Source organism: Phocoena phocoena, chromosome 15 (assembly GCF_963924675.1).
Source record: "Phocoena phocoena chromosome 15, mPhoPho1.1, whole genome shotgun sequence".
NCBI lineage: Eukaryota > Metazoa > Chordata > Mammalia > Artiodactyla > Phocoenidae > Phocoena > Phocoena phocoena.
Window position 1 is genome coordinate 16,015,890 of NC_089233.1, and position 69,934 is coordinate 16,085,823.

The window sequence follows — 69,934 nt, forward strand, 5'->3', positions numbered from 1 at the left end:
CAGCACCCGGATCTCCTTCCCAGAGTGCTCGTGCAACTCCTGCAAGCTGGAGAGGGTACTGCCCTCTCTGTACTGTGGGGAGCCACAGTCCTCTGGGGGTGAGCTGGTCTCTTGTCCAGCTGCCTGGCACAGCTCCTGGTGCTGGGCCTCCAGAGAGCATAGCAGCACAGCCAGGCTCCCAGCTTCTCCTGATTTTCTGCTGCCGGCTTGTAGGCCTGCTCACCTTCTACCCGTGGGGTCAGGATGGTAAAGGCATAGGGTTCTGTGGCCCCAACGCGTGGCTTCACCGGCAGTTCTCTAACAGGATGAGGCTCAGGGGTGTGTGGGTCAGCCTGGTACCAGTTCCAGGTAGAAGAGGAGGTTTCCCCGGAGGATGAACCAGCGGTGCTGGTAGCTGGTATTTCTGGTCCCCTACTTTAGCAGGTTGCCCTCCCGGTCCAGAGCCTGTGTTCTGTAGCCACGGAAGAAACTGAGCACGGGCTTGTGGTGCAGTTTCATGGTAGTCCATTCTGGGAGGAAACCTTAGGGGCAGGAGAAAGGAGGGGTGGACCATCTGGTATCCTAGGGACCCCAGCTGCCCCCAGTGCCCTCCTCTGGCTCCAGTAGGCTCTTTCTGGGCCCAGCCTTGGCCTACTGGGATTCAGACTCTGAGTATCCTCAAGAGGTAGAGGTCTTATACCCTGAGCACTGGGACCTACTCCCACTTTCCAACCCCAGCTCTGCCCCTTGGGACAGAGTACAAAACCTGGGCAGGGGCTGCTGGGCTGGGGTCCTGTTTTGGCGGGGGTGGGGGGCACGGGTATCCACTACTGCCCTTTTCCAGGCGTACCTGAGATGAGGGCACAAGGGACCTCTGGCCTCGGTACTGGGCACAGGTGCCACTGCCACCTCTCCTATTATGGCTCTTCCCACCTCAGAAACCAGGAAATTGCCCAGGTGGTAGGCGTGGGGTAAATGACTTCCCCTGGGTCCTAAAAGGAGCTGGGCTGGGAAAGTGCCCCAGGAGAACCGAGCAACCCCTCTGGGACAAGAGCGAGGCCGCACCTCGAGCTAGGAGAGGGCGGACAACGGAACGCTGAGCGTAGGAAGGCAGGATTTCTAATGAGATGATGAAAGGCGCAGAGCCAGCCCTGGAGAAAACGAGACTCAACCGGGGAAAGGGAAACAAGGGCAGGGACCCAGCGGCCCTGCTGGGACTTTGCCCCTCCATCGTGACTCTAGGCGCCCCTTTAGGTAAAGCGCGCTCCGCTTTCTCCCCAGAGCCTCTACTGCTGTAGGAGGGAATCGAGACCACTTCCGGCCATCCCTCTCGTCCGATCAGGGTCTAGGCGTTCATACGCCCCCTCTGCTCGCCATCGTCGCCCCACACGTCTCACGTCACTTCTGGGAGGGGGTGTCTTTCCCCGCTCAGCGCGTACTTCCGCCCTCTCCTTCAGTTAGTCCTCTAGCACGAGTGAAGCCACTTCCGGCCTTCCCTGGCGCCTTCCGCAGTTCCCTTCCGGGTGGTGGCGGGCGGGTGACCCGGATGTAGCCCTGGCGAAAACCAGTCTCCCTGAATTCCCCCGCCTTTCCTGGGTCTTTAGGTGAGCGCGCGCCGGCGGGATTGCTGGAGTCCTCATGGCTCTGCCGCCTCTCTGATTTGTACACAGCTCAGGACAGTTGGGGGGTCACCCCACGGAGTCGGGAGTTCGGCGCAGGGAGGAGCGGGGCTGCCAGGGTGCCAGGTCCTGGGTTCGCCGAGGCCCCGCGGGCTGCGAGGAAGCTGGAGGTGGTTGAGCGGGTGTCTGCTCGCGGAGCAACGTCGCGCCCAGGACTGCGGGGGCCGGGAATGGTGGTGGTCACGCGGGGGAGCCCGTCTCAAGGGGGGGGTGCCCGTGGGGAGCCCCTCCGCGCGTCCACCTCTCCGTCCCCGCTCCAGCAGCTCTTTCGGATGCCAGACCAAGTCCTGGGGGCCTCTTGGCTGCCAGCTCCCCTTTCGGCCCCTGATTCTGTGCTCCCTCCCCTCCCAAACTGGATCCAGTACCGACTAAGGGAAAGATATGTTGTGCGGGAGACCCTCTCGCGGTGAGTATTCTCCTCACCCAGTTCCTTTAATCTGCACCCTTTTCCTCGGCTCAGCTTGAGAAAGGCTCCTCTGTCCAGTCATGCCAAAGAGGAAAGTGACCTTCCAAGGCGTGGGAGATGAGGATGATGAGGATGAAATCAGTCCCCCCAAGAAAAAGGTGAGGGGGCCGGGTTCTTGCATTCTGGGGAGGAGTGATGGGAAGAAAAAAAGCTAGAAGCCAGGAGAGAAATCTGGAGGGACAAAGAAAAGGTGGAAAGGGCTAGCTTTTCTATGTGCTCTGAGAAATGGGTTTGCAGGATTTTCAGTTTGAGTCTAGATCCTGGAGTATTTTGAGTAATAGCCAGTAACCGGCATCTCTCTCGATTTCTGACTGCTGCCCACAGTTGGTGGACCCTGTGGCTGGGGCAGGAGGTCCTGGGAGCCGCTTCAAAGGCAAACACTCTTTGGACAGCGATGAGGAGGATGATGATGAAGGGTCCAGCAAATATGACATCCTGGCCTCAGAAGATGTAGAAGGTGAGCTGTAGCCAAGAACAGACTTTCTGCTGGAGGACCAAGTAGGGGTTTCTGAGGTCACAGAGCACAGGAGGCTCCTGTCTCTTTTTTGCATTCCTAGCATGGGACGCCTGTGTCTTTGGTGCAGGTCAGGAAGCAGCCACACTCCCCAGTGAGGGAGGTGTGAGGATCACACCCTTCAACCTGCAGGAAGAGATGGAGGAAGGCCACTTTGATGCTGATGGCAACTATTTCCTGAACCGGGAAGCTCAGATCCGAGACAGCTGGCTGGACAACATTGATTGGGTGAGGCCCAGAGGCTGGCGTGGCTGAGCCTGGGCCTTGCTGGCAGTTTGTCAGAAACAAAACCCTCCCATTTTTACGTTGCAGGTAAAGATCAGGGAGCGGCCGCCCAATCAGCGGCCGCCGTCAGACTCAGAGGAGGAGGACAGCTTGGGCCAGACGCCAATGAGTGCCCAAGCCCTCCTGGAGGGCCTTCTGGAGCTGATGTTGCCCAGAGAGACAGTGGCTGGGGCACTGAGGCGCCTGGGAGCCCGAGGAGGAGGCAAAGGGGGCAGCAAGGGGCCTGGGCGGCCCAGTTCCCCCCAGCGCCTGGACCGGCTCTCCGGGTTGGCTGACCAGATGGTGGCTCGGGGCAACCTTGGAGTGTATCAGGAGACAAGGGAGCGATTGGCCATGCGGCTGAAGGGGTTGGGGTGCCAGACCCAGGGACCCCGTGACCCCACAGCCCCACCCTCCCTGGACATGTTTGCTGAGGAAGTGGCGGAGGGGGAGCTGGAGACCCCAACCCCTGCCCAGAGAGGAGGTAAGATTGAAGGGCAGAGGAGGGATGTTGTGGGCAGGGGCAGGCCCCTTGAGGTCCCGATGGCTCTGCTTGTTATTTTAGACACAGAGTCGCCCGGAGATGGTCTGGCCGATGTGATGTGGGAATATAAGTGGGAGAACACAGGGGATGCTGAGCTGTATGGACCATTCTCCAGCACCCAGATGCAGGTAAAATCCTTTCTTCTTCACTTTGCCTCTTCTCTCCCTCCCCTCACCCCATTAGTCCTCCCCCAGCTCTGCCCTCTCTTCTTGCAGACCTGGGTGAATGAAGGCTATTTCCCGGACGGTGTGTATTGCCGGAAGCTGGACACCCCCGGCGGACAGTTCTACAATTCCAAACGGATTGATTTTGACCTCTACACCTGAGCCTACTGAGGGCCGAGTTTGGTGGCCCCTTCTTTCCTGGATTCTGCGGAGGAGGCCCCAGTTGCCTTAGGCAGTGAGGATATCGGGGGCCACTTTTCAGTCAACTTCCTTTTCCCAATAAAAGCCTTTAGTTGTGTATTAGGGCATTGGCTGGGCTGATGGCCAGAAGTTGGGAACATTTTCCAGATCCCTTTGGACTTGCTTTGGCCCTTGAGTGTTTCCTTTCATGAAGTTCCTCCTTGGGAGTTTGTTTCTGGTCCCTTGAACCACTTCACCGTTGTTTACCAGTCCTCGGGGCAGAGCTGGGCCTGTCAGGTGTCCTGTGGCCTCCCAACCTGACTTTGTTCACCGTCTAAAAATCTCTCCACTCACATGCCGTTCTCCAGAGTTCTCTGGCGGTTCTTGTTTTGCTGTTTTTAGGTCTTTGGCTTTTAGGACCTAAGATGCTCTGTTTTTCAGCCAGTGCAGGACAGAGCCCCAAAAGTGGAGACTTTAGGCCTGGAAAGGCTGGGACATCTGTTGGGAGTGAGCAGGAAAGCTGATACTCACTGGCTCCCCACTGCCTCAGACTTCTTAGAAGTGGATAGAAACGGCCTCTTAGGTAAAGTCTAGACTCAATGTTGGCACTTGAAGGACCTTTCAAGGCCACCTGGGCCAGTCATGCTTTGTACAGGCACAGAGATGGGCAGTGTCTCACTGGAGGTTACACAGCACATAAGAGGGCGGGCCCAGACCCAGTGGGCTCCCTTCGAAGACCTTTCTTGGCACCAGGGCTTTTCTGTCTGGCCTGGAAGCCCTGTGGCTTACGTTTCCTGGGCTTCCACAATGTGTCTGACACTGGTTAGTGCCTTGAGGGAACTGAGAGAACTGGGCTGGTCACCTCCCAGGAATTGAGAGTCAGGGGGAGGGATTGGGAGGAAGACTGATATGCATAATTGTATAGTCTGAACCAAACACCTTCCACCTCCCACCGGTGCTGTCTTACGCCTCTCCTCACTCACACCAGTTAGTTCTCTACCTTGGCTCTCTGTTGGAGTTTTATGGGGAGCTGTAACATCACTCCGCAGAGATTCTGAATGAATTGATCTAAGTAATGGCCTGGTGTTTGGGGCTTTAAAAAGCTCCCAGGTGTTTCCCACGTGCAGCCAGGTGGAAAACCACTGGGCCTGACCCCAGGACTGAGGTTACACCTGGGGAAAGGGGCCGTTTCGTGGACCCTGCTGTGGTGGAGCTGAGCATGGGTGTGGCCGGGGCTCTGGTGGAGTCTGTTACCTATGGGAGAGTCAAGCACCAGAGCCATGGGTGCAGATGGGAGGGTGGAAGGAGTCAGGCTTGGAACCAGGAAAGGCTGGAGGGGCGGCGTGGGGATACTTGATGCTCTAGTGAGGCACCCAACTTATATAATAATTACTATAATAATTAGGCCCATTCTAGTGCCAGCCCAGACCTGGATTTCATTGACTTCAAGATGCCTTCAGTTGTAAGATGTCTTACTTTATGTGTCAGTTAGAAGGAAAAGCCTGTGCATTGCAGTTGTAAGATGTCATTGATTCAGAGCTGCCTCCTGATTTCAGAAATGTTCCAAAGTGAAAAACAGATGTCTTAGGACCAGTGAAATACAGTGTTCACGTTTATATCCCCAGTGACCAACTCATGGGAGGTACTTAGTGTTTGGTGAATAGATGGAAGCTATGGGGGGGCAGTTCCCCTGGATGTCCCAAAGGCACCCCGGGCTCCACAATCCAAAGCTGATCTCACCTTCCCGACCCGTACAGCCTCCTGTGTTCACCTCCCTGAAGACATCATGTGTAGGCAGGATAATGGCCCCCAGAGATGGCCACTTGTGAATATATGACTGTATGGCAAAAGGAACCTTGAAACGTGATTATGTTAATGACTGAGATGGGGGGATTATTCTGGATTATTGAGGTGGGCCTAGTGTAACCACAAGGGTCCTATTACATGAAAGGGACTGAGGCGGGTCAAAGTGAGAGGGAGATGAAGATGTTATACCCACGGCTGGGTTTGAAGATGGAAGAAGGGGCCATGTACCGAGGAATGCAGCAGCCTGTAGAAGCTGGAAGAGGCAAGAAAACGGGTTCTTCCCAGAGTCTCCACAAAGAAATGCAGCCCCAGTGTGGGTTTTAGCCCAGTGAAAACCATTTTGGACTTTTGACCTCTTCTAGAACTAATAAAATTGTGTTGTTTTAAGTTGTTAAGTTTGGGGTCACTTGTTATAGCCTCAATAGGAAACTCTAACACTCCATCCAGCTGAATGCCTCTCCTTCATGAGCGTCAGTAAATTCTCTCTCCCTCTGCCATGTCCCTATTTCAAGCCCCTATCAACACTTAACTCCCTTGCCTTTAAAAAAACAAACTGTGCATATATTTGTGTGTACATATATAATTTTTATATAAGCTTTGTATATCTTACAGTAGTTTTGTAGATTCACAGAAAATTTCCAAAAATAGTACAGAGTTCACCCAGCTTCCCCTATTGTTAACATCTTTCAGTAGTACGTTTGTTACAACCAATGTACCAATGACCTTGCTATTTTTAAACAGCTTTATTGAGATAGAATCCACCCGTTTAAAGTACAATTGTTTTTAGTACATTCACAGGGTTGTGCAACCATTGCTACAATCTCATTTTAGAACATTTTTCTCTAAAAGAAACCCCACCTGTCAGCAGTTCCTCCCTATTCTTCTCCATCCCCCCTCACCCTCCAGTCCCTGCCAACCTCTAATCTACTTCCTGTCCCGGTAGATTTGCCTATTCTGGACATTTCCTACAAATGGAATCATACCGTACGTGGTCTGTGTTTTCTGTGTCTGCTGCTTCTACTTAGCGCTGTTTTCAAGATTCATCCATATAATGTGTAACAGTACTTTATTCTTTTTTATTGTTGACTAACATTCCATTGTATGGACGGATTACTGCTCACTAAACCTCACACTTTATTTATATTTTACTAGCTTTTCCCTAATGCCCCTCTTCTGTTTCAGTGTCCCGATCTGGGACACTGCAGGACATTTAGCTGTCATGTTTCCTTAGCTTCCTCTGTTCTGTCTGGTCCTCAGACTTGTTTTCACTGACCTTGACCAGTTTGAGGAGTGCTGGTTAGGTATTTTGTCAAATTCCTAAAGTTTGGCCTTGTCTGGTATTACCCCCATGATTAGTTTGGGTTATGGGTTTGGGGGAGGAAGACCACAGAAGTGAAGTCCCTTGCCTTTCACTGAAATTTTTTTTTTTATAGGCATCACTTTTTTTTTTTTAATTTATCTTTGGCTGTGTTGGGTCTTCGTTGCTGCATGAGGGCTTTCTCTAGATGCGACAAGCGGGGGCTCCTCTTGGTTGTGCGCGGGCTTCTCATTGCGGTGGCTTCTCTTGTGGAGCATGGGCTCTAGGCACATGGGCTTCAGTAGTTGTGGCTCGCGGGCTCTAGAGCGCAGGTTCAGTAGTTGTGGCGCACGGGCTTAGTTGCTCCACAGCATGTGGGATCTTCCTGGACCAGGGCTCGAACCCGTGTTCCCTGCATTGGCAGGTGGGTCCTTAACCATGGTGCCACCAGCGAGGCCCCTCACTGAAACTTTTAAAGGCTCCACATTGCCCTCAAAGTTCGAAAGCTTGAAGCTGATAGGTTTTCCGTGGCCTGGCCTAAGCCAGCCCCTCCGCCTCCACAGCTGCCTTTGCTTTCCTTCCTCCCGGCCGCCCCTGACACCAGGCTCTAGGCTCCGGCCTGCTCCCAGAACAGGACAAATAACTCACTTCTCCAGGCCTGGCCAGTGATGCCCTTCTCTCTTCTCAGACTCTCCAGGGAGACCAGTGATTATGTCTGTCGTGCCTTAGCTCTAGGCCTCCTTTTCCTAAAGGCTTCCTGACTCCCACTCCCACTTCCCATGTTGGTCAGCATTTCTTCCACAGCGCCCAGTAGCACAGACGTCTGACGCAACACCCAGAGCGGTTTTTCCTGGCCTGTCTTCACCAGTTAGCCTGAGACAGGGAATCAGTGCTGATGAATGAATAGGGAATGAGCCATTTCTTTCCCCCTCCTGTGTGTCAGGGGGACAGCGCCTTCCTGAGCCAGACTGGGGAAGTGGGAACCTGTGGGGCTGTTTGTCTTTGTTGCCCCAGAGGGGGTGAGGTGTGACCTGGATGGGCAGTGTACAGGTGTCTAGACCCAAGCATCCCCCAGAGGGGCAGGATGGAGGGGTCTTTAGGGTCATTCTAACTCCTGGGGGTGTCACTGACCCATGGGCAAATTTATAGGAGGGGTTCAAGGTCAAACCCTTGACACCTGCAGGTGTCATCACTGCATCTGGGACACCAGACCCTCTGAAATGCAGCTTCTTGCCTTTGGCAGGCCATTTTCCAGAAGAGTAGCAAGAGTGGGGGAGGGTGAGTCTAGACACTCCTGGTGGAGGGCTGGGGTATCACTCTGCCCTGGGCATCTGGTGGGGCCCTGGGGGAGACAAGGACTGGGAAAGAGCCCAAAAGGGGTTAAGATTAATGAAGAATCAGCATCCACAAAGCCTGAGGAGTTTGGGCACCTTCACACCTTTGACACACCTGCCACCCCTTCCAGACCCGCCTGGCTGGCTCTCATTGCACAGTCACTGAACCCCAAGCTCCCAGGCAGTGGGGAGACCTGAACCTGGCAGCTTGCCTTCCACTCTGCTTCCAGCCAGAACCAAGCTTGAGCCCTGGAGATGCCAAGCTCTTTCTGGTGCTGAGACCCGAGAGGAATTCCTCTCAAGGGTGGATTGATTGATTGATTGAGTGAGTGAGTGATTGATACATACATACATCCCTCGCGACTTGCAGGATCTTAGTTCCCTGACGAGGAACTGAACCCATGTCCTAATCAGTGAAAACGTGGAGTCCTAACCACTGGACGGCCAGGGAATTCCCTCAAGGGTGGATTTAGTAGCAGATGTTTTGCGCAGGATTCCAGGGTGGATAATGTTCCTTCAAGTCAGTAGCCATTTCTGAACTCCCTGTGGAGGCTGGGCTGCCCCTGGCCCTTTTCGGCCATTCCTCAAGTTCAATGATACACTTTTATTGTGGTGGGTTCACCACTTCCCAGACCAGCTTCAACCTCCTCCCGGGGGAGCTTCCCAGCACACATCTCCAGCTGGCTGGCTGGGGGATGCTGCTGCCCTGTTCTCTAGGAGGATTGTCTGGCTCAGCCTGCCCTGTAGGTAAGACCCCACCTCCCTGTGTAAATACTGCATGTGACAAGTGTGTAAAACCTAGCTGCAGACGCTGATGCTGAGATTTGCTTGGGCAGCCTCTGGTTTTCCTGTTCTGATGCTATCATCCTTGTTCTTACTTTCCTGTTCTCCACCCACTACCCCACATATCTCTACCCAGAGTATCTCTGAAGCTCTCAGTGGCATCAGGCCCTGCGGCTCCCATGCCCTATTTTGGACACATTTCTCTGTCTCAGCCTCTTCACACTCACTTGGACACAATGTGGGCTTTTGCCCTCTGGCCTAAGGGCGCTGCTGCCTCTTACCTGACCCAGACTTCTGAGGCTAAACCCATCTCTACTTCATAAGAGAAGAGGAGGTGTTTGACATTTCTTTTTTTTTTTCGGTCGTGTGGGGTGAGATAGGGGTAGAGGATTAAGAGGTACAAACTACTATGTATAAAATAAGTAAGCTAGTGGTTAAGAATCTGCCTGCCAATGCAGGCGACACAGGTTCGAGCCCTGGTCCGGGAAGATCCCACATGCCGCGGAGCAACTAAGCCCGTGCGCCACAAGTACTGAAGCCCGCGTGCCACAAGTACTGAAGCCTGCGCGCCTAGAGCCCGTGCTCTGCAACAAGAGAAGCCACCACAATGAGAAGCCCACGCACCACAACGAAGAATAGCCCCCGCTGACTGCAACTAGAGAAAGCCGCGCGCAGCAACAAAGACCCAACGCAGTCAAAAATAAATAAATAAATTTTAAAAAATAAGTAAGCTGCAGGATGTATTGTACAGCACAGGGAATATAGCCAATATTTTATAATAACTTTAAATGGAGTAAATCTATAAAAGTTTTGAATCACTATAAGATATGCCTGAAACTAATATCATATTGTAAATCAACTGTACCCCAATTAAAAAAATAAAGTGACAGGCTGGTACTCAGATCCTCTTATTCTATTTTTTTTTCTTTTTTTTGGCCATGCTGCGAGGCTTGTAAGATCTTAGTTTCCCAACCAGGGATTGAATCCAGGTCCTCGGCAGTGAGAGTGTGGTGTCCTAACCACTGCACCGCCAGGGAATTCCTGACATTCCTTAAGTATCTCAATAAGTTAGGAATATTATGTTTAATCTTCCCGACTACCTGCTATTTAGTTACATATTTTCCCCATCTTGCTGATGCGAAAAATGAGGCTTAGAGAGATGAAGTAAACTGACCTGCCCAATATGGCAAAGTCTGAAAATGGTAGAGCTAGGATTTGAACCCAGGCCTGTGTGATCCTAAAGTCCAGACAGAATTTTTGGTGAGCTGTCTGTTCCAATTTATGGCCTATTTTTAAATTGGGTCTTCTTCTTGAGTTGTGAGACCTTAATATATCTCAGATACAAGGGCTGTGTCAGATACATATTTTGCAAATATTATCTCTCAGTCCATAGTTTTTCATTTCATTTTTAAAAATCAGTATCTTTTGAAGAACAACAAGTTTTTAATTTTGATGAGTTCAGTTTGGTAATTTTTTTTCTTTTATAGTTTGTGTTTTTTGTGTCCTATTTAAGAAATCTTCATCAAACCCGGGGTAACTAAGATTTTCTATGTTTTCTTCTAGAAGCTTTATAGTTTTAGCTTTAACATTTGGGTTTATGATACATTCGACTTAGCTTTTGTATATGATTCATTTCTTTTTTTTTTGCATATGGCTATCCAATTGTTTCAGCACCATTTATTGAGAATATTCTCCTTTCCCCCATCGTATTGCCCTGCCACCTTTGCTAAACATCAATTGACCACATATATGTTCATCTTTTTCTGAATTATTTATTTAATTTCATTAATTTATATGTTTATCTCTACACCAAAACCATGTCTTGATAACTGTAGCTGTATAGTGAGTCTTGATATCATGTAATGTACTTCCTCTTTTTTCTTTTTAAAAATTGTTTTGGCTGGTCTATGTCTTTGGCTTTCTATATAAATTTTAGAATCAGCTTGTCAGTTTCTCAAAAACCTTGTTGGGATTAGACTGGGATAATGTTAAGTCATGTAGAATTGATATCTATTTCTTCCTAATAATATTTATTGATATTATTGAGTTCTTCCTTAAATATTTGGTAGAATTTACCAGTGGAGCCATCTGTGCCTGGAGTTTTCTTTGTAGGAAAGTTTTTTTCCTTTCCTGAATATTTCCATTTATTACCTTCAGTTTATGGGGAATGTGAAGGAATTCAACTGACTTTACAATGTCACCAGGAGAGAAATGCTGGAAACCTGAGGGTGAATCCTTTATGCTTCCAAATATTTTGAAAGTTGGCTCATGTAGAGACAAAAACAAAAACAACAACAACAGCAAAACCACACCCCAAAACCCTCCAAACCAATAAATTTTGTATGATGAAAGAGTATTTCTGGGAATGAAAAAGAAAAAACTCTGCCTCTCAATGCCTAGAGGTCTGTGCTAGTTTTTGTTGTTGTTGTTGTTTTGCGGTACGCGGGCCTCTCACTGCTGTGGCCTCTCCCGCTGCGGAGCACAGGCTCCGGACGCGCAGGCTCAGCGGCCATGGCTCACGGGCCCAGCCGCTCCGCGGCATGTGGGATCTTCCCGGACGAACCCGTGCAGGGCACGAACCTGTGTCCCCTGCATTGGCAGGTGGACTCTCAACCACCGCGCCACCAGGGAAGCCCAGTCTGTGAAGTTTTGAAGATAAAGCTTTTATTTTAGGCACAGTGCTCAAATTGATTTCATAGGAAGGTTTAACTACAAATTGTTTCATTAATTATGTAAGGCTAATTCAAGTTTCCTTTTTTTTTTAATATGTATTTATTTATTTAGGCTGCGCCGGACCTTAGTAGCAGCATGCAAACTCTTAGTTGCAGCATGCATGTGGGATCTAGTTCCCTGACGAGGGATCGAACCCAGGCCCCCTGCAATGGGAGCACAGAGTCTTACCCACTGGATCACCAGGGCAGTCCCCAAGTTTTCTATTCTTGAGTGAGCTTTGGTAGTTTATTATTTTTAAGGAATGTTTCCATTTCATCTATGTGGTTGAATTTACTGGCACAAAGTCGTTTATGGAACTGCTTTCTTTCTTCCTTTTTCTTTTTTCTCTTTTTGCTGTACAGCTTGCGGGATCTTAGTTACCTGACCAGGGATTGAACCCAGGCCCTCGGCAGTGAGAGTGTAGAGTCCTAACCACTGGACCACCAGGGAATTCCCTGGAATTGCTTTCTTAATTTCATTTTTGAATTGTTTGTTGCACTTTGCATAAGTCATTCTACTACCTTCTGATCTCCATTGTTTCAGATGCAAAGTCGGCGTATATCAGTATTGATGCTTCCCTACACATGATGAGTCTTTTGTATTTGCTGCTTTTATGATTTTTCTTGTTGTCTTTCAACAGTTTGGCTATAATGTGTCTGACCATGGATTTTTTGTATGTATCCTACATGGTATTCATTGAGTTTCTCAGATGTGTAGATTATTTTTTCATCACATTTGGGAAGTTTTTGGCTATCGTGTCTTTTTTTTCCTTTTCCCTGGTAAAGTACTTTATGTTACTAGTTTCTATGAAGACATATTCCATGAGCAAAGTGATTAAGATTTTGGTTTCTTAGTCAGATAGTCCTGGGTTTGAATTCCAGCTTTGCTACTTATTAGTGGAAGACAAGTCACTTCATTGCTTTGTGTCTAGGTTTTTGTTTGCCGGTTTATTATACAGAATACTATAGAGGATATAGATGAACACCCAGATGAAGAAGTACATAGGGCAGGGTCTGGAAGGGTCCTGAGCACAGGAGATTCTGTCCCCATGAAACTGGATGTGCCACCCTCCCAGTATGTAGATATGTTCACCAACTGGGAATCTCTGCCATTGTTTCTTCAAATATTTTTTTCTGCCCTTTTCTCTTTATCCTTTCCTGTTGGGACTCCCACTATGCTTATGTTGGGACACCTGTTGTTCCATAGATAACTGAGCAAAGACTTATTTTTTAAAAAATATATTTATTGGGCTTCCCTGGTGGTGCAGTGGTTGGGAGTCCGCCTGCAGATACAGGGGGCACGGGTTCGTGCCCCGGTCCAGGGGGAATCCCACGTGCCGCAGAGCAGCTGGGCCTGTGGGCCGTGGCCGCAGGGCCTGCGCATCTGGAGCCTGTGCTCCGCGGTGGGAGAGGCCACAGCAGTGAGAGGCCCACGTGCCACACACACACACGCACACAAAATATATATATATATTTATATATTTAATTTATTTATTTTATCTGCTCCTGATCTTCATTGCGGTGCACAGGATCTTTAGTTGCGGCATGCGGACTTCTTAGTTGTGGCATGCAGGAGGGATCTAGTTCCCCGACCAGGGGAAAATCCAGGGCCCCCTGCATTGGGAACACAGAGTCCTACGCACTGGACCACCAGGGAAGTCCCATGACTCATTTTTATTTGCCTTTTCCCTCTATGTTCTTCAGATTGGATAGTTTCTACTGACCCATCTTCAAGTTCACTGATTCTATCATCTGTCATCTTAAGTCTGTTGTTGAGTCCTTTTAGTGAATACTTCACTTCAGTTATTATTGTTACTCTCAACTCCAGAATTCCTTTTTTTTAAATGATGGGAGTCTGGTTTATTAAGCTGTACAGGCGCTGGGGCCTGCCCACGGTGCTCTTAATGTACAAAGCCCGGATGACACCAGGAAGTTGACAGCTGATTGTATGTTGTACACAAGCTCATCATCTTTCACCTTCATGTGGCCAACAGCCACTGCCAGACACAGTACCTTCTTTATCTGGAACTTGATCATGGACTTCACTTCATCAACTTTGGCCACCATGTTCTCATTGTGGGTCAGTTAGGAAGGGAACTTGCCAGACTTATTCAGGCCTGCGCCCAGGATTCATGGGATCCGCTTGGTCAGAGACTCTGAAGCCAAAAACGCATCATACTCTTTGGCCAGCTTCTTGACCAGTTTCTTATTCTTGTTGAGTTTCTTCGGCACCTTGATGTCCATTTCCAGAAGTTTTTCATCATTCCAACAGATACTCTGTACCCTAACTAAAAAACTCCCCATTCTTCTCTCCCTCCAGTCCCTGATAATCTCTATTTTTTCTGTTTCTATGAATTTGCCTATTCTAGGTACCTCATATAAGTGGAATCATACAATATTTGTCCTTTTCTGTCCAGTTTATTTCACTTAACATACTATTTTGAAGGTCCATCCATGATGTAGCATGTATCAGAACTTTTCTGTAAAAAAAAAAATACATGATTTCTACCCCCTTATCAAGATGATCTATTTTTGATTCATTGTTGTTACACTTTTCTTTGAATCTTTGTTTTGCTGTCACACTTCTTTGTTTAGTTCTTTGAACATATTTATAATAGCTACTTCAAAGCCTTGGTCTATTAAATGCAACATCTGGGGGCATTCAGAGACAATGCCTACTGATTACTTTTTTCCCCTGAGTTTAGACTGGATTCTGATGCCCCCTAAAGGTTATTGTTGTCATGGTATGTTTGTTTGTTTAATAATTGGCCTAGGCAAAATCTGTGAAATCTGCCTCCTTCATGGTGTGTGGCCACTGACCTTTCTACACTGTTTTTTTTTTTTTAATTAATTAATTAATTAAATCTATTTTTGGCTGCGTTGGGTCTTTGTTGTGGCATGCGGGCTTTTCATTGCAGTGGCTTCTCTTGTTGCGGAGCACAGGCTGTAGGCACGTGGGCTTCAGTAGTTGTGGCGCATGGGCTTAGTTGCTCCACAGCATGTGGGATCTTCCTGGACCAGGGCTCGAACCTGTGTCTCCTGCATTGGCAGGCGGATTCTTAGCCACTGCACTACCAGGGAAGTCCCTACCATGTTTTAAAAAATTCTTTTTTTTTTTTTTTTTAATTTTAAAGTTTGGGTTCCTAGGTAGACCTCTGTGTCAGTGTAGCTTAATGGTCAGCCAATTATTGGATGGAGGTTGTACTCAGTTACTTTGCATCAGTGAGAATTCTGTCTCTGCCAATGGATCTGTGTGTGGGTAGGAGAGCACAAAGTTCCCGTTGTTTTCAAGTTGGCCCCAGCCTTACTTTCCACTGAGCCCTTCTGAGTCTTCTCTGTACATGTAGCCCCAGGGTTAGCCAAGCGTGTAAGGGTGGAGCGGGCCCTCTGCCCTCTGCGGCAAATGCACACAGCCTCAGCTAGGAGTATGCTTGCCTCGTCCACAGCCACAGCGTCAGGCTCTTCACTTGCATGCCACACATTTAGCTACTTATATCGGCAACGTCGCTTGGCATGGGCATTGTCTGGGTCTCTAAGTCCAATGAGTCCCCTTCAGCAGTGAAGCTGCTGGTCCTCAAGACCTGCCCCACCTTGGCAGAACCTATCAAGCTGGGAAGGGGGCACGATGGAGCAACCCCAAGCAAGAACACCACAGACTCTCACTGTTCTAACTCAGAGTTGAGCAGTTTTCAACCCAATTTGCTTCTTGGATTGGGGTATGCCTTTGGTCGATCTCAGAGCCCTGAAGTAGCTGTTTTGTCTAGTTTGCCCAGATTTACAGTTACTTTTGGAGAGAGGATTTGCTGACTTCCTCACTCAACCATAGGTGGAAATCTCCTCCTTATTTTGGGGCAGGGGTAGCTGTGCCACACAGCATGCGGGATCTTAGTTCCCTGAACGAACCCGTGCCCCCTGCAGTAGAAGTGCGGAGTCCTAACCACTGGACCACCGGGAATTCCCTGAAATCTCCTCCTTTAAATATTTTGAACTTTGTTGTGGTAAACAGTTATGTTACTTGGCCAAGCAGTTCCGGGGAGTCTTAATGCCTTGGAAACAGTTTGATTCTTTCAAGACTTGCTTTTACAATTTGTTAGGACCAGAATAGCCTTTAGTCTAGGGTTAATTTGGCCCCCATGCTGAGGCAATGCCCTTCTGAATCCTCTACCAGATGCCCATGTGTTTGGAGGTCTTTTCACTCTCCCCAGTGGGACCAGCAGCTACTCCCACTCCGCATGAGCCCTGGGGATTTTTTTCCCCTGCTCAGTACTCAGCTGAAGTCTCATGGCAACCCTCTGCCAGGGTCCAGGGTTCCCTCCTGGTGCAGTTTCCCCCTTCATTACTCTGCCCTGTGAATTCTGATGGCCATGGCCTCCGCAAATTCTCAATGTCTCCTCCTCAACTCAGGGAGACTGCTGGAGTCTATTTGGGTTCTCTCTTCCTGTGCTTCCTGGGAATTCTCTCCCAGAGAAGAATAAACTAGGGCACAGAGCTCATCATCCTGCACTGCCTGTTGTCCAGTGTCTGAAAATCCTAGATTTGGGGTGGTTTTTTACTTGTTTAAGATAGGTAAGTATATCCAGCCCCCACTACTCCATTGTGGTCAGAGCCCCGGTCAGGCTCTCTTATTACCCTGTGCTGCACCCCAGCCCAGCCCCACCTTGTGCCCCAGTATCAGTGGCAGAAGAGGCAGTAAACGGCAGCTCCTGGTTTTCTACAAATGTCTCCAAAGTTCTCCATGGAAGTCAGCAGGAGGGCCCATTCTCTGTGTTCATGAGCACCCATGCAATGTGGGTGAGAGGCAAGCATGGGGGAGCAGGGTGGTGGAAGGACCCGGGCCTTGAATGTCATGGCCATGGGCTTTTTACTGAATTCAGGTAAGGCTGCTCATTGCTCAAGAGTCCAATACTTAGAGACAAGTGTTGTGTAAAAGGAAAGATAGCTTTATTGAGGAAGCCAACAATCCTGGGGAGAAGGTGGACTCATGTCCCAAAGAACCACTTCCCATTCCCCAAGTTTTGCTTGGAGATTATATAGGGAAATGAGGAAGGGGCTACATGCTGAGGAGAGGGTTGCAGGGTGCATGATCGGTTCGTGGACATTTTTCTGATTTGTTGGTGGTGAGGTAACCGGGAGTCAACATCATCAACCTTCTGCTTCCAACCGGTCTGGGGTCAAAGTTCTTGGGGCAATATACAGTTAACTTCTTCCACCTGGTATCTGCAAAAGAGCTCAAAATATTATCTATAGCCCTTGAGGAGGAACTAAATGTCCTTGACTTTGTTTAATGCCTAAACTATTATTATTTTGTCTTGCTTGACTATTTTCCTTTGTTTCTGCATTTTCTCATTTCTCTGACTAACTTTATTCTTTGGAGCTTGGGGAAGGCCAGAAGGCTAAAGTTTTTCTATAGGAAAAAGGCAGGCACAGGATGGGCAAGGGGCGGGGAGCTGTCCTGGGAGGGCCCCATAGGGTCCTGCTCAGTTACAGGCTCCCTGCGGTCCTTCTGCCACCAACTATTCTGGGATTCATGAGGAGGCAGGACATGTAGCATCTACCTGAAACCCACAGGAGGTTTGTCTTCTGGGGAGCAGACTTTGCTCTGAAGTTGTCTTGGTGATAATAATAATAGCCTACATTCATTAAGTACTAATAATGTGCATTTAGGCACTAGGCTTAATTGTACATACATTAGTCCTCATGATAACACAGGGGCAGGGTGTACTATTGCTCTTCAGGTGTGCAAACCTATCAGTAGCAGGAATGTGGGCCCTTCTGGAGTTTCCTGAAGGAGTAGCCAGAGTGCCTTCTGTGGGGGTTACTGGAGGGATTTCTTGGGCCAGTGGCTCTTTTTGGCCACGCCGTGCAGCATGCAGGATCTTATTTCCCCAGCCAGGGATCAAACCCGCACCCTCCTGCAGTGGAAGCATGGAGTCTCAACCACTGGACCACCAGGGAAGTCCTGGGCCAGTGGCTCTTTACGTAGAGGTACAGAACTATTCCAGTATCTTAACAATTGGAGAGCTGCACCAGTGTGTGCCGACTCAACTTTTGTGGGGACTCTCAGGAAGACACTGGTGTTTGCAAGTTCTAACACGAGCAGTAAATGGCAGGGCACCAGCATGACACTGCCTGGGGTGTCATTACTGTCAAGGCTGCCTGTGGATCCCAAGCCTGCCACAGAATAGGAAGCTTGGCAGGTTTGTTATCGCCTGTCCTAACAAGGCCCTCAGGCCTGTGTTTACTGCTCACAGCACATCCCCCGCCCCACATGCCAGTCAGAGTGAGTTGCTTCCAGCAACTTCTACACCACAGGCTCCTTATTGCCTCCAGGCCTTTGCTAAAGCTCTTACCTCTTCTTGGAGTTCTCTACCCTCTTCTCTCTGCCTGGTTCACTTCTACTATTCATCCTTCAGGTACAGTGAATGTATCACTTCCTCCAGGACGCCTTCCTTGACCCTCAGGTTTGAGTAGCAGCTTCTGTTATGTGGTCTCATAGGCCTGTGCTTTCCCTTCGTAACTCTTGTCAATGGCTGCAGTAAGTTCCATGAGAGCCAGAAACCCTGCAGAGCCCGTGTACCTCCAGCACTGAGTGCCATGCCTGGCACACAGTAGGTGCTCAATAAATATTCATTGAAAAGGGTTTTGAAGAGTGGTCTGAGATGGAGGCCAGGCCGGCTTATAACCCAACAGTCTCAGCAGATAGATAACAGCCCAAGGGAGGAAACTGAGACCTGGGGTCCAAGGGACCATGAAAAATTGAGAATTGGGATTTTGTTTATCCATGCGTTAGTTGATGGACATGTAGGTTGTTTCCACTTTTTGGCAATTAGAAATAATGCACATTGTGAACAAGTTTTTGCATATGTATAAGTTTTTATGTTTTCAGTTCTCTTGGGCATATACCCAAAAGTGGGGTTGTTGGGTCATATGGTTATAAACGTTTAGTATGTAAAGGAACTGCCAAATTTTTCCAAGGTGGCTGCACTGTTGCATGTTCCTGCCCTCAGTGTATGAGGGTTAAACATTATGTCTTCTTTTTTTTTAGGAATTCATTTATTGGACTTCCCAGATGGTGCAGTGGTTAAGAATCCACCTGCCAGTGCAGGGGACATGGGTTCGAGCCCTGGTCCGGGAGGATCCCACATGCCACAGAGCAACTGAGCCCATGCGCCACAACTACTGAGCCCGCACGCCTAGAGCCCATGCTCTTCAGCAAGAGAATCCACCGCAATGAGAAGGCCGCGCACCACAGCGAAGAGTAGCTTCTCCTCACAACAACTAGAGAAAGCCCGCGTGCAGCAACGAAGACACAACAGAGCCAAAAATAAATAAATTAATAAATTAAATTTTAAAAGAAAGTACATATGCCAAAAAAAAAAAAAAGAATTTATTTATTTATTTGGTCGTGCCACGCAGCATGTGGGACCTTAGCTCCCTGACCAGGGATCGAACCCATGCCCCCTGCAGTGGAAGTGTGGATTCTAAACCACTGAACCACCACGTAAGTCCCTAAACATTATGTCTTGAATACCTGTTAGGATAGTTGAAAACAAATGACAGTTTCAACTGGATTCCCAAATATATAAACCAGATAAAAGTGCCTTGGGGGCTTCCCTGGTGGTGCAGTGGTTAAGAATCCACTTGCCAATGCAGGGGACACAGGTTCGAGCCCTGGTCCGGGAAGATCTCACATGCCATGGAGCAACTAAGCCCACGAGCCACAAATACTGAGCCTGCACTCTAGAGCCCACGAGCCACAACTACTGAGCCCACGTGCTGCAACTACTGAAGCCCACGCCTAGAGCCCGTGCTCCACAAGAGAAGCCACCGCAATGAGAAGCCCGAGCACCAAAACGAAGAGTAGCCCCCGCTCGCCACAACCAGAGAAAGCCCACGTGCAGCAACAAAGACCCAACGCTGCCAAAGAAAGGAACCTACAAAGGATGTTGCCCCCAAGGACTAAAGGAGCAGAGGAAGAAATAGTGTCGCTGAACCCCAGTGAAAGCTGGAGACATAGAGGAGGAGGTAAAATTCTGATCATCAATTTCAGTGTGTGTGTGTGTGTGTGTGTGTGTGTGTGTGTGTGTGTGTGTGGTTTGGGGAGCTCCATACCAGAAACGGGGACAAAGGTCAAATGTATATTTCTTATTGCAAATCACAATATCACAGGAGGCCAACTCACAGATGCTATAGACATGGGTAGGGAGATAAAGCCACTGCCAGAGGCGTGATCCAGAGCAGGGAAGAAATGTCTTGACTCTCTTCACTCTTCCTCTGATCTCCAGGCTGTCCTACCTTTAGCTGAACCCAAGTGGGAGCCAGAGGGCAAGGGAGCCTCCAGGGCAGAGAGCAGGGCAGAGAAGGGATCCAGGGAGGGCAGCTGTCAACCAGCCCAGGGTGACAAGCCCCAAAGCACCACCTCTGAACCCCAGGGTGGAACTCTGTCCTAGGTGGGACAAGTCAAACTGAATAAATTCCTGGGGTAGGGGCAGAAGGGAACCCTTGGAAGTCATATGGCTTCCATATTCTTAATGGCTGAGGCATGAGATGAAAAATAAATTAAACTCTGTGCCAGGGCTTGCCGTAAGCTGTGACCTCACTGATATTTTCTTGTTTAACCTTATAACAGTCCTGGAGAGATGAGCACCATTACCTTTAATTTAGGATTGGGATAAGGGCAAGTAGTTGGTGACAACTATTGGTGAGATTTTTCCAGACTGGAGGAAGGCGGCAGGGGTGTAATACTGAGTACTCCACTAATTGTTCTGGGGCTGGGATGGATCCAAAATCATGTCTTAATGTTCAATATCTCCAACTTTCATAATCTAGTATTTTGAGTCCTATCACCTCCGGCTTTGCAAAGCACACAGATCTGCCCTGTCTCCGTGTGTAGGAATCCCATCAGACGTCCAGGCCCAACCCTGGACTCCTGATTCTCTAGCTGTTTTCAAAGCTCAGCTGAGAAACAACCGAGGGCTTTGGAACCTGAATGAACACCAGTTAAATCCTCTAAGTGTTCTAAATTATAGCCCTGGCTCAAATTAGATCAAAAGAAGCTTATATAGACGACTCTAAAGGAGTATTGAAAGATTCGAACTAGGAGCTGGGTTTGAATTCAGATTCTACCCCCTTACTAGCCGTGTGATCTTGGGCAAGTCACTTAAACTCTCTGAGCCACCACGGCCCTCTCTGTAACTGCAGTAACACCGATCTCACATGTCAGTTCTGGTCCTCTTCTGTTAATCAACACTCACTCTTGAGGTGAGCTCATCCAGACTCACAGCTTTAAACACCAACCAGATGCTGATGGCCCCCAAATTTACACCTTCAATGTGGGTCTCTTCTGGGAGTTCCTCACTTGCTCCTAGAGAATTGCTTACTTGAAACCTCCACTTGGGTGTCTAATAGGCATATCAAACTTAGCATGTTTGATCAATGCTATATCTTTTCCCCCAAACCTGCTCCATCCCCAGCCTTTCCATATCAGAAAACGACAATTTGGTTCTTACAGTTAGGCCAGAAACCTTGGTGCTGTCAGATCCCCTCTCACACCCCCATATCCAATGTGTTAAGAAATCCCATTGGTTCTACCTCAGATGATAGTCAGCGGCTGACCACTTCCCTCTCATCGCCCATCATCCTGGTTCCCTAACCCTTAACTTTATAAGTGAGTGTCAGGAAAACACTGACTCCTCTGAGGAACTACTGTGTTTCTTCCTCTTTGACTAGGAAAACTCATCATGTAAATTGTCCCTTTAAGGGCCGCCCCAGGAAGCTCATAGTCAAATGTGAAGTGGGTTACTCTATTTGCTCTTTCTTAGGCTTGGATCTTTTCCTCTCACTTTTGTTAACTTCACCGGTTTTTTAAAATTTTAATTGAGATATATTGTCTTATAGCATGATATTAGTTTGAGGTGTACAACATAATGATTTGATATTTGTATATTTTGCAAAATCATCACCACACTAAGTCTAGTTAACATCCATCACCACACATAGTTTTGTCTCTTGTGATAAGAAACTTTTAAGATTTACTCAGCAACCTTTAAAAAGGCGACACAATATTATGAGCTGTAGTCATCATGCTGTATATTATATTCCCAGGACTTATTTATTTTATAACTGGAAGCTTGTATCTTTGACCCCCTTCACCCATTTCACCCACCCCTGACACCCCCGCCTCTGGCAACCACCAATCTGTTCTCTGTATCTATGAGGTTTTTTGTTTGTTTTTTATTTTTAAGATTCCACATATAAGTGAGATCATCCAGTATTTGTGTTTCTCTATGTTTCACTTAGCATAATGCCCTCAAGGTCCATCACTGTTGTCACAATGGCAAGATTTCCTTGTTTTTTAATGGCTTAATAATCTTCCTGTATATAAGTATATACATCTCTCTTCCTCTCTCTCTCTCTCTCTCTCTCTCTCTCTCTCTCTATATATATATATATATATATATATATACATATATATGTATATGACACTTAGGTTGCATCAATGTCTTGGCTATTATAAATAATATTGCAATGAACATGAGGGTACAATGTATCTTTTTGAGTTAGTGTTTTCATTTCCTTTGGGTAAATACCCAGCAGTGGAATTGCTGGATCATATGGTAGTTCTATTTTTAATTGTTTGAGGAACCTCCATACTGTTTTCTATACTAGCTGCAACAGTTTATATTTCCATCAATGGTGCGCAAGGGTTCCATTTTCTCCACATCTTTGTCAACACTTAGTTCTTGTTTTATGATAATAGCTATTCTAACAGGTATGAGGTGATATCTCATTGTGGTTTCGATTTGCATTTCCCTCATGATTAGTGACATTGAGCATCTTCTCACGTGTCTGTTGACCATCTGTATGTCTTCTTTGGGAAAAAGTATATTCAGATCCTCCACCCGTTTTAATTTTATTATTTTTTAATTTTAAAAAATATTTATTTATTTGCCTGTGCTGGGTCTTAGTTGCAGCATGAAGGATCTTTAGTTGAGGCATGTGAACGCTTAGTTGCAGCATATGGGATCTGGTTCCCTGACAAGGGATCGAACCCAGGCCCCGCTGCATTGGGAGCATGAAGTCTTAGCCACTGGACCACAAGGGAATTCCTTATTTAAAAATTTTTTTGGCCACACTCCATGGCTTGCAGGATCTTAGTTCCCCAACCGTGGATTGAACCGATGCCCCCTGCAGTGGGAGCATGAAGCCCTAACCACTGGACTGCCAGGGAATTCCCCAACTATTTTTTTTAAATTAATTAATTAATTAATTTATTTTTGGTTGCGTTGGGTCTTCATTGCTGCATGAGGGCTTTCTCTAGTTGTGGTGAGCAGGGGCTACTCTTCGTTGTGGTGTGTGAGCTTCTCATCGCGGTGGCTTCTCTTGTTGTGGAGCATGGGCTCTAGGCGCCCGGGCTTCAGTAGTTGTGGCATACAGGCTCAGTAGCTGTGGCTCGTGGGCTCAGTTGCTCTGCGGCCTGTGGGATCTTCCCAGACCAGGGCTTGAACTCGTGTCCCCTGCATTGGCAGGTGGATTCTAAACCACTGCGCCACCAGGGAAGTCCCCACAACTGATTTTTGTACATTGATTTTGTATTCTGCACTTTTATGAGCTAATAAGAGGCCCACAGAAGGGGACAGGTGGGATTCAGGGCCCACTGATCCAGCTTTCATAATGCCTCCAGGATCCCTTGCTGTTTGACTCCATTCTCTGCACCCACAACGTTGTCAGCATCCTAGGGCTGGTTCTTCTCAGAGTTGTAGGATGTGTCTTTAATCATGGCTGGTGGGAAAGAGAAGTCATTTCCCTTATTTTTTGTTTTTGTTTTAAGGAAGAACTTTTGAACCTTAATGAAGTTGCATCTCAGTGGCTAGAATGGGGTCACATTCTCTTTCCTGATCTAATCGTGGATGGAGGTGGTGGTGGTTACTTTAGATTAATTAGACTTTCTCCTGGAGCTGAAGGAGGGGGTCAGTGTCCCTGATGTGCAGTGTCCCTGATGAACAAACTAGGGTTCTGTTAGAAAGGAGGGAGGCAGGATGGATGACAGGGTTGGTTTTTCTGGGTGCTTTCTTTTCATGTTTCAGTGCTTTTTTGGATGTCTGGTATGTCTTTAACATCCGTTCATACTTTGGAGTGAGCTAATAAAAAGCTAACTGGGGTTTTAGCTACCGGAGTAGGGCTTCCCAGTTAGAAGACTGAACTTACAAATTTTTCCTTTTCTTTTTTTTTCTTTTGAGAAAAAACCCTTGGATTAGCATCAGACTTTTCATCAGCAAAATCAAGTATTCAGATCCCAAGAGAAAATGAGTCAATGACTTCTAGGTTCTAAAGAAAATATTTTTTAGCCTACCTACAATTCTATATCAAGCAAATGTGAGAATAAAATAAAGACATATTAGGGTGCAAGATTATTTAGAAAGTTTAACTTCTTCTCAGGAATGTCACTGTCTTAGGAAGTGACTTGAGGATGTGCTCCAGCAAAAATGAGGAGATAAGCCAGGAAAGAAGAGGATGAGAGGTATAGGAAACAGGGGATCTCACTTGGGAGAGAAATAACCCCAGTCCCAGCATGAAGCTGTACAGCCATAGGGAGAGGCAGGGGGACAGATAGGCCACTCAGAGCAAGCAACTAGGAAAAACAATTAGAAATTCTAGGAAAAATTAAAAGGTATATAATTAAGGGTGGGTAATCATAGTAAACTATTGGTTGTACACTGAACAACATTTATATAATCTTAAAAAGGAAATAAAATTAATAGTTTTCCATTTTTAGACTCAACCTTTGGACCAGACAGGGCTGATCCTGAATTTCTGAGATGATGGAAATATTCTACCTCTGTGTTATCTAGTATGGTAGCCATTAGCCACATGTGGTTTTTGAGCACTTGAAATGTGGTTGGCTAGTTGCTACCAAGGAGCTGAATTTTAAATTTTTTTTTTTTTTTTGCCGTGCCATGCAGCTTGAGGGATCTTAGTTCCCTGATCAGGGATTGAACCAGTGCCCCTGTAGAGGAAGCATGAAGTCCTAACTACTGGACCGCCAGGGAATTCCCTAAATCTTTCTTTTTCTTTTAATTTGAAGTATAGTTGATTTACAGTGTTGTGTTAGTTTCAGGTGTACAGCAAAGTGATTCAGATATGTATATTCTTTTAAAAATTCTTTTCCATTATAGGTTATTACAAGATATTGAGTATTGTTTCCTGTGCTATACAGTAGATCCTTGTTGTTTATCTATTTTATATGTATCAGTGTGTATCTGTTAATAAACTCCTAATTTATCCCTCCCCCATCCCTTTCCCCTTTGGTAACCATAAGTTTGTTTTCTATGTCTGTGAGTCTATTTCTGTTTTGTAAATAAGTTTATTTGTATCATTTTTTTAGATTCCACGTAAAAGTGATATCATATGATATTTGTCTTTCTCTGTCTGACTTATTTCACTTAGGATGATAACCTCTAGGTCTATCCATGTTGCTGCAAATGGTATTATTTCATTTTTTTAATGGCTGAGTAAGATTCAATTGTATACATATACCACATCTTTTTTATCCATTGAATTTTAAATCTTAATGAATTTTAATGAATTTAAATTAAAATAGTTCCACATGGTTAGTGGCTGCTGTATTGGACAGTGAAGCTCTAGACAATGCAAAGAAGAGAATGCAAGTGTTAGCTACTTTAAGCATTATGGAAGTAAATGTAGGGACTTCCCTGGTGGCGCAGTAGTTGAGGGTCCGCCTGCCAGTGCAGGGGATACGGGTTCGAGCCCTGGTTTGGGAAGATCCCACATGCTGTGGAGCAACTGAGCCCGTGCGCCACAACTGCTGAGCCCTTGCACCACAACTACTGAAGCCACGCGCCTACAATCCAGGCTCCACAGCAAGAGAAGCCACCACAGTGAGAAGCCCACACACTGCGATGAAGAGTAGCCCCTGCTTGCCTCAATTAGAGAAAGCCCACACACAGCAACGAAGACCCAACGCAGCCAAAAAAAAAACCACATTTGAGTACTTAAAAAAAAAAAATGAGGCAACAGGCCCAAATGGAGTCACTTGTGTTAAGCTGAGTCATCAAAACCAAAACTCAATACCTAACCTGATTGCCGTTTCAGCTGCTCCCAGGCATGGAATTTTGAATTAATCAGTCTGGAGCTTCTTTTTTTTTTTTTCAATTTATTTTATTTATTTATTTTTGGCTGCGTTGGGTTTTCGTTGCTGCGCATGGGCTTTCTCTAGTTGTGGAGAGCGGGGGCTACTTTTTGTTGCGGTGCGCAAGCTTATTGCGGTGACTTCTCTTGTTGAGGAGCAGGGGCTGTAGGTGTGTGGGCTTCAGTAGTTGTGGCGAACGGGCTTAGTTGTTCCGCAGCATGTGGGATCTTCCTGGGACCGGGTCTCGGACCCATGTGCCCTGCATTGGCAGGCGGATTCTTAACTACTGCACCACCAGGGAAGCCCAGTCTGGAACTTCTTGATAAACACTAGTGAGGTAATTTCCTTGAAAAGACCCTTAGCTTTCCTGACCGCTGCCTCTAAGGGAAGATGTCCTCGCCTAAAATAATCCTTTTCTTTTGCTGATCACCTCCTCATCCCACCCCACTTCTGCCTATAAAAGCCTTCCATTTGTACAGCCCCTCAGAGAGCCTTTCTACTTGCTAGGTGGGATGCTACCCAATTAATGAGTCGTTTAATAAAGCCAATTAGATCCTCAGTTGAATTGTGCTGTTTAACAGGTCGCTGGCACTGTTCCCAGAGCACACCGTGTCCTAGCTCACTGAATTCTCAGGACGAGGCTAACCCTTCTCACAGATCAGGAACCTGAGGCACAGGAAGGTGACATTTGTTGCCCAGGGTCACACACTCAGTCAGTGGCTGAGCCTGGGTCTGGCCCCAGGAAGTCTGGCCCCAGAGTTCCCTCCCTTAACCACTGTGCCGCCACACATGACAGCTGATACTGAAAATGACCATGGAGAGTTATTATACTTGCAGCAACAAAAACAACTTTAGTTACGGTTACAAAGAGCCTAAAAAGAGGGATGTAGCTGACCCGGGAAGTGGGACAGGGCCAGTGGGTCAAATGCTCTCCCATTGGAGCTAGAAACCAGTAGATTAATGGCAGGCAGGATGGATACATAAAAAAATAGCAGACTTAGCATATCGTTGAGGGATATGGACCCACCAGAAGAGCTGAGACTAAAACAAATTAAAGGGATTAAAAAATGGTTCCTTTCCAGGACCATGACTTGGGAGGGAAAGGGGAGGAGTATTACCATTCATGATAAACACTCTGTGCTTGTAATATGCGATACTTAGATAAAAATTAAGAAACCATTATGTTCAACCATAGATTAGTACGTAAACACCTCTCTGACCAGAATGAAATTCCCCGGGGCTGGGGGTGGCCAATGGCTGCCTGACTTGTCAATCCTGTTCCTAGAGAGGATTGTAGATGGGAGGAAAAGGCCCCAGGCCTTGGAGGATCAGATGGGACAACACAACGCACCTCTTTTAACATCAGCTATTGTTTATTAGGCTCTTACTAAGGGATTCCACACCCCCCTTCACACTATCTAACTTAATCCTCCCAAGAACTTTGAAAAATAGTATTATCATTCTTATTTACAGATGAAGAAACTAAGGCAAAGAGATGACATGACTGACCCAAGGCCACACAGGGGCAGGGAGGTCTGCCCCTCAGAGACCGGCAGGAGGTCAGAGCTGGAAGTCCAGACCCTAGGGAGGGAAGAAACATCTTCATGGAACATGAGTTGGTTGTCCCACTGTTGCACCTGCAGACCTCTGATGACCTCCTTCCTGGAGGTATGTGGTCTGGGTGAAGCCTTCACAGTTTCAGGCACACCCAGTGCTCGCAGTGCCCCACCCCTACCTGGTCCCTTTCTGGTCCTTGCCTTCAAGGGCACAGTTCGTTACCCGGCGCCCTCTTCTTTCTCGCAGCCAGAGAGCTCCACGTCAGCCAATAAACATCACTGAGTGCCGACTGTTTACCAGGCACTTTCAGTGGTACAGCAACCAACAGACACACACCCATGCTCTCGCGGGGCTTATGCTCCAGTGGGGGTAGAAAGACAAGACAAAATAAGCAAGTAAATGAGAAGTGCCATAGAGAGAAAGCAGAGGTGGGAGCTGGGTAGTGCAGGCCAGGGGGAAGGGGTACAATTTTAAATAGCCAGGCAAAGCCATACTAAGAAGATGACATTTGAGCCGTTTAGCTATCTGGGTGAAGAGCCTTCCAGGCACAGCTACAGATGGCACAAAGGCCCCAGGGCTCAGATTCTCCGGGGATGAGATGGAGGCCTTGGTGGCAGGAGCAGAGGGAATGAGGACAGGAGGGGAGGGTGGGTCAGACTGGGTGTGGTCTTGTGGTCCATTTTGAGCACTTGGGCTCTGAGTGGGGTAGAAGCTGTCTCAGGGTTCAGAGCAGGGGACAGATGGAATCAGATGTTTGATCTGGGTCCCACTGGCTGCTTTGTGGCTAAGAGCCTGAAGCAGGTGAGGAAAGACAGGGTTTAGGGCAGGGGGACAGCAGTGAAGGTGGGGAACAGTAGTCAGATTCCAGATCTTTTTATTTTTTAACATGTTTTTTTTTTTTTGGCCCCGCCTTACAGCTTGTGGGATCTCAGTTCCCTGACCAGGAGTGGAACCTGCGCCCTTGACAGTGAAAGTGCAGAGTCCTAACCACTGGACTGCCAGGGAATTCCCAGTATGTTCCTTTATTTTGAAAATTTTCAAACACAGAAAAGTCACAAGAACAATACAGTTAATACCCATAGACCCTTCACATGGCATCACCATTTGTTTTTTTAAACATGCCCTTTAGTTAGATGCCCGAGCACATAATAGACAGGTGATGGAATTACATTTTCAGTACGGCATCTGGATACATCAAGCCCCGGACCAGGGCTTGAACCCGGCTCCCCTGCATTGACAGGCGGATTCTTAACCACTGCGCCACCAAGGAAGCCCCCCATATTGCATTTTTAAAAAATAAATTTATTTATTCATTTATTTATTTTGGCTGTGTTGGGTCTTCGTTTCTGTGCGAGGGCTTTCTCCAGTTGCGGCGAGCAGGGACCACTCCTCATCGCGGTGCGCAGGCCTCTCACCGTCGCGGTCTCTCCCGTTGCGGAGCATAGGCTCCAGACGTGCAGGCTCAGTAGTTGTGGCTCACAGGCCCAGCTGCTCCGCAGCATGTAGGATCCTCCCGGACCGGGGCATGAACCAGTGTCCCCTGCATCGGCAGGCAGACTCTCAACCACTGCGCCACCAGGGAAGCCCTAAATTGGTCTTTTTTTTTTTTTTTTTTTTTTTTTTGCGGTACGCGGGCCTCTCACTGTTGTGGCCTCTCTCATTGCAGAGCAACAGGCTCCGGACGCGCAGGCTCAGTGGCCATGGCTCACGGGCGCAGCCGCTCCACGGCATGTGGGATCTTCCTGGACCGGGGCACGAACTCGTGTCCCCTGCATCGGCAGGCGGACTCTCAACCACTGCACCACCAGGGAAGCCCCATACTGTTTTGATTACTGTAGTTTTGTAGTATAGTGTGAAATCAGGGAACATGATACCTCTTCAGGTTCATCTTGTTCTCTCCCTGCTCCAGCCCTGGAATCAGCCATTTTCCAAAGAGCCTTGGTTCCTTTCCAAGGAGAGTGGTTTTTAGAAGCCAATATTTGGCTGTCAAGCATGGCCCCATTTTGAAGGTAGAAAGAGCAGAATTTACAGATTGGATGTAGGCTATAAGAGAAAGAGAAGTGACCAGATACCCTTCAGCTTTTTAAGACATTTCTTCTCTGGAGTCTTATTAGACCCTCCCTCAGGCTGAATCTTGCCCCTATTGAAGCAAGTATTCTATTATTTGCATTATTTATACACACGCATGTCTCTAAATGCATCATAGTTATTAAGTATCAGCTTGTGGTACTACCTGGGAGATCCTTATCCTTGGCCTCGATCCCTAAGACCAACATGGTTTTGAAGCTCATCTCTAGCACTTGCTGGTTGTCTGAGCCTCAGCAAGTCTCTTAACTGTTTTTTCTCAGTTTCTTCACCTGTAAAGTTAGGGTAATGATATGAATCTCACAGGGTTGTTGTGAACAGTGAGTGCTATGTGAATGCAATGTGCTGGGCACGCCAGCCTGGCCCATTCTAAATGCCTAGGGCACATTACTTAACCTCTCTGTACCTTGACTTCCTCACCTGTAAAATGGGCTTGCCGTGAGGAATGGCTGGAATCATGCACGGAGAATCTTTTTTTTCTGTACTTGGCCAACTGCTACTATAGAGTTTTCTAAGTATTGTTCTTCTGGGATGTCTTGAGGGCAGTGACCACCCCTTGTTCACATTTTCATCATCTCTCCCTGCACCCCAGGGTCTACGCTCTGTGCTGGTCAGGCTGTTTTCTTGAGCACTCTGGGCTAGAGCCTGGACCCATCCACATCCTCTCCACTCTCCCCAGGACTGGAGCCTGACATTGAGCCCGGGGAGCGTACAACTTTGTCAGCAGCAATTTGGTTGAAATGAAAATTTTGTCAGCAATGTGTTTTGCTTCAGTGATTTTTTTTAAAGGTTGAGAAATTGGGAATCTATATACAGTCTTTTTATTTATTTAATTTATTTATTTTCAGCTGTGTTGGGTTTTCATTGTTGCACGCGGGCTTTCTCTAGTTGTGGTGAGTGGGGCCTACTCTTCGTTGCGGTGCGCAGGCTTCTCATTGCGGTGGCTCCTCTTGTTGCGGAGCACGGGCTCTAGGTATGCTGGCTTCAGTAGTTGTGGTGCACGGGCTTTGTTGCTCCGCAGCATGTGGGATCTTCCCGGACCAGGGCTCAAACCCACGTCCCCTGCACTGACAGGTGGATTCGTATCCACTGCGCCACCAGGGAAGTCCTATATGCAGTCTTACAAATATTTTTGTTGATTTTTCTTCTTAATTAAAAAAATTTTTTTAACCTCCAATTACTTTGCAGCCAATTATTCCTACTTTTCTGTTTGCAACAGCAAAATGTTGAAACAACCTAATGTCTGACAATGAAATGTTTTCCTTCCTTCCTCCCTCCCTTTTGTTCAGTAAAAAAAAGAAAAGCAAGGAACGTTATGTATAATAAAATCTAATACTATAAAAAATACATGTGTATATGCATATATACCCTGTTACCAGGGTCTATCTGGTGGTGTCGGTACGGAGTTTTTTCACTTTATATGCTGCTGCCTGGTGGGAGAGGCAATCCACCCCAGCCCCGAGCTTCCCTGCCCACTCTTGCTGATATGCCCGCAATACAAGGTCCTGGCCGCTCTACATCCAGGCCGTTTCTCAAGGTTGTGTTTGCAGTGAGTAACGCTGAGGGATGAAGTAATGTCTCCTTTCAGGACAAAGAGCAAGCTTGCTTACCACCTACTCGAAAAGAAGGAAATTCTCCAAGCTCAGTGCTCCTCAGCTGTGGGGCAAGCCTCTCCGTGGTCACCCCTGTGGGGCTCAGGGGGGTAAGTGGAACTGAAGCAGACGGCGCTCCTGCTGAGCAATGAGTTTGCTGAGCAATGAGTAGTGGATTCCTATGTCTGTGATCCAGGAGTCTCACGTCTTTGTCAGACTAACTCGTTAGCTTGTGAGTGGGGTACAATCCCAGGCCCTGACATTGGCCTGTTTCAATCATCTATCATGTACGTGCATTATTACTTTTACAACATAAAAATCAGTTTTGATTTTTTTAAAAGAAAGGCAAAAAACCGTACACATACTGAGAGTCAAAGCTTACAAATTAAAGGAAAATAAGAAAACATCAAACACCCAAAGAAGAAAGTAAAGAATTCTCTACTCATACCTACCCAGTGAAACTTGTTAACACCTCAGTGAATAGCTTTTCAGACTGCCTTCCATGTAGATTCCCACATTTTTACTAGTCTTCTGCAAAAGTAAGATCATTGCATATACAGTGCTTAATAACCACCTTGATTTAGTCAGGCAGTCCACGACTGGGGGCCATTGTAGTGACCTACCCCTGCAAGCTTCTTGAGAAGTCAAGAGCCCACCAGGGATTTCACACAGCCTGCAAAGCCTTCCACTGCCCCAGCCAGAGTCGAGGGCTTCCTCTTGCCCTGGTACTTCCTGGGAGCTCTTGGGGCAGGAGAAGTGTTAGCCTTGGGTGCTGGCCTAACAGCTCGGGGACCACAAAGGCAAAGGAAACCACCTTCCCCTCCCATCTCCTCCTCCGCACCCCCTGGTTCTCAAGCATGCATTTCCACCACCCCTGCTCTGACACATATCCCTATCCCAGCTTCACTGCTTGCCATCCCATTTTCCAGAGGAGACCTGGGAATCCCCATTCCAGACCCCGCCCACCATCCCCACCTGCTTCAGCTGAGACCCCAGAGCCCCTGTCATCATCTCAGACCCTGAAAGAGCGAGTGATGCCTCTCTCATCACACGGCAATGTAGGAGCAGGGCGGGTGGGGCAGGATGCTGGGGTGGGTGGAGCCAGGGCCACTTCCTTTCCCCTTGAGGCCCCACCACCAGTCTTGCCCCAGCTTCAGGAATTGGAGCAGCCTGTCCCAGCCCTGTGCCCTTATCCGCTGAGCTGGTAAGTGGTGTGACCTGGTGGGGCAGGGGCTTCAGTGGACCTGGGAATGTGCCTCTGGCTTGAGAAGACCTTGATAGATAATGGGAAAAGAGGACGAGGAGGGGGTGGGCTGTTGCTGGAGCCGGGGCTGCCAACGCCCAAGGGGGCCTATGGGGTAGATTCGATGGGGGAGCTGCCAGCGTCTTGTTACTTCTGATACTAGTAAAAGCAAGGATGGAAAAAGCCGTTGAACCGCAGAGTTGGGCCCGGCAGTTGGCAGGGAAGTGGGCAGGAGGGAGGGCCTGGCTAGGTCCTGCCCCCCCGCCCCCAGCTCCTTATGTATTTTATTTCTTCAACTTCCCCACCCTCAGGTCCCAACTCCTGCTCATGCCTGTTGCTTTGGAAATGATCCTGCTTCTCTTCCTCTTTGGGAGCGTCTGGGCCCAAAACACGAGCTCAGAGTCTCCGAATGGCACAATTACTTTGCAGGAGTTGGAACCCACAGGGTCCTCTGCTTCTTTGGTCTCAAATATCTATGAGACCACAAAATTCAACTCAATGACATCTAATTTTGCAACAACCGAGGTCCCTAAGACAGATAACAGCACTGAGCACAAGATCTTCCCGCCTTCCTCAACTCCCTATACAGCCAATGAGGTTTCCTCTCCTGGGACTTCCATTGCTGCCAGCAGGGGCCCTCCTGTAAATGAGTCAATAATCTCCCAGAAAGATTCCGCCAAAACATTATCAATGCCCCTGGAAATCTCTAATGCAACCAGTATACCTGCTGTCCCAGTAGTGAAATCTGCAGGATTCCACACTACGACTGGTGAAACCGTGGCAACTAGCCCTCTGGAGACCTCCAGTGGGACCAGTGGACCCCCTGTCACCACAGCAATTAGCTCTCTGAAGACCTCCAATGTGACCAGCGGACCCCCTGTCATCATGGAAACTAGCTCTCTAAAGACCTCCAAGGAGACCAGTGGACTTCCTGTCACCATGGCAACTACGTCTCTGAAGACCCCCCTGGGGACCAGTGGCTCCCCCACCTTTGGAGTAAAAATATCCAGCCCAACGTCCTCCACAAGCAGTAGGTCCTCCCCAAATTCAGGTTGGGAGACAAATGGCACCTTGCTGGTAGCTGTGCTTGTGGCCCTGCTGGTGCTCATTTTCCTCATGGCACTACTTCTGCTGTGGCGCCAGCGGCAGAAGCGGAAGACGGGAGTAGTGACACTCAACAGGAGTGGAAAACACAACGGCGTGGCAAATGCCTGGGCTGGGGTAGCCCAGGTGTCTCATGAGGAGGCCGCGACAATAACAGAGGGAGTGTCTGGGGGTAACAATGACTCTGGGGCCCCCCAGGGGGAGGGGTCTGGCCAGCGGCCCACACTTACCACTTTCTTTGGTAGACGGAAGTCTCGCCAGGGCTCCGTGGCGCTGGAGGAGCTGAAGCCTGGGCCATCCCCCAGCCTAAAGGGGGAGGAAGAGCCACTCGTGGGCAGCAAGGATGAGGCTGTGGAGACCTCTACTTCTGATGGGCCAGAAGAGAGAGATGTGGAGGCCCCTTAACGTTTGAGAGTAATAAGACTGGAGCTCAGAATCGTTCCCGCTTTCATCACCTTCCCTCCTGTCATCACATCCAGCCTCATCATCACCCAGCATTTTCACCCAGCACCCTTTGGATTTTCATCCAGCATCTTCACCCTGAATCATCATTCAGCTCTTCTAGCCAGCAGCCCATGCAGCACCCACATCCAGCACGTAGATCAGGGCTGACACCCACTGAACCCTTGTAGACTGAATGAACGAACTTTCCTCATCAACCCCTACTTCTCCCCATCACATTTTTTCCACATTTCTGTCCTTGAAACCAGCTGCTGAGTCTCCGTAAAGGCCAAACTTCCTTGACTTACGATTTCTCAGAGGATTCCCCAGGAATACCAGAGTCTGGGAAGAAGAGAAAATGGCAACCCAGCAAACTCCCACCTTAGGATTACTCTGGAAAGTACATTTGGCCCCATGGATTAGGACAGTCCTACCGGCTCAGCCCATGAACTGCCTTTAACTCCATGCCCCAGTGCTCTGTGCTAGGCCAGCCTGGAGCATGGGCTGGGTGGTGTCACCCAGCTGTGGTCTCAGGTGCGTCTGAGACGGCCCCTGGACCCTAGGCTGGCTCACGGTCCCAGCCACCGCATTTTCCCCCAACTCTGGACTGAGGCAGCCAGAGGCTTCAGCTGTTTCTCCTCGCAAGAGCAGAGGTGAGAAGAGTTTCTGGGCAGATGTAGTTCTTAGAAGTCTCGGCACCTGCGTGGGTCCACTCATGCATGCAGTTTGTGTGCAAGAGGCGAGGACTTGGTGATGCTTGTGAAGGGCAGTGGCTAGTACAGTTGGGTGAGGGAGGGGGCAGGAAGGGCTGCAGAGGCTGAGGAGATGCCGCCCTCAGGAGGTGCTGAGAACATAGGCACCCTCGTCTTTGCTCCGATGGGGTGGAGGTGGAAGATTTAATTCCGTCTGTGGCAGGGCTTGACAGAAAGACTGCATGTGTGACCAAGTGTGGTTCTTCAGCTCAGCCGCTATGTCCCTTCCTCAAACCCCCCCCCCTCCCCCCACCCTCCACCCCCCCCTCCCCAGTGCACACACGAGAGTCCCAGGTCATGCTGATGCTGTTACAAGTTTAATGTGTTTGTCTGTATCCCCTCTTCCATTCTACAAGGAGGGTCAGTGAGAGAGTGAGCTGTGACAGGCCTCCAGAACCAGGGGCATCCCTGTGGCTCTGGGATGGAGAGGAGGGGACAAGACCCAACTGTGCTATCTCTGAGACCAGCCCAGGCCAGAACCCAGGGCACCGCATGAACCAGAGGCCGTTGGTATTTCCCCAGGGCAAAGAGGAAATTTGCAAAGAGGAAGTTGTTGGGTCAGAGGAGCAGTGGATGAGAGCAGACACATTGACCTACAAAAGGAGAGGCCACGGGACTCCATGAGAGCGTGACTGCCAGGTGGTTTGGATTGGAGGGGACACCAGAGGCTGGGAAAGGGCCCCCAGGTGGGTCAGTTCATGGGGGTGTGGAAGAGGGATGAGGAGAGAAGCGGCAGAAAGTGGCCACGGATCCGCCTGGAGTTCTGCCACCCATGCCTGGGCGAGCTGGGGTGGAAATCCAGCCTTCACCACGCAAACTTGGGCGCCTTTTCTTTTTCTTTCTTGGACGTGCCACACAGGCACAAGGGGTCTTAGTTCCCCAACCAGGGATCGAACCTGCACACCCCCCTCTCACCCCGGCCAAAATAAATAAATAATAAAATATTGAAAATACTAATTTTGTCCTGACAGTAAAACAACATTTTTCTTCTTTTGCAAAACTACCAGCACATTCTAGTTTCTTAAATAACGGGATTCTCGGGCTTCCCTGGTGGCGCAGTGGTTGAAAGTCCGCCTGCCGATGCAGGGGATGTGGGTTCATGCCCCAGTCCGGGAAGATCCCACATGCCGCAGAGCGGCTAGGCCTGTGAGCCATGGCCGCTGAGCCTGCGCGTCCGGAGCCTGTGCTCCACAACGGGAGAGGCCGCAACAGTGAGAGGCCCGCGTACCGCAAAAACAAACAAACAAACAAACAAAAAACACAGGATTTTCTCTCACACACAACCATATACAGTGTATTATTCTTCATCTTATATTTTAAAATGCATGTTTCTATTTTATTTTCAATAGTACACATTAAGATCATGGTTACAAATACAGCTTTGTCATCCAGTGCAAACTCCAGATGGAAGAAGGATTTGGATGGGGATGGTCTTGAGAAGTCTATTAATGTAATTCACTTTTGCAGACAGGAAAAGGGCCTCCGAGCATGGTTCTATGGACATTTCATTTCTGAAAATGGACATTTACGCCTCATTTTCCTCTGCATCCGTATTTCTGCTCCTGTTCTGGGGAGGTTGGATGTCGAGCCATTAGCCATCAGAAAACCCAGGGTATTTTGGAGACCAGCTACATGTCCCCAGCAATGAGCTGCCAATGGGTGCCTGTGTGCCTTAGCCCCTTGGGGTGCTTAGCATCTGCCTGCCCAGCTAGTGGCTTCAGGACAGCCTAGCTGGACCATGCCCCAGATCCCCAAAGCTGCCGGCCATGGAAAGGGCCACAAGCTCACTCCTGCGTTTGCGCATGCTCTGCCAGAAGCCTGCGCACCCCCGTCCTGTCCCACCACACACACGTCTTGACTTCCCGCCAAACTCCTCTCAACCATCAAGATGTAGTTCAAATGTCACTGCCTTTGCGAAGCCGCCCCTGCTGCCTCCATCCCAAACAGATAGAGTATTTCTCTTGCAGCACCTTGCGTGACAGTACAAACAACTGGACTGTAATCCTGTGAAGGTGTCCCCCATTCATTGGGGTGTAGCCCCTTCAAGTCCACCTGTCATCTTTGTGGCTCCAGAGGCCAGAGCCTGGCATGTCTACCGAATATATGTTTACTGAATGGAGAGGTGAATGGATTAATGAATGAGCAAACAATGGTTTTCAGGTAAACCATGGCAAGGTCAGATCTGTCCTTTGAATGAAACTGGCATCCAGGAGCATGGCCTGAGGCAGTGGGACCTGAGACGGGAGCATTAGTCTAGGTGAAGTTAGATAGAGTGGGAGTCTGGCCTAAGGTGAAAGAAGAGGTCAGGTTTGAAATATATTTATTCAGAGAATAAGGTTTTTAGAACGAATTGACTATTGAGGTGATGGGGGAAGAATGAGGTTAGACTCTTAAAGTTTCTGTCTTGGAAAATGGAGGAGATGCTGACATCACTATGTGGAAATGCAAAGAGGTGAGCAGTTTGGGGGGAAAACATGAGTATTTATTTATTTATTTTTTATTTATATTTTGGCCACACCACGCACTTTGTGGGATCTTAGTTCCCCGACCAGGGATTGAATCTGGGCCACAGCAGTGAAAACGCTGAATCCTAGCTACCCGACAACCAGGGAACTCCCCATGAGGGGTGTTAGAAGTAGAGGCCTGGAAGTTGCAAGGGAAGTCAGAGCTGGAGATATAGATTAAGGAGTTATCTGATGTTAGATAGCAATTTAAATAACGGCATTGGTGGATAAATGCGTAAACTGTGTAGAATGAGAAAAGGAGAGAGCTGTGGAGAGAAGCTTCATGTGTTAGTCAGGGCAGGCTAAGTGCTGTAACAAACAACCCCCAAGTCTCAGGGGTAGAACTCAAGAGAAGCTTTTTCCTTGCTTATGTAACAATTTAATGTTGGCATTTGGAGGGTGACCTTCCATGAGGTCATTCAGGGACCCAGACTCCTTCCATCTTGTGGCTCTGTCATTCCCAGGGCAGATCATGGGAAGACTAGAGCGACACGCATCACTTTTGCTCACATTCCATTGGACAGAATTCAGTCATATGGTGGCCTCCATGCAAAGGAGGCTGGGAAATGTAGTTTAGCTTGTGCCCAAGAGGAAAAGAGGAACAGTCCCGCCACACTGAGGGGACACCACAGTCTGAGGGCTGCCTGTAGGAAGAAGGACCTGTAGGAAGCAGAAAAGAGCCTTTAGGAGAGAAACCAGGAGAAAATGACATCTGGAGGGGAAAAAGGGAGAAATAGTTTGGAGAAGGGCTGTCAGGAGCTGACCTGGACTAGAGTGAGGCAAGCAAGGCAGTAAGGTGTAAAATGGAGCTTGAGAGTGAGGCCTTCTTCAGTTTTGTGCCCCAGGACCCTTGCTTGCCTCACCCAAGTCCAAGTCCTGGCAGGGTCACATGCTGCAGAGGCAGAAATGGGAGAAGGCTGGGAAGAGGCCAGTGTCTGGCAATCAGTGGACTTTAGCAAGTGGTTCTGATGAAGAACTGGAGTCCCCAGCACTTCTGGGACAGGAACTTGCCTGAAGTCACAGTACAATAATTGGCAGTTTCCTGGTTTTCTTGTTCAGAAGCCCAGCTCTGATCTGCTCAGGGCCCTTAAAGTACCTTGGGAAGAAGGAAGAGAAGGAAAGTGGCTTTTTGTTGAGTTTCTACTCTGTGTCACCCACAGAGTTTTTTCACTTGATTCTCAGTTGAAGCCATGAGGTTGGTATTATCCCATTTTACAGCTAAGGAAATGGAGGCGCAGAAAAAGGTAAAGAAGTATTTGAGATCAAAAAGCAGGGAAGTAGGATTTCCCCAGTGCACCATCAAAAATGCTCTCCAGCCATCACAGGGAGCACACCCTGGGGCAGGGTCAAGGAGGCTGGGTGAGTGGAGAGAACAGGGCCGAGGCTCAGAGAGGAGAGGACTTCTGAGTTATATGACTGAGTGTCCTGGAGGCCAGAGGGAGCCCCAGAGAACCAGGGCAGGGCCGGTCAGGGCTGGTCAGACCGGCCCCTCCCCCTCCCCCTCCCGCCCCACCCCCTCCCCCAGTCTCCGGCCTCTCCAAACACTAGACGGAGCTGTGGGCACACCAGTCGGCCAGCTCCAGGCTGTCATGGACCCTGAAGGTAAAGAAGCCTCCCAGACCTCTCTCCCCTGTATCCTTACATCACCACCTGCCCCTCTCCTGCCCATCACCCATCCCGTCTTATCTCCGTCCCCATCCCCCACCTTCCCCAAGTCTTCGCTGGTCTCTAACTACTCTCTTACCCCTCCCCCATCTCCCTCCAACCTCTCTGAACCCAAGCACTCCTTTCTGCCCTGCAAAGACCTCTTCTCACTCTTCTTTATCCTTCTACGATAGGTTCCCAAGTGAGCTCTGGGGAAGAAAGGGGCTTGAGCCCTAGGAAATTCAGGGGTGGCCTGGAGTAGGCCACATCTCCTGGGGACTGAAGTGGCCGGGCAGTGGGAGGCTGGACCTGGAGCAGCTCTGGACTTTGCCCCTCACTAGCAGCTCTGGAGGAGTGAGGCAAAGTCCTGTCCCATCTGCCTCGGGGTGGGGGAAGGGAGCCTGAGTCCTGTGACCCCTGTGATTCCTGTGCATGTGGGGAGTGACATTGTGAAGGAGGCTGGATGCAGGATGATACACGCCAGGCTCTGGAGTCAAAAGGCTCCTGTTTGAATCCCAGCTCCACCAGGAACAGACTGTGTGTTCTTGAGCAAGTCACTTGATGTCTCAGAGCCTCACTTCCTTGTACTGCAATATCTGCAAAATGACAATAATAGTTCCCTGCTCACCAGGTTGGGGATGTGGGCGGGCGGGAAATGACATGAGCATGGAGGGCTCCCTGCAGTTCCACATTCCCCTCCCTGGGCTTCTCCTTCCCCAGCTCTGACCTTCCTCCCCTGGTCTAGGGCTTCTGCTGGCCCCATACCCAGCCCTTCTGGCTTGGCCGTGGAACCAGCTTTTGGGGGTCCAGACTACTTCTTGGTTTAGAAATGCTCTCAGAGTCAGAGCCTGGGTTCAAGTCCCGTCCCTGCCACCTGCTAGTTGTGTGACCTCAGACAAGATGCTTAGCCTCGCTGTGCCTCGGTTTCCTCATTGATCAGGTGAAAGCAGTGTCTTCCCTTGGGTTGTGGTGAGGATGAAATGAGATCACACACGTCAAGCGGCTGGCACAGAAATCACTCAGTAGTTATGCTGGAGTCACATCCATCACTCCAGTCTGCCTCTCCAGTCCTGAACCTGCCCCAGGTTCCAGTTCCATTTTGGGGACATGTCCCTGGCGTGTCAAAATCAAAGTCCTCCCCTACGCCAGTTCCGTTTCTATTCGTGCCTCACCAGCCTCCTACTCGGACTGGAAACCTCAGGGTCACCTTTGACAGCTCAGTCTCCCTCGAACCCCAATATCCAGACAGTTGCTGCATCTATGGATTTACCTCCACGTCTTTCTGCTCCCACCTCCCTCTGACGGAGCCTTCCTCTGCCTGGCAGCCTTCACGCACGTGATGACACTGATGTTTAACTCTGGGCCAGGCCAGCAGTGTCGGCTCTGGGATCACTGACCTGCGGGAATTAAACCAGGAGGGAGTAGTCGAGTCAGGGGGTGAGGCAAAGGCTGGGGACGTGGGGCAAAGGAGGGGCGAGGACAGAGTTGGGGCAGAAGCAGATGGCAGGCTGGGGGCCAAGGTGTGAGGGGGCGGGGCCGGGTCTGGAGGCATGGTGTGCAGGGAGCGGTCCCCTTACAGATGCCCTGCCCTTACATTTTACCGGGACTCACTGCTTCCTGGTCCAGGCTGTTGCAACAGCCTTGCAACTTATATCTTTCAAAAACGCTAGGCACAACTTAAACATTTAAACTCACAAGTGCATTTTTGATCAAGTGACTTCTGATCAAAAGTCTTACGGATTTTCCATTGCTTATTGAATGAGAACCTAACTGTTTCCTATCATTCAGGGCCTGCTCAGTCTGGCCCCGTCCTACCACTCAGCCCTCTCTCTCGCTACCCTCCACGTGCAACTTCACCGACATATACCCCAGGCCTCCCACTGCTGGGCCTTTGCTCTCTCCCATTCTCTCTGCTTGGGGGGCCTTCCTCTCACCTGTCCAATGCCAGCCTATTCTCAGAGCCAACCTTCCTGAGTCTTCTCTTACTGCTCTTGTATCTTAACGACAGGTCATCTCTCCTTGCTCTGAAACCCTATAGGTCATTTTACCACTTGTGTGATGGGCAATCGCATCTGGCTCTATTTGGAGGTCATTTCTCCTCTCTAGGGAGAGAAGGGGAAAAGGAAAGAACATTTATCTGGAAGCTGGGGTGCTAACCAGCCTCTGTCTCCCTCTGGTGTTTGCCAAATGGATCAACAAATAAATAGATGGGAGAACAAAATTGCCGCAAGTCAGACACCTGGGTTCAAAGGCATCTGGCTGGGCATTGGCTCAGGCACTTGACATGAATCACCCATTCCCTCCTCGTTGTAGCCCTGTGACTTCCTCATGAAACTGACTCTCAGAGAGGTTAGGAAATTGCCTAGCGTCACCCAGCATGTAGGTGATGGAGCTGGGATTCAAACCAGGCGTTTCTGAACCCTCAACCCAAGCTCTTCCTACTACACCAGGGACAGAGCCCTGGATTCTTGGGTGTGGCTTGTAGAGCTCTGTGAATAGTGATATAATAAATATATAATAATTTTAAGTATAATTTTGTGCTCAGTGTGGTGAGGTTGGGTACATGAGGGGACTCTGGGGCCAGCCCGCCTAGACTTATGATCTTGCCTCCACACTTCCCAGCTGTGTGAACTTTGGGCAAATTACTTGCTTCTTCAGTGCCTCAGTTTCCTTATCTGTAAAATGGAGATAATAATGGTACCTCCTTATGAGGGTTGTTGTGAGGATTAAATGTGTTAATATATAGAATATGCTGGGAACAGTGCTTGGGAAGGACCATAAAAGTGTTAGCTGTTATTATTATTACACACGATGTCACTCTAGATTCTGTTATAGACAAGTGGTAGCAGGCACCAGAGTTGGGTTTTTTTTTTTTGCGGTACGCAGGCCTCTCACTGTTGTGGCCTCTGCCGTTGAGGAGTACAGGCTGTGGACGCGCAGGCTCAGCGGCCATAGCTCACGGGCCCAGCCGCTCTGCGGCATGTGGGATCTTCCCGGACTGGGGCACGAACCCGTGTCTCCGGCATCGGCAGGCGGATTCTCAACCACTGCACCACCAGGGAAGCCCGGCACCAGAGTTTTAAGAAAAACTTATAAAGGCAAAACCTTTAAAACTGACGTCTATCTATTTAATTTTTTTTCCTGTAAATTGGGGAAAACAATCATTACTTGGTTTTAGCTGGAACACTTTGTCAGCCTCGTATAACATCACTGTTGCTGCAAGCACAGGCCACATGGTTACACGTGGTTACACATCAAATTAAGAACAAAAACTTGTGATAATTTGTTTTAGGTGCATTTGCAGACCCTGACTTTGTGCCCGCCCATCAAAGGCATGAATGAGTGTTTATTAAATGACTGAAGGAAAGATGCAGAGATGGAAGTTCTGATTCTGGCCCAGTCTCTCCCGGTACAGAGACACTGGCCAGTTAGGGCAATATAGAAACACAGTAAAAGTCAGTCAACAATCCAGACAAGAACGGCACAAGTGCCAGTGGGGGAAAATGTCTTCAAATATTCTGCCAGAGTCAGTTTATCTATATCGTTTTACATTATTTGTAAAGAGACAAATGCAGGAAATTTCCAGATGCTTTTCCCTCAAAAACAGAGGCACCAATTTTAATAAAATTTAATAAATTAAATTTAATAAAATTCTGGAATAACCAATTAAGAAAGGATTGCCTCGAGAGATCAAGGTTATACCCCACAGGGTAACACTGTAATCTCTGAAGTCCAGGCATCTTGAGAGAATATTTACATATAACAACGGCAAGAATAAAAAGGGGACAGGGCGTTACAGCTGTTTCCTCTGTGCAGCCACTTCTCCTCAGGCAGCTGCAAAAACAGCCCCACTCCTCTCTGCAGTTCCTTTCGCGACAGTGGCTAATTAGGAGAGCCCTTATTTTCAAAGCTACCCACAGGAATCCCTTTTGTTGGAAATGCACGAGAGAGTTGGGGCCTAAAGAAAACCAGATGTATTTATTTTTCACGAACATTCTGCATTTACAATAGGCGATCAGAACAGCTGATCTTGCCTAAGTGGGCAAGAGAGTAACCCGTGGGTGAAGGCTGTGTGGTTCTAAAACCACCTTCTGTGTGTGGACAGGGAAGACCAGGGTCCACGTCAATCATTTTCTTTTCTCTTTTTCTTTAATGTTTTGAATGGTTTGTTTTTTTGCCTCGCTGCATGGCCTGTGGGATCTCAGTTCCCCAACCAGGGATCGAACCCGTGCCTCCTGCAGGGAAAGCACAGAGTCCTGACCACTGGATGGCCAGGGAATTCCCATTTTCTAGCTCTGCTCTTTAGGTAATTTCCCTTTGCATTTCTGAGCCTAGGTTCTCTGCCTACAAATGGCCTTTACCATGAAGAAGGACAGGTGGGATTTGTGACATTGTATATATAGCAAGTGCCCGGCATCTGGTAGGCACCAGTGTATGGTAGCTATTGTTCTCTTCCTGCGGTTCAGAAGCTCTCAACTCTGCTACAAATTAGAATTAAATTACCACATTCCAGACCAGTTATATCAGAATCTCTGTGGGTGGGACCCAGACATTGCATTTGGCAAGCCTCTCCAGATAATTCCATTGTGTAGTCAAGGTTGAGAATCACTGCTCTATTCATCCTAAAAACACTTTCCTTGGGACTTCCCTGGTGGTCCAGTGGTTAAGACCCCATATTTCCAATGCAGGGGGCGTGGGTTCTATCCCTTTTCAAGGAACTAAGATCCCGCATGGCATGCGGTGTGGCTGAAAAAAACAAAACAAAACAAAAAACTTTCCTTCACCCTATCTTAAGTGAGGGCCCTCTCTCTCCTTTTCTTATTTACCTATTTATTTTACTTTTTTATTATAGAGAATTTCAAACATACACAAAAATAGACAGAAAAGTATGATGAATCCTCATGTACCCATCATCCAGCTTCAACAACCACCAAATTTTGGCCAAGCCAGTCCCATCCATACCTTTGTTTTTCTTTTCTTTTTTTTTTTGGCTGCGCCACACGGCTTGCGGGATCTTAGTTCCTCAACCAGGGATCAAACCTGTGCCCCCTGAAGTGGAAGCATGGATTCTTAACCACTGGACTGTCAGGGATGTCCCCACACCCTTTCTAATTTCTACCTTCCAAGATTACCTTAAAGTAAAACCAGCTGTCAAGTCTCTTCATACATAAACATCTCAGTATTTTAATATTTTTAATTATTTTTAAAAGATAAGGACTTTTAAAAATTAATTAATTATTGGCTGCATTGGGTCTTTTTTAAAAATTTTAATTTAATTTTAATTTATTTTATTTTTGGCTGAGTTGGGTCTTCGTTGTTGCGCGCGGGCTTTCTCTAGTTGCCGCGAGCGGGGGCTACAGTTCGTTGCAGTACGCGGGCTTCTTATTGTGGTGGCTTCTCTTTGTTGTGTAGCACGGGTGTTAGGCGCTCGGGCTTCAGTAGTTGTGGCACGTGGGCTCCTTAGTTGTGGCTCGTGGGCTCTAGAGCACAGGCTCAGTAGTTGTGGCGCACGGGCTTAGTTGCTCCGCGGCATGTGGAATCTTCCCGGGCCAGGGCTCGAATCCATGTCCCCTGCATCGGCAAGCGGATTCTTAACCACCGCGCCACCAGGGAAGGCCCAGGACTTTTCTTTTTTTCACAACCATAACCCACTTCAAAAAAATGTCCTTAATGTTACCAAATACCCAGTCGGCATTCAGATTTTCAGTTGTTTCATAAAAGTTCTAATTTGGTTTCAATTTGTTTGTTTGAAGTAGTGTCCAAATAAGATCCATACATTAGTTTTTCCCCAGCTCTGCCGCTGGTTACTATGCATTTTCGACTCTTTTAATCTTTTGTTTTCCTTGCAATGTATGTGTTGAAGAAATTAGGTTATCTTCTGGAGAGTTTCCTATGGTTGTATCCCCGTGGTATAGTTTAACATGTTCCTCTGTCTTCTGGTTTTCTTGTAATTGGTGGTTGCGTCTAGAAGTCTGATCTGACTCCGGTTCAGCTGTTTTGGCAAGAGGATTGCATAGGTCGGGGGATGTTCCATCAGGAGCGCCTAGTATCTGGTTGTCTTTCTTCTGATGTTGGCTTTTGATCCAATACCTGGATTCACTGGGTTATTAGGGCTGCAAAATAGTTTCCTGCCTTTTGGCAGAGCATTGGTTCTTGTTCGTTTGTTCAAGTGGACAATTCAAAGCTTTTTAGTAAATTTACTGAGTTTATGCCACCATCATCATAGGCCATTTCCATCACCCCAGTAAGATCCCACGTCATTTAATTTCCAGCCGCAGACCACCACTATTCTGATGTCTGTCTCTCTTAATTTGCCTTTTCTGGATGTTTCTTATAAACGGAGGGATACAACATATGGTCTTGCGTGAGCATTGGTTGTTAACCTTTCTGTGCATCTGAATCCCAGGTGGAGCATCTCCAAAACCTGGATGCCCGGGAACCACCCCGGAAAGATTCTGATTCAGTTGATCTGGAATGCACCTGAGCAGCAGAGTTCAAAAAGCTCCGCAGGTGATTCCAACGTGCAGCCCAGGCAGGGGGCCCTGCTTTCTCAGCTTCTGCAGAGAGGAGCTGTCCATACCCCTCCCCCACTTCCTCACCTCCTGTCTGTTCCTTGACCATGACAATGTGGCTTCTGCCCCTACCACAAGGCATTAAGACTGCCCTGGCGAAGCCCTCCCAGGGGCTAAGTACAATGCTCACTTTCAGCCTTCTTTCTTCTTCTTCTTTTTTTCCTCTCAGCCTTTCTTCTGCTTTGCTTCTGCTCACACCCTAATTGCAGCCCTCTTCTCCTTCCAGACCTCCACTCCCTCCTGGTGGGACTTCTGTTTTTGACAGCCACGCCTCTGTGTGACATTCAAATCCTGGCGTTTCCCACAGCCCTCCTCTTTCACCCTGCCCTGGTGATCTTACCCACTCAGTGACCATCTGCACGCGCTGGTGGCTCCAATTTCTCCATTCCTCACCCACAAATCTCCTCTGAACTCCAGAACCTTCTTCTACCTGTCCTCTGTGCACAGCCACCCACGTTTCCTGATGGCATCTCGACCTTAACAACTGCAAGACCAAAGGCATTCTGTTTATTTATTTATTTATTGGCGACACTGCGTGGCTTGCAGGATCTTAGTTCCCCGACCAGGGATCGAACCCGCGCCCCTGGCAGTGGAAGCATGGAGTCCTAACCACTGGACCTCCGGGAAATTCCCCCAAAGTCATTCTTTTTCCCCAGCTCTGCCGCTCTGTCATACGCTCTGACCCACCCGGAGATCCAGTTTCTGTACCTGTAAAATGGGAATGAGCCTCTGTGGTGAGTTCCAAACGAGAGAGCGTCAGGGAGCTGAGGTGCCGTCGACTGGCCATCACAGGGGCGCAGCCTGTGTGGGTTGCTGCCGAACCCCTCCTCCTCCCCAGCCTACCCTGAACAATCCCTTATGTCAGTTTTCAGCTACCCAGGATGGAAACCCCAGGCTTCTACGTCGTATTAGCTGCCAATTCCAGTAGATTCTACCTTAGAAAAAACTCTCCCATTTGCCCCGGCTTGCTCTTCCTTTGGTTACTGCCCCAATTTGGGCCTTCATCAGTTTCTGTCTGGCCAACCGCCCCAGCCTCCTTTTGTCTCCCAGCCCATCTCCATTTGGTGGCCGAAGTGACCTTTCTAGAACAAAATCATAATCATATCATTCCCTCATTTAAAATTCTGTGATTGCTCCCAGGCTCTGTCCAAATTCCTCAGGTAATTGGTTTAGTCCCTTTTTCACTCTGGCCTCAGGCCCGAGACATTTCTCCCTTGAATCCTACTCAGCACCCCGTCACCTCCTCGCTCTATTTTCTTGCTTTTGAACCTTGAACACGTGCTGTTTCAGTCCGAAACGTCTTGCCCTCCCTCCTCCCCACTCCCCCACCCCTGCCTGGCAAACATTACTCATCCTTCAAGGCCACTAAAACTTCCCCCTTCCCCAGGGACATTTAGTCATTTCTTCCTCTTTGCTCCCACGACTCTTGGTAAATACTTCAGTCATCTCACCAGCAAACACACCTATAATGTTCCTGAAGGCTTTGCAAATATTAACTCCCTTAATTTTCATAACAAGCCTATGAGGTGATCAGTGTTACTATCCTCGTTACAGTTGGGACAATGAAGGCCCCTGATAGGTTGAGTCTCTTGCCCAAGATCACTTAGCTAAAAGTGACAGAGGCAGTATCGGAACCCAGGCCAAGTGGCCCCGGAGTCTGGGCTGTGATTCCACAGCGCGTCCTCTCTGCTCAGAGAACTATCATCAAACACTTAGTATTAAACTAAACAATATGAAATTGCCAATATTTGACCATTGACCTATACAAGCAGCACATTTGTCTTTGTCTGGGTCAGCGTGCTAGGCACTTGGGATACAGCAGAAAACTCAGTGGACATTTTGGCCCCAGACAGAAAACACCAGCAGAGGATGACATTGGGGGATGAACAAGGAGCTGGGTGAGCATGTGACCTGATTTAGGAGGTCTGTGAGAGCACCCGGCTGAGGAAGTGATATCTAAGAGAAGGTCTGAAGTTGAGTGAGAGGTGAAGAGGCAGTTTGGGGTGAGGGTGAGGAAAGGGACTTCTAGGAGAAGGCTCAGCCTTGGAACAGTATAAGCGAAGGCCTGAAAGCTAAGAGAAAGAGCTGCTCTCTTTGTCACCTAGCAATGAAGACCTGGCACAGAGCAGGTGCTCAACAAGGATTTGTCCAAAGAATCAATGAAAAATGGAAAGAAGTCAAGAGAGCTGGCGCTAATACAATGAAAGTGAGGCTTTAAGCAGGAGAGCGATCCGCTTAAATTTCCTTTTCCTATGGTTTGATTTTAAAGTCAGGTTTAATGAGGTATAACCACAGACAGTAAAATTCACCCTTTTCTGTGTAAAGCTTTATGAGTCTTGACAAATGCGTCAGTGTTATAGCCACCATCACAGACGAGATCTAGACTAGTTCAATCACATCCCAAAACTTGTTGCTGCCCCCTTTGCGGCCAGCCCCTCTGCTCCCCCCTCCCCAGGCAGCCACTAGTCTGTTCTCTGTTGCTATCTTTTTTTTTTTTCTTCCAGAATATAGTCATATAGATGGACACAAATAGCATGTCACCTTTTGAATCTGGCTTCATAGAATAATACATTTGAGATGTGTGCCTATTGGGTATATCAATAGTTGGTTCCTTTTTTTTTATTGCCAAGTAGAATTCTACTGTATACATGCATCACAGTTTTTGTTTATCCAATACTCACCAGTCCAAGGATTCAAATTCACTTTAAAAGCAAACAGTGAATCTAAAAAAAAAAAAAAAAAAAAAAAGAGTGGATATATGTATATGTATAACTGATTTACTTTGCTGTACACCTGAAACTCACACAACATGTGAATCAAATATACTCCAGTAAAAATTTTAAAAAAAATAGCAAACATCACGACACCTGGTCTGAATGGAGTGGGGGCCTTTGCATCCATCTCTGCTGTTCGTTCGCTGGCCTTTTGCCTGGCAGGACCGCGAACGGTGGAGGCAGGGACTATATTTTTCTCCCTATCACCGACTTTGTCCTTAGCATCTGGCCCACAGCTGGCTCTGTGTGAGAACGAAAGCCACGTGGGGCAGCTGTGGGCGGGAACTTTGGGGAGGAGGGTCAGGTGCGATAACTGAGGTCTGTGGCTGCTGGTGGGGGACAGGCTCTTGTCTTTGGGGAAGAAGGGCTGGACAAGAAGGGCCCTCCTTCTGCGAGTAGAGCAAGCCAGAATGTCTGGCCTTAACTTCAGCTTGGAGCAAAAGTGGGGGAAACAAAACTAAACAAAATAATACCCCTTCACATGCTATCGAATTGTTTACCCCTCCACCTATGGCACCGCCCACGAGACTGCAGGTCTTCTCTTGGCCGACAGATGGCGATGTCGCACTGCGCCTGAGTTCGGCCTCTGCGGTCACCCCATTCATTTCAACAGAGGCAGCGGTCCATCAACGTGGCACGCCGGCGGGAAGGACCTCAGAGACCGCCTTGTCCTTAACACTTATTTTACAGGCAAAGGGCTCACCCACACTCCTGAAGCTCTGTCTCGCAGAGCAGGGGCTCAAACCCAATTTCCCCGTGCTCTTTCCTTCTTATACAACCCCATCTCTAGAGAGGTGACAGTTTTTTTAAACATCAGGTGAAGGAGAGGTTTTCAAGCTAGAGGGCAAAGGTGGAGGAACAGATGTCCATGGCCACAAGGCCTGGCCAGTCTCGCTCTGCTGTCAATATGCTGTGCGACCTCAGCTGACTTGCCTTTCTTCTCTGGTCCTCAGTCTCCACATCTGTAAAAAGCTGAACTTCCAGCTTTAAAATTCTTGGTGCTGTAGAGAAGGCAGGGATGGGAAAGACACACAGCTTACATTCTCCTGGGGGCTTCAGCTAGTAAATAACTGATCCTTCTATGCAAGGCAGACGGAAAGTCAAGAGTGGCTTTTAAAATTTATTTTTTATTCGTTTTAAAATAAATTTTATTTATTTATGTATGTATGTATGTACGTATTGTCTGCGTCGGGTCTTCCTTGCTGCGCTTGGGCTTTCTCTAGATGTGGCGAGCGGGGGCTACTCTTCGTTGTAGTGCGCAGGCTTCTCATTGCAGTGGCTTCTTTTGTTGTGAGCATGCGCTCTAGGCGCGCGGGCTTCAGTAGTTGTGGCGCGTGGGCTCAGTAGTTATGGCGCGTGGCCTCTAGAGCTCAGGCTCAGTAGTTGTGGCGCATGGGCTTAGTTGCCCCACAGCATGTGGGATCTTCCCAGACCAGGGCTCGAACCCGTGTCTCCTGCATTGGCAGGCAGATTCTTAACCACTGCGCCATCAGGGAAGCCCAGAGTGGCTTTTAGGTGGCTGCATTTCTCTTCCACTGGTGAATAGCTGTTGGTCTAGCACTAGGTTTACCAGATAAATTACAGGGCACTCGGTTAAATTTGAATTTCAGATAACTGACAGATAATTTTAAGAATAAGTATGTTCTAAATATAGCCTAGAATATATTTATACTAAAAGAGCTTTGATGTTTGTCGGAAATTTAAATTTAACTAGGTGTCCTATATTTTTATTTGGCCAACTGACAACCTGGTTCAGCTCACAAGGCCCACCCAGTGCCTCAGCCCCTCTCCTGGAACCCCCAGGTCTTCACCCTGATTGGCTAGTGCCCGATTCAGCCTGTTGTTAGGTATTTTGACAATCATCCCTGACTACCAGAAAGGCAGCCAAAATGTAACACTGCTCTCCTTTTTTCCCTCCTAGGCCTGGCACTCCTGCTGCCCCCTGCCACTCTGGCCACCTTGGCAGAAAGCTGGCTTCGAGAGGACTGCCCAGGCCTCAACCACATGGCCTTGGTCACGGGGGCAGCCTCCTCACAGGCGGTGCTGTGGGCCAAGTCCCCCGGAGTGCTGGCTGGGAGGCCCTTCTTTGATGCCATCTTTGCCCAAGTCAACTGCCAGGTCTCCTGGCTCCTCCCCGAGGGATCAAAGCTGGTGCCTGTGGCCAAGGTGGCTGAGGTCCGGGGCCCTGCCCACTGCCTGCTGCTGGGGGAGCGGGTGGCTCTTAATATGTTGGCCCGCTGCAGTGGAGTTGCCAGCGCTGCCGCTGCTGCTGTGGAGACCGCCAGGGGGACCGGCTGGGCCGGGCACGTGGCAGGCACGAGGAAGACGACGCCAGGCTTCCGGCTGGTGGAGAAGTATGGGCTCCTAGTGGGCGGGGCCGCCTCCCACCGCTACGACTTGGGAGGGCTGGTGATGGTGAAGGACAACCACGTCGTGGCAGCTGGTGGTGTGGAAAAGGTGTCTGTCTGTCCAGCTGAGCCCCTGCCCTGGCCCTGTTCCAGCCACCCTGCCAGCATTGCCCTTCCCTCTACCAGGGACCCCCAACCACCCCCTGGCAAATAGTGATGGCCTGGGAGTTGGGGCATGCAAGACTCCTTGACCCCTCAGTGGTTCCATCTGTAAAATGAACGGTTGGACTTGCTTCTTCACCAGCGTTCTTCTGCTGGTCGGTATGATATTCAAGGGAAAAGGACGAACTATTGGGAACCCAGTGTTGGGCAGGTCACTCTAGCTCCCTGGACCTGTTTCCCGTCTATGAAAATGTTCTTGAAGACCCTTTCCAGTCTTAATGTTCTGAGTCAATTGAACTCAGGTCCAAATGCCAAATAGTGCTGGATTTGGCCATTTTCTTAACCCACAAAAGTGGTAATTTCACTTGGTTTCACCTAATATGCAAGAAGCCATTTCGATGCCTGGTTTCCTCATTAACCCCAAGCTCGTTATCCATCTGGAGCCTCTCGAATGCCAGTCCCAGCTCACTTGCCCAGGGCTGGCTGCCACCCGTTCTCACTCTCACCCTTGCCACCTGACAGGCGGTGAGGGGGGCCCGGCAGGCGGCCGACTTCTCCCTGAAGGTGGAGGTCGAGTGCAGCAGCCTGCAGGAGGCTGCGGAGGCGGCTGAGGCAGGAGCAGACCTCGTCTTGCTGGACAACTTCAGGCCTGAGGTGAGGCGGCGTCTGCTTCCTGGGAAGGGGAAGGGTCTGGGGCGGGGGCTTTCACCTCTCGCTGGCTTGCGTCCCACAGGAGCTGCACCCCACGGCCGCGGCGCTGAAGGCCCGGTTCCCGAACGTGGGCGTGGAGGCGAGCGGAGGCATCACGCTGGACAGCCTCCCTCAGTTCTGTGGGCCCCATATCGATGTCATCTCTTTGGGGATGCTGACCCAGGCTGCCCCGGCCCTCGATTTCTCCCTCAAGCTGTTTGCCGAAGGGGCCACTCCAGTGCCCTACGCCCGCTGCTCCTAAAGCCAAGGAGGCTACGCTGGCAGTGGGATAACACGGTTTTGTGCAACTCTCGCGATTTCACTTCTTCAAGTCCAGTGGCCAACAGAACACTCTCAAGTTAGCCTGGGCTAAAGTCCCACTCTGTCATGTACTGCTTGTGGGACCTCAAAGGACTGACTTCACCTCTGCTCACCTCAGTTTCCTAATCTGTAAAATGGGTCTAGCCAACCTTATGGATTTCTTTGGATGATAATTAACGCAGAGTAAGTGCTTAGTAAATGTTAGAAATTACCATTATTGGGCTTCCCTGGTGGCACGGTGGTTAAGAATCCACCTGCCAACGCAGGGGAAACAGGTTTGAGTCCTGGTCCCACATGCCACGGGGCAACTAAGCCCGTGCGCCACAACTACTGAGCCTGTGCTCTAGAGCCTGCGAGCCACAACTACTGAGCCCACGTGCCACAACTACTGAAGCCCACGTGCCTAGAGCCCGTGCTCCACAACAATAGAAGCCACCGCAATTAGAAGCCTGCGCACCGCAACAGAGTAGCCCCCACTCGCCGCAACTAGAGAAAGCTACGCACAGCAACAAAGAACCAAAGTAGCCAAAAATAAATAAATAAAATAAAGTTATTAAAAAAAAAAGAAATTACCATCATTCATCTGTTCTAAGAAGCACTTTTTCCCCCCACACACTGAAGTCATATTTGGTGTGTGGGAACAAATTGTGTAATCAAGGGTGTCTAATGGTCACTGTCAGCCAGGCATTGGTTGTCACGTAGCCGTGTGGCCTGTGCCTGTGGCTTGTAGATCCAACATGATAACGATCTATGTGGAAAAGAACTCTTTCAACAAGTATAAAATGGAAATTGTAAGTGATAAGAAAGCACTGGTTTGACAATTTTCTTTTTGAGTAATAGTATGTGTGTTTTACAATCCATGGCATCTTATATTTGAGGATATGTGATACCCGTTTTGATGTTCATCTGGAACATTACACTTGGTCGATGCCCATGTTGTACTGGTTACTAAGTATTTCACCTCTTGCCTGTGGCTGCTGTTACCACCTTTTTGGTTGGAGGTGAGAAACCCGCTTAGTCCTCACTCCTGGGCTCCCAAACAGACTCCATCACGCATCCCTCCCAAAATGAGACCCCCATTGGGTGCTGAAGGCCCTTTAGGATTTGGTTCCATGGGGATATCATTAGTTGGGAGCGGTACAGAGCAGCTGGGGCCAGAGCCAAGGTCAGTTAGGGAGTAAGGGAGGGTGGTGGGAGTCCGTGTTCAGACATCAAACTTCCTTCCATTTTGAGTAAGGACTCAGAAGTCTAAGCAGTGGGTCTAAATCCAGTCCCCCAAATATGCATACACACACACACTCCCCTGAGGTCTTGCCCACCTGTGTGGCCCCTCCTACCCTCACCTCAAGCCTAGGGTTCGCCTCTCTCTAACCCTTCTGGGTGGATCTGGGAGAAACCAGAGCATGAGGGCTCCCAAGGGTGAAGGTGGTCCCCAAGGTGACTCCTCCTGGAAGGGCTCCAGTCTGGAGCTGCCTCTCCCCTCCCAGAACCTACTCTCTCCTCTGCCCTTTGCCAGGAGGAGAGAAAAATGGGTCTCATCCACAGAGGTTCCTTCTTCAGGGGGAGTCTGGGGGTGCCAGTCTGCCCTGAGGGAGCTATTCTACCCCTTTGCTCCTTTCTCAACCTTGGAGACCAGCAATGGGCCAGGGACAGATGAGCTACCTCAGATGTGAAAGCTCCAGACCGACCAAGACCTTCACCCTTCAAGCACCAAACATACGCTGAGGAGCACCCTGGACGCCGTGCTCTCACTGCTGAGGGCCTGGGTTCAATCCCTGGGTGCAGCCAAAAACAAAACAAACAGAAAACCCACAACAATGCTGGGCAGAAGTGGACACTGCGTTTGGTGATGTCCTGAACTGAAGGGGCCATTCTCACAGGACACAGCCCGGAGATGCCAACTGGGGCTGTACCTGTGCTCTGTAATACACACCTCCATCCCGGGGCCCTCTTGTCCTTTTTCCAGGGAAAACATGGACACGCTCAGCTAGGCAGCCTTCCCTGCTCCAGGAAATTTAGATCTCTGAGTCCCAGCTCCTCAGATCTGAAGGGGAATTAACTGAACCTTCAGAGAACTAGGGGCACTTCTGGGTGTCAGGACAGGACAGGGAAGTGGGGACCCAGGAAGAGCAGGGAACTGAAAGGCAAAACCTTGGGGATCTAGGAGGGAATCAGAACCTAGTAGAGGCAGAAGGGAGGTGTGTATCAGGAGTCTCAAACTCAAATGCCTCTAGGACTCAAGCAGATGTGACAGATGGGGGAGGCTAGAATAAGACATAGGGCCCCATGTAGCCAACTGGAGAATGCAGGCTGCACCCACAGCATCCCGATTAAAAAAGGAAAAAGCAAGCTCCCAGGCTGAGTCTCCAGCTCACCCTTGATCACAGAAGTGAACCAGCCCTGCAGGAAGATCCCAGATTTGAGCCCTGTGTGGGGATTCCCTCACCAGTGGAAAAGAAAATGGATCCTGGGCAGGCAAAAGCAATCTGTGCCCTCCTGGCAGGGGATGGATTTCTAGGCAGAGGAGACTGTGTGGGCAAAGGTTCAGGAGTGGGAAATGGCTAGGATTGTTTGGTGTAAGATTTGCATCTGGGATCAGGAGAGGCGAGATGACTAGATGCTGGGCTGGGTCCAGACCACAAAATGGTAGGTCAGAGGACTCGGACTCTGTCCCGAGAACAGTCAGATTGAAGCTGGAAAGTGAGATAAGCATATTTGCGGGAAGATCTATTTGCGGGGGCCGGGGTGGCTGCAGGCAGACCGAGAGGAGGCTGATGCGGCCACTCAGAGGGCTTGAATGGGGGTCACGGCAATGGGTTGGCAAGAAGGGAAGGTAGGCAAGGGAAACGGCACCTGCAAAAGCTCAGAGGGCAGATGGAGCCTGATGGGTTCAGCGCAGTGGGAAGAGTGGGGTGTGGCTGCGAGGGTGGGGAGACGGGGTGAGTGGCAGGAGAGGAATCTCCCATTTCACCTGGTGTCTATCTGGCTACACTGCCTTCTTGCCTGACCCGCCTGGGACTAGGCTTGGACGATTTCCCCAGGCTGCCCCACATGCAGTACAAAGCCCATGCCCATTAGAGCAAATGTGCCCATCAAATCAGGTGCAAATCAGGTCAGCATGTAACGCATCATCACCGCCAGCTGGTGGGCGAGAAGGGAACACACATTTGACTGAGGGCTCCAGCTCAGCGCGTAGGTCTCTTTCTCAGTTAATGCTGGTGGGGGCAGGGATGTTAGCGTCTCCATTTGACTCATGAGGAAACTGAGGCTTTATGAAGTTAAGAATGCTGCTCAGGGTCATAGATCAATAAAATGGTGAAGCAGGATTCAAAACTAAGTATTTGTTGAATGTCTACGACGTGCCAGGCACTATTCTAGACGCTGGATATACAACAATGAGTGAACAGTGAAGAAGCCCTGTCCTCATGGAGTTTATATTCTAGTGGGGCTCTGTGGGAGCCTGGGGGTGTGGAGTGGGGAGGGGAGAACAGACAATGAAAAAAATAGCTAAGAATACCGTCAAATCCCCTATGGCCACCAGAGGACTCTTCAGTCACACCACCTTCCAATTCCATCTTCTGATTCCATCTTCCTTCCAGGTTCCAAAGATATTAGCCAAGGAGGCTATGAATACTGTAGAGCATCCGCTCAAGAAGGGAAGGTGAGGGGGGGTTGCAGCAGTCTCATCTTCCACCCACTTTTCCAGCTTCATCTCCTCATCAGATCCCCACCCAACCGCCCAAGGTATCTCGGTGACTTCAAGGCCCTGCGTACTCCGGAGACGACCAAGACTCTTTCACTCACCAACCCATCCACCCCCTACCCTCACCCTCCTGCTAACATTTACCCACCTGCCCACCCCTCTTCCACCTATCCTCCTGCCCATCCACCCCCGCCTTGCATCTACCCATCCCCCTTCCCACCCCTCCACCCACCCACCTACTGGGGTACTCAGTCTAGAGGGTCAGGGAAGACAAGAGGTCAGACCGAGTTGGCAGAGTCAGTGAACTCAATGGGCACGAGCTTTAGTGAGCCAAGGCCTGTGAAAGCTGAAAGCATTTAAAAACGGCAAGACATTATTAGCAAACCACACTATATCTGAAAAAAAATTCAACTTTGGACCTTTGAAAAATCCCACTGTGCTATTATGCGGTGTGGACGCGTATATTAATTTTATTGCTAGCCCTCCAAGACAATACAGTAGGTAAAACTCCATAAATGTTTCAGTACCTACGTACTTTGTTCTAATCACTTCCTGAGGAACAGAACATTTTGGCAGTTAGTAAGTAACTGCTTTTGAGACCTGCTTTCTGAGGCCCTAAGTAACTCAGCTTGTAAGACCAGACTACAAAGATCTGAAGAGAATCTGATCGTGAAGCTGTGAATAACATCTCGCTGTGCACGTCAGATTTACCCCGGATAATGTGGGCTTGCTTTATTCAGGTAGGTAGCGCTCTTTGGATCCCTGGACCTAGTATAGCACACTTAGAAAATGATCAGAGGCAGAGATCCTCACGTATACCTCTAGTTTGGTGGGTCACTGGGTAGCCTATTTCTTCTCCCAGCTCTTGAGCCAGAATTTCTCGAAGACTTAACACCAACAAAGAACCATCCCATAAGTCACTTGCTTCTTGACATTTGGCTGTTTTTTAACCAAGGGAAAGATTCTCTTTGGGAATACCACATCAGTATATAAAGAACAATGCTGGTTTCTTAAAGGCTGGATAAAAAGTCATGCTTCCCACATTAAAAAAAACAAACAATAAAGGCCCCTGAACTGTAATCTCACCAAGAACCAAAAATATCTTATTTTTATTTTTTGCATGATTTGCTTTGTTTTCTCGGAATATTAGAAGCCAGAAGGGGAACTCATTGAGACTTGGCAGCTTTTTAGGTAAAGGACTGTACTAACGGATTTTTGTATTATTGGTATAGTAATTACCCAAATGCATGGAAGATTTCAAGGGCTAGACTAAGTCTTGCATTTTAAAATTCCAATCTAAGTCATTCCAATGGATGAAAAATCCGTCAGGGGAAAGATAGAAGATGCAAAAGAACTGTTTCAGTGACCTATCTGAGGCAGCAGTTCAGGGATGCTTTGTGGATGATAATGAAAACAGAAGCAAAAGAGGTCCACACATCTTTTCCGACACGTCATTGATCCTCTCCTGTGTTTTCACCTGTTAATTATTGCTTGCCGGATGTGGTGAATTTCACCTTGCTCAGCACCAGATAGTTTTCCGTATGATTTGTTAGGCAGATCCAAAGCAGTGCTCAGTCTAGTGGATTATTTTCTACTACTAAGCCAAGACTTTCCCACGTGCACTGCCCAAGCCCTTGTGACGTTTTCCAGTCTGGCTGGTGGGAAGAGGCCCTGGCTTTGTGTGAGGCCCTGGGCACTGCTGCCTCAGTCCTTTCACATGGCTCTTCTCTGGGCCTCGGGTGGTTTTCTCACACATGTGTGTTGATCAGTTCTTTGCTGAATAATACGCGAGGACCCTCAGCAGATCTTGGGGTTCTCTCTTCTCTGAGCCCGCAGTTTGGAAACTCTCTCAAGCAGTAAGCTGGACAATCTTAAAAGGACAAGTCCCCTTTCCTTCCTCCCTCCCTCCTTCCCTCCCTCCTTCCCTCTCTCTCTCTCTCTTTCTTTTTTATATTTTGGCTGTGCCGCATACCTTGCAGGATCTCAGTTCCCTGACCAGGGATTGGACCCGGGCCATGGCAGTGATGGTGCCAGATTTCAACCACTAGGCCCCCAGCGAACTCCCTCCTTTGTTTTCCTTTCCCTCTGGGATTTCGTTGTTTTCATGACTGTCTTTCATTGCTTGGTGTTCAGTGTTTTGAAAACTGTTGTTCCATGTGTTTTGTCTGGTTTGGTGGTGGCAGTGGAGGTTGTTTCAGGCAGAAGGGTAAACCCAGTCCCTGTTCCTCCACTTGGTGCAAAGGGGAGTCCTGGTGGCGCCCGTATTCCTTGATGCTCCTCAGGTGGTGCCAGTGTGAGGCACCTCACAGACCTCTTTCTTCTGCCTGAAATGCTTCTCTCCATTGCATAGAATCTTTCATTACTTCCTCCCCTCCGTTTTCTCTGTTCTCTTTTTCTGGAACTTCTATTAGGTAAATATTGAATGAATTGATCCTTTATCTCTTAATGTTGCTTACCTGTTTTCCATTTCTTTGTCATTTTCCTCTACCTCCTGAGAGATGTTAAAAAACTTTTTCCTCCCACACCTTCCTTTAGAAGGAACTTTTTCATTTGGGCAATCAAATTTGCAATTTCCAAATTATATTAGAATTTCCAATTACAAAAGACATTATGAGGCACTGCCTTCCTAGAAGCCTCTGCCGGTTTCATGGTGTATTATCTTATTTATTTGTTTCCTCCAAGGCTGGTTCTCTTGTCTCTTCACCTCAATCCTTTTTTGGTGCCACTGAAAATTAGTAAGAGGAGGCCCACATTGTTCTACTTGGCAGCTGAGTGGTTCTAGGTCCCCAGCAGCCCTGTTCCTGGACAGGCTGCAAGCTCTGTGGGCCGGTGTGTTAATTGATTAAAATGCTTCACTTAGAAGCATCAGAGGGTTTTGTCTCCCTCCCCGCCCCCACCGCAGGTGACATTTGGCAATGCCTGGAAACATCCCTTCACAACTAGCGGTATGCAACTGACACCTAGTTGCTACAGGCCGGAAATGCTGCTAAATATCCCACAATGTACAGGAACACAAAGAATTATCTGGCTCAAGTGTCAACAGCGTGAAGGTGGGGAAAACCCTGATTTAAGATCATCTGAGAGCAGGGCGTCCCACCTCCAACCACCAAAGTCCAACACAAAGAGGGACCCTCCACACCCACTTCAGGGGCCTTCCCAGGCACTTGTTCAAGTTTGGTTTTCTGTTTTTTGGGTTTTTAAAATATTTATTTATTTATTTTGGCTGCGCCAGGTCTTAGTTGCGGCACTGCAGGATCTTCCTTGCGGTATGCGGGCTCATGGTTGCAGCATGCGGACTCTTAGTTGCAGCATGCAGGATCTAGTGTCCCGACCAGGGATCGAACCCAGGCCCCCTGCATTGGGAGTGCGGAATCCTACGCATTGAATCACCAGGAAAATCCCTCAGGTTTGTCCAGAAGAGATCTCCGACCGGTGTTTCCTGAGCCACACGTGGCCTACAGGCTTGTTTCTTTGGATTTTATAGGTTTATAGATTCATATACATATATATAAAGTGGTCTTAACATTTTGGTGGATTTTACCTAAAAACCCAAATTTCTAGCTTCTGCTGGAAAATCAGAAGGATGGACATGATTGGTGGAGCTGAGTAGCAGCTGCCCTTACAGACAGGTGTGAAGTCTTTTCTCACCTATGTCCCCTGGTCCACATCACTCTTCACCTATATCTCTGACTTGGCCTATTTATGCATGTGAATTCATGACCCCTGTGGTTGTTTGATTTTTTTGGGGGGGCATGTCGTGTTTTAATACTGGGGTAAATACTGACTCTGTAATCAAGGATGACTGTGGAGAGGTTCTGAGATAATCTTTTTTTTTTTTTTTAAATAAGTTTATTTGTTTTGGGCTGCATTGGGTCTTCGTTGCTGTGCGCGAGCTTTGTCTAGTTGTGATGAGCGGGGGCTTCTCTTCATTGCAGTACAGCGGCTTCTCATTGTGGTGGCTTCTCTTGTTGCAGAGCACGGGGGCACGGGCTTCAGTAGTTGTAGCACACGGGCTCTAGCGCGCAGGCTCTGTAGCTGTGGTGCACGGGTTTAGATGCTCCGCAGCATGTGGGATCGTCCCAGACCAGGGCTCGAACCCATGTCCCCTGCATTGGCAGGCGGACTCTTAACCACTACGCCACCAGGGAACTCCCTGAGATAATCTTTTAGTTAATCATCTTGTTTTCTCTCTCACTGGTACTATTACTTTAGAATAATGGCAGGATGTCTGTAGGAGGACCATATCTGCCACAGTCAGAGGCAGAGACTTGGGGATCATCAGGGAGGCCAGGAGCTGAAGCTATGGGTGTCAGTGGGATTGCCCAGGAAGACTGTGTCCAGGGAAAGCAAAGGCTGAAGAAGGCAGAGAGCAAAAGAATCAGAGAAGATGGCAGAAAGAGGGAAGGGAATTCAGATGTACGTGGAGTCACAGAAGCCAAGGGAAGAGCACATGTCAAAAAGGGAATCAGGACTTCCCTGGTGGTCCAGTGGGTGGTGCAGTGCTTCCACTGCAGGGGCCGTGGGTTCAATCCCTGGTCGGGAACTAAGATCCCACATGCTGCATGGTGTGGCCAAAATGTTAAAAAAAAAAAAAAAGAATCAAAACGTCTAATGCTGCCCACAGGAGGCTGAGCGGTATCCTTTGATTAAAATGTGTAGGTCATGATTTGGGGGAAAGCAGTTTCTAGAGAGTGCAGGAAGTGTATAGAAGCCTGTGGCAGGTTGCAGAGTGATGGGAAGATGAGAAAATGTAGACTGCTAGGACAGACAGCTCTTTCCAGAAGTTTGGCTGCAAAGATTTGAACTTGGTTATAGAGGAAATCATCTGTTTTTTGTGATATTTTGGATGGTATAACCTGACAACACATCCCTGCTGTGAAACATCTAGAAATGCTACATAAAATCAAGCAAACATCCTTTACAAAGCACAGCTGGGTTTCAAGAAACTAAGGGGAATCCCTGGAGCCACACACGAAGAGGTAAATTGAAAACCAAAGCTAAGGGAGCTCATGGGCAGTTGTAGATCTTGGCAAAATGAAGGGTTTGGGTTTTATATCCACGGAGATTTTGGAGGCCTTACCTGGGGCGTTGAAAACTGAGACCCTAATATACAGCTCAGCCCCTTAAAGGGTGGCAACCCTCAGTGGAAAAGCAGATTAGGGAAAAAAAAATCTTTCCATCAGCCCATAAAGCACAAAAGAACCTCGTGGGTCTCACCCTGAGATCTAGAGGCAATAGAAAGTCTCCCCTGAGAATTCATAACCAAAGGTGTGCCCTCATTTAAATTTGGCGTTCAAATTTACACCACTTGCATAGTCTTGGAAGCCCAAATAAAATGAACAAATAATGTGGTCCAGGGTTGGTTATTCCCCTGGAGCATCCTTGGCAGGAGCAAACACAGAAGCTCGCTAGAGAGACACCCTGGAACTAGTCACCTGGATTCTTACTAAGGCCCTGTTGAAGCTGAGTTCACAGCCCCAACTTAGAAAACAAGAGGAAGCCATCTGTCACAAAGGAGAGTGAGCAGACACCCTAGAACTTGGAACTCCAGAATTATTGGGTAAAGGACCATACAGGAAGTGCGTTTCATTTTATTTTATTTTTAAAATTTATTTATTTATTATTTTTGGCTGCGTTGGGTTTCGTTGCTGTGCGCAGGCTTTCTCTAGCTCTGGCAAGCGGTGGCTTCTCTTGTTGCATAGCACGGGCTGTAGATAGGCAGGCTTCAGTAGTTGTGGTACGTGGGCTCAGTAGTTGTGGCTCACGGGCTCTAGAGCTCAGGCTCAGTAGTTGTGGTGCACAGGCTTCATTGCTCCACGGCATGTGGGATCTTCCCAGACCAGGGATCGAACCCATGTCCCCTGCATTGGCAGGCAGATTCTTAACCACTGCTCCACCAGGGAAGCCCAGAAAGTACATTTTTTTTTTTTTCAGATGTTGGGGGTAGGAGTTTATTAATTAATTAATTAATTTTTTTGCGGTGTTGGGTCTTCATTTCTGTGCGAGGGCTTTCTCTAGTTGTGGCAAGCAGGGGCCGCTCTTCATCGCGGTGCGCAGGGCTCTCACTATCGCGGACTCTCTTGTTGCGGAGCACAGGCTCCAGACGCGCAGGCTCAGTAGTTGTGGCGCACGGGCCTAGTTGCTCCACGGCATGTGGGGCCCTCCCAGACCAGCAGGGCTCAAACCCGTGTCCCCTGCATTAGCTGGCAGATTCTCAACCGCTGCACCACCAGGGAAGCCCCAGGAAGTGCGTTTTAAACGTCAAAAAGCATAAAGGAAGAACTCAACATGAGAAAGTGATAAGATGGTGTTTTGTGTTTTTTTTTTTAATTTTTGGCCACACCCCAAGGCATGTGGGATCTTAGTTCCCCAGCCAGGGATTGAACCCACACCCGCTGCAGTGGAAGCATGGAGTCTTAACCACTGGACCACCAGGGACGTTCCAGTAAGATGGTGTTCAAAATGAAGAGGAGATGTTTAAAATAAAGAGGAGAAAGGGTAAAACAAATATATCTATGAATCCGTCTACTTATTCATTCATTCTCCTTTCTTTGGGCTCCTGCTGTGTTTTAGATCCTGTTCTGGGTCTGGGGATATAAAGGTGACTTTGGGGACAGCAAGCTGGACTTTGCCTCAGGGAGATCACATTCATCCATGCATGGGAGTAGGTATCCATCTTTCATCTTACTGTATCCTTAGATGTCACAGCTAGAAAAGTCCCAAGAGAGCATCTGTTCAACTTTCAACTCTTTTTTTGTAAAGAGAAAGAATGTGAGGCCCAGTAATACAAAAAGTACTTTTCTCCAAGAGTGAGTGATAGAACCAGATAGAGAACTGGGGCCTTGTCCCTGGTGTCCCTTCCCCACCATCCTGCCTCTGCTGAGCCCTTGGCATGCAGGCCTCTAAGCTCTGAGCGTGGTATCTCTGTTCTGCGTCCCTGAGGGACTGTTCATACTTCCTGGGCAGAGTCCCCACAACCCAGTCCTGTCAGCTAACGGTGACAACGAGAAGTGACATAGTTACCTGGCTTGTGAGTGACAGAGGTGGGACAGCAGCCCTGATCTTGTATCAGTTATGTCTTCCTGTCTTATCTCACCTCCCTCCACCCCCACCCCTGCCACTAGAGAGACTGAGATCTCCCTGAGGGCGGGGGCCAGGTCTGATTCCTCCCTCCTCAGGGCCTGGCTCAGGGAAGATGCTGGGAACACAGGCTGGATGAGTGCAGCCGGGGGTGGGGGGGTGGATGTCCCTCAGCCAGGGGGCTTCTAAAGCCCTGGCTGCTAGTCCAACTCCTGGCATCCAAGGGGTGAGAAGGGAGGTCCAGGCCCAGGTGCTCTCTGGCCCTCTGAGGAGGAAGAGCAGAGTGTTGGCCTCTGCCTGACAGCATTTCCGGGGTGTGGGTGAACTTGGTGGCGGGGCGGGGGAGTTCCTGGCCAGCATTAAGTAGCACAGGATGGCTGCTCCCCATGCAGAGCTCTCATCCATCACAGCACTTCTCAAGGGTGGTCTCAGGGTGGCACCGGAATGTCTAACACTTTCCTAATACTTGCTGAGCCTTTTGACAAAGAAGAGCAGATCTCTGGGTCGATGCCTCCAGCAGGAAACAATGTCTGCTTAGAACTATATACCTTTGTTTACACTGTATTTATTTCCATGTTTTACCTTCTATTTCTGACAAGTGATACTTGGTTTTCCATTTACAGAAGTGATACAAAACAGATTCCTTGTAAAATGAATTTATTAAGCAAATGGTAAACCAATTTAAAGAAAAATATAAAGTACAGGTGGTAACTGACATGGCAAAATCCTAACATTCAGGACTAAGGTTTGAGAAGTCAGAGCCCAGCGAATGGAAACTCCTTCGCCTACCCCCAACACCTGGCTCTGCGCCCAGAGGGGAGGTCAGCTGATACAGATATTGGGGCTCCATTTTTGTGGGGTGGAGCAACATAAGTAAGCCTGTCTTGGGGCAACTCTGTCTCTCTGGACCACTCCAAGAAGCTGGGAGGGAAGACGGCCAGGGGCCACGTTCTGGGAGAATGTTCCTTTCCACACCGGATCAAACTCAGATCTCCTTGGCTTGGGCTTCCCTCACCGTGGAAGGGTAAGATCCAGAGGGCTGAGACGCGGCGGCCTCAAGAGGACATGCTGCCCACCGGCCTTTTGCGACTCCGGGTCCCAGGTGCAGGCAAGAGATGGCCTCTTGTTGCGAGGTGGGGGTCAAAGCCACAGTTTATATGTAATAAGATGCTCTTTTGCCTGACCTTGACCTCTCTGCATGTGTTTTTCTGGAGGGAGGGTGTGGCTCTGGGAAGCTGAATTCCTGTCATCTCCTGCTAGCACGGCTGACACTTGTCATCACCACGCTCTGTTCTTCAGCATCCTCAGGACCCTCACTCCAATGTCGGCATCTTAGGTCCACACTGAAGGAGGGTGGGAGCCGCGGCGCTGATGCTATTTCCTGTCTGTCTGGTACCTTGAGTTCTTTTTTTTTTTTTTTTTTGCGGTATGCGGGCCCCTCACCGCTGTGGCCTCTCCCATTGCGGAGCACAGGCTCCGGACGCGCAGGCTCAGCGGCCATGGCTCACGGGCACAGCCGCTCCGCGGCATGTGGGATCCTCCCGGACCGGGGCACGAACCCGTGTCCCCTGCATCGGCAGGCGGACTCCCAACCACTGCGCCACCAGGGAAGCCCACCTTGAGTTCTTAATCTGGAATGTGATCGTGGCAGTTTCTGGCCCAGAGGTGGCCTCAACTCCAGTTCTCTAAGCCACCGCCCTGGGCAGATAAGCAAAGGCACCTCTGAGCTGGCCCCGCAGCGCAGGCTCTGTCCACACCCAGGTTGCCCAGGCCCAGATCCAGGGGAACGGAAACCCAGAAGTTAAAGGCCTGGGAGGGGCATTCTTTCCCGGGGCCTCAGCTGTCAGCTCAGGTTCTCAGGAGCCTCAGGGTCTTAGGATCCCTCTGAGGTTGGGCCTCCCCCAGGGGTCTCTGGGAGGCCAGTCCTCCAGGCCCTGGGGATTCAGAAACTCACGCTGGTCCGGGCTTCACGCCTCCAGAAAGCTGAGATCTGCTCCAGGGTGACCCGAGGCTGGAGGCCCCACTCAGGATTGGGGCTTCCTGGCCGCAGCCTCGGGGCCTGGGGGCTCCCTGGATATGCACTGGCCTCTGGCCTCTGTTCGGGCTCAGCCCAGCTCACCAGGCCTGGGGTGTGGGGCCTCTCCTCCCAGACCTGGGGCCTCCAGAAGGTGCTACGGGTTGGGGCGTTTGGTGGGGTCTGGGGGACCAAGGAGCTGGGAGGGGAGTATGGGGCTGAAGGGGCAGGTGGGGCTGTCACTCGTGCCTCCAAGGCGCCCCCCTGGGTGGGTGGGTCTGGGGCCCGGTCCATCAGCAGGGGGACCGCGGAGCCATACCAATCCTCGGAGCGCTCTCGGGGGGTGCCCGTGGGCTCAATCCATAGCTCTCCTCCTGGGCGCCAGACCAGGGTGGGTGCGCAGATGCTGGGGTCTGGGCGGAGGGAGCGGCGGAACAGGCGTTCGGCCAACACGGCTGTGGTCAGGAGGAAGACAGCAGCCAGGGCGGCCAGGGCCAGCATGATGGGGACACAGGGCCCGCAGGGCAGCGGGGGCCATGAGGAGGCCTCTGATGCAGGCGGCCCCTCCATGTGCCCAGAGGGCTGCTCTGGGGTCGGAGGCATCTGGAGAGATGGGATCAGGAGAGGAAGCACATGAGACAGGGTTGGCACGATCAGGAGACAGAGGGGCCAGGGGAGCAGGGTTCAGCAACATCTGGCTGGAGAAACAGACCCAGGCAGACAGAGGAGCCCGGAGGACCCAGAAACGGCGGGAAGGAGCCAGATGGCCAGAGAGATGGGGCCCACCTCGGTCTGCAGCCGGGCCCTCCTGTTCAGAACCCCCAGGCCCTTTCTGGAAGCTGCATTTTCCTCCCAGACTCCAGGGTGCCTCAGACAAAACTGAACTCAAACTCAAAGAACCCAAGGACTTCTTTCCTCCTGTCTCAGCCCGCTCATGTCTTGCTTAGAAGAAGTGCTGGGTGAGGAAATGAGAGCCTCCGTCCCAGCTCTGCCCCTGCGTGTGGGCCCCGCTCCTGGCCACCTTGGCGGCGCCCTGGCTACTCCTTTGCCCTCACAACTCTCCTTGGAGTTGGTCTTGTTCTCTGCAGGCTCCCCTGAGTTTGCTGTTGTGCCAGGTCTCAGGTGCCACCTCTGCACCTGTCCCCGCCTCTCTGGCTTTGCCCAGTCTCTGTCTGCCTCTGGCTGTCCCCCAGGTCCCCCACCTGCAGGGGCCTCCTGCATTCCTCACCTCACCTCAGTCAGTCTCTGGGCTCCTGGCTCGCCCTCAGAGCCGCTCTTCCCTGTGCGAGCCAAGGGTGCAGGGCAGCTGCCTCAGATGAGGGCGGAAGGGAGGGTACCACCTGTTGCTCGGCAACTGTGCCCTGGATCTCCCAGCCCCCGCAGAGTGTTTCCAAGGCAACCTGGGGGGATGTGGTCACTGCGGTGGGGAGGCGTTTCCTGGTGAGAGGTGGGGCCGGAATGGGCAGTGGTTCTGTTGAATTCAGTGTCACCCCACAGTCAGGCCCCAGGCCCCAGAACAATTACCTGGAAGCCAAGAGAGAGAGACAGAGCCCATCCAGACCACCAAGGTGGCTCGTTCTGTCCTGCTCGCGGGTGGCTGCTGTGTCCCTGCCCTGCCCACCGGGTCCCGCCATACCCACTCCTGCTATCTGTCCCCACACACCCTCCTGCTTGCCCACCTTCTCCATGCATTTCACAAACATATATCTTCTTGTCCTCAGACCATTTAGCCCCAATTTTGGCTGGAAACTATCTGTGAGGTGAGACTCAGGTAGCAAAAATGTCAGGCCGCTGGGAAGGATCCAAGGCTAAACAACATGCTGAGGCCTCTCTCCAGGACCACGAACATTTGTCATCTCGGCTCCTTTCTCCTGGTGCTTAGTGTTGAGGAGAGAATCGTCAGCTCCTGGACTGGGAACCTTTCAGAGACTGTCGAGAATCGACTCACTCACTGACAGATGGCAGGTAGGCCCTAAATAAGGGAGGTGTTGTGTTCTAAGTCACACACCTCATGTATATAGGAGGATGGGGGGGAGCATAGATATAAATTCCTTCTCTGCCAAACAACGTGTACACAACAGAACTCTTCCTACGTACTCAGATTTTGTTTTGCAAAATGACAACCATTTAATATGAAAGGCTACAAAAAATATGTTGAAATGTTAGTGTCTTACCAAAGAAGGTCACAAAGGCAGCCTGACTCAGATTGCCCTGTCCTTGTGGTTTGGAGGGAAGGGCCAGAAAGAGTACAAAGTGTGGCAGGGGTAGGAGTAGGTGGAAAGGAAAGTCCCAAGGCTCTGGCCTTAATAGGCATCACCCACCGAGATTAGAATTTGATGAGATTATAAGCCTTAAAATAAAACCTGAGCTTAATACCACTGAACTGGATATGTACAAGTGGTTAAGATGGTAATTTTTGTGTGATATGTATTCATGACGATAAAAAGTTTTCCTTTTAAAAGAAATTCCAAATAAATAAAACCTGAAAATTGTTATGTATGTTCTCTTGTAATTAGTCTTTCTTTAAAAAAAAAAATTAAAGCTCTAGAACAGTAAACATTATTCAAAACCACAGGGCTTCCCTGGTGGCACAGTGGTTAAGAATCCACCTGCCAATGCAGGGGACACGGGTTCCAGCCCTGGTCCGGGAAGATCTCACATGCCGCGGAGCAACGAAGCCCGTGCGCCACAGCTACTGAGCCCGCGCACCTAGAGCCTGTGCTCTGCAACAAGAGAAGCCACCGCAATGACAAAGAGAAGCCCCCGTTTGCCACAACTAGAGGAAGACTGCACATAGCAACAAAGACCAAATGCAGCCCAAAATAAATAAATTAAATAAACTAAACAAACAAACAAACAAACCAGAAAGACCAGGTATGATTTTTTGTTGTTGTTGTTCCTAAGGTATCAAACTGGCTGTTTTGATTCTTAACTGTTTTTCATCACTTACAAAAAGGCTTAAAAAATTTTAACTGGTTCCTCAAGAAATTAAACATAGAATTACCATATGTCCAGCAATTATATGTCTACATATGTGCAAAAGAATTGAAAGCAGAGACACAAACAGATATTTTCACACTAATGTTTATAGCACATTCACAAAAGCCAAAAGGTGGAAAGAACTCAAAACGTCCATTGATGGATGAATGGATAAACAAAATGTTTATATTATATATAAAATATTGTTTATATCATACATATTATTCAGGCCTAAAAAGGAAGGAACTTCTGAAACATGCTACAACATGGATGAACCTTGAAAACGTTATGCCAAGTGAAATAAGGCAGACACAAAAGGACAAATACTGTAGGATTCGACTCATATGAGGTCCCTGGAGTGGTCAGGCTCCAAGAAACAAAAAGTAGAATGGTGGTTGCCAGGAGCTGGGGGGAGGGGAATGGGGAGCTGGTGTTTAATGGGTCTAGAATTTCAGTTTGAGGACTTCCCTGGTGGCCCAGAAGTTAAGGCTCCTCGCTACCAATGCATGGGGCACGGGTTCAATCCCTGTTCGGGGAACTAAGATCCTGCATGCTGCATGGTGCCACCAAAAAAAAAAAAAAAAATATATATATATATATATATATATATAATTTCAGTCTGAGGAGATGAAAAAGTTCTGGAGATGGAGGATGGTGATGGGTGCACAAAAATGTGAATGCACTTAAACATTGTTAAAAAATGGGGGAATTCCCTGGGGGTCCAGTGGTTAGGACTCAGTGCTTCCACTGCAGGGGGCACAGGTTCAATTCCTGGTCGGGGAACTAAGATCCCATAAGCTGTGCAGTATGGCCAAAAAATTAAAAAATAAATAGGTAATAGAATAAAAATTGTTAAAATGGTAAATTTTATGGTATATATATTTTACCACCATGAAAACTTTAAATCATAGTATAGAAAATTGAAACATAAAGAGGAAAATGATTCCTTACAATTTCCTCACTCCCAAATAAACCTGCATTTTTTTTACAGGCTTCTTTCTGCAAAGTAGGGAGCAAAACCCAGGTATTCTGACCCCTAGCTTCCTCCCCCTCCACCATGCAAGAATTTCTGCAAAAAGGAATCAGGAAGTTACTCAAGGAGTGTGTGTAAAAGGGAAGTCTCTGGTCAGGAGTCTGGAAAACAGGCCTTTGTGTGGGAGTCTTCTGGTCGACCTGGGATGAGCCTGGCTGTGCTTGGAACCAGTTAAACTTTTTTTTTTTCCTTAAAGCTCTTCCACTTTAAACTCCTTTAGGATTTTCTTTGAACTCCATATGCATTTTATTTCCTCCCACCCTTTATTTTCTTTTTTGGCCCACCTCACGCGACATGCGGGATCTTTAGTTCCCCAACCAGGAATCAAACCCGTTCCCCCTGCAGTGGCAGCATGGAGTCTTAACCATTGGACTGCCAGGGAAGTCTCATTTTTCTTTTTTAATTGAAATACAGTTGTTTTACAATGTTGTGTTGTAAAACTCTATTTCTCATACACTGTGCAGCTGGCCCATGGGCTGCTGTGTGCAGAGTTCTGCCCTTGGTGCTCTTCACTCCTAAGTGTATGTGGTGGTTTTTAAATATTTATTTATTTATTTAGGCTGCGCCGGGTCTTAGTTGCGGCGTTTGGGATCTAGTTCCCTGACCAGGGATTGAACCCGGGCCCCTGCATTGGGAGCGCAGGATCTTACCCACTGGACCACCAGGGAAGTCCTTATGTGGTGGTTTTAAAACATGTCTCCAAATTCCTTTTCACTCCTCCTGTCAGAGGTAGAATCTCATCCCCTGCCTTGTGAATATGGGCTGGCCGTTGTGACTCACTTCTTTTTTTTTTTTTAATTTTATGCATTTATTTTTTGGCTGCATTGGGTCATCATTGCGGTGCACGGGCTTCTCACTGTGGTGGCTTCTCTTGTTGCGGAGCACCGGCTCTAGGCACGAGGGCTTCAATAGTTGTGGCTCGCAGACTCTAGTTGTGGCGCACAGGCTTAGTTGCTCCACAGCATGTGGGATCTTCCCAGATCAGGGATCGAACACATGTCCCTTGCATTGGCAGGCAGATTCTTAACCACTGCGCCACCAGGGAAGTCCCATGACTCACTTCTAATGACTAGAATTCAGCAGAAGTGACAGTATGGCTGCCACGGCTAGGTTAAAAAATAGGGAGAGTGCTGTTCCCACGTGGCTTGGGCTCATTCTCACTCTCTACTCATCCTTGAAACCCAGTCACCATGTGTGAGGAAGCCTAAGACACAAGTAGGTGCCCTGGTTAAAGTCCCAGCAAGGGTCCCAACTGACAGCCAACGTCAACTCTCTGACCCGTAAGCAAGCTCCTTTCCAGATGACTCCAGTCCCAGGCTTCCAGCCACGTCAGCGGACGCCGAGTTATCCCCACTCAGCCCTGGCCAAAAAGCAGATTCTTGAGAAAAAAAAAATATTGCTGTCTTAGACCACTAAGTTCGAGGGTGGGTTTGTAGCAGAGAAATAGATAATCTGGAACATTCTAC

General features: G+C 48.9%; 4 protein-coding genes across 4 annotated transcripts; 3 read left to right on the top strand and 1 right to left on the bottom strand.

Annotated features, from left to right (window-relative positions):
• Positions 1–2,087: 2,087 nt before the first annotated feature.
• CD2BP2 (CD2 cytoplasmic tail binding protein 2) lies at positions 2,088–3,908 on the top strand. Its single transcript, XM_065892789.1, has 6 exons — positions 2,088–2,222; positions 2,449–2,581; positions 2,709–2,866; positions 2,951–3,386; positions 3,468–3,574; positions 3,662–3,908. The coding sequence occupies exons 1-6, from the start codon at positions 2,145–2,147 to the stop codon at positions 3,770–3,772; spliced, it is 1,023 nt and encodes a 340-aa protein (XP_065748861.1). The 5' UTR covers positions 2,088–2,144; the 3' UTR covers positions 3,773–3,908.
• A 28,766-nt stretch (positions 3,909–32,674) lies between these two features.
• On the top strand, positions 32,675–33,856 carry SPN (sialophorin). Its single transcript, XM_065893182.1, has one exon. The coding sequence runs from the start codon at positions 32,675–32,677 to the stop codon at positions 33,854–33,856; it is 1,182 nt and encodes a 393-aa protein (XP_065749254.1).
• Positions 33,857–38,693: 4,837 nt separating this feature from the next.
• On the top strand, positions 38,694–51,874 carry QPRT (quinolinate phosphoribosyltransferase). Its single transcript, XM_065892881.1, has 4 exons — positions 38,694–38,750; positions 50,060–50,595; positions 51,171–51,302; positions 51,382–51,874. The coding sequence occupies exons 1-4, from the start codon at positions 38,738–38,740 to the stop codon at positions 51,598–51,600; spliced, it is 900 nt and encodes a 299-aa protein (XP_065748953.1). The 5' UTR covers positions 38,694–38,737; the 3' UTR covers positions 51,601–51,874.
• Positions 51,875–64,384: 12,510 nt separating this feature from the next.
• C15H16orf54 (chromosome 15 C16orf54 homolog) lies at positions 64,385–65,059 on the bottom strand. The gene has a single exon (XM_065893624.1). It carries the CDS (start codon positions 65,057–65,059, stop codon positions 64,385–64,387), a length of 675 nt encoding a protein of 224 aa, XP_065749696.1.
• Between the last annotated feature and the right edge of the window lie 4,875 nt (positions 65,060–69,934).

Excerpts from the sequence above, each read along its gene's own strand:
- QPRT (XM_065892881.1), top strand. Across the intron at positions 50,596-51,170 it reads CAGCTGGTGGTGTGGAAAAG|GCGGTGAGGGGGGCCCGGCA; the intron begins GTGTCTGTCTGT and ends GCCACCTGACAG. Across the intron at positions 51,303-51,381 it reads TGGACAACTTCAGGCCTGAG|GAGCTGCACCCCACGGCCGC; the intron begins GTGAGGCGGCGT and ends TGCGTCCCACAG.
- SPN (XM_065893182.1), top strand. The coding sequence starts at position 32,675 with ATGCCTGTTGCTTTGGAAATGATCCTGCTTCTCTTCCTCTTTGGGAGC.
- C15H16orf54 (XM_065893624.1), bottom strand. The coding sequence starts at position 65,059 with ATGCCTCCGACCCCAGAGCAGCCCTCTGGGCACATGGAGGGGCCGCCT.
- CD2BP2 (XM_065892789.1), top strand. The coding sequence starts at position 2,145 with ATGCCAAAGAGGAAAGTGACCTTCCAAGGCGTGGGAGATGAGGATGAT. Across the intron at positions 2,582-2,708 it reads GGCCTCAGAAGATGTAGAAG|GTCAGGAAGCAGCCACACTC; the intron begins GTGAGCTGTAGC and ends TCTTTGGTGCAG. Across the intron at positions 3,387-3,467 it reads AACCCCTGCCCAGAGAGGAG|ACACAGAGTCGCCCGGAGAT; the intron begins GTAAGATTGAAG and ends TTGTTATTTTAG.